Consider the following 72,089-nt stretch of genomic DNA (forward strand, 5'->3'; position numbering starts at 1 on the left):
GGGGTGGGGGTGGGGCTAGAATCTGGTTCTTTGTGGAAGGTGACATGTGCTTTGTAGTGTGTGAGCTACTGTTTGGATCCTGGTGCTACTTTCTAATGTGATCAGTGAGGTTCTCATTCTAGCATAAGATGAACTTAGACATTTGCACATTTTATTGATATAGGTTAATTTAATTTAATTTTCATAGTTGTAAATTTATCTAGTTAAAAATCAAGTGATGCAATCTATAAATACACCTTCTGGTGCTTAGGTAGAATATCTCATGCATCAGTAAGGTAACAGCCAACGCCTAACACCCATCCTAAATGCAGGTCCCCCACTCTTTCTCAGGACAGTGGAATTCTGTAGGGTAGATGCACATCTAAGGTATGTGGTTCTAGAATTGTATAGAGTCTAATTGAAATTTATCTTTATTTTTAAAAGAAGAATTATATGTAATTGTAAGTGCTGATATTTTCAGCATTCAGGGCTGTGGCTTAATTTATGTACATCCTGGGTTCTGTGAATTCTATTCTGGAGATTACTGACTCACAGAATGGACTAATGAAAGAAAAAGTGGGCCAATTAACAATCAGAACATTCATTTTCTAATCATATAATACCCATTGACTTACTGAAGAGCATTATCTTAATAATTTCTAAGGTCTCTATATCTAACACTTTAATTAGTGTTAAATTCATTATATGTTTGTGGCCTTTTCACCTTCTCAGAAGACTCATCTTCACTTGGCATCATCTCTTTCTTGTTACAGTGATACCCCATAACAGCTTTCCACATTGTGCTCTGGGCTAAGTTAGTGTTGTGTGCATCTTTTTTCCTCTGATAGTTTAACTGGATGTCATGTTCCCAAAATACTCCTAATAGGCTAATGTGTAGGGGACTAAGATGGGCAAATCCAGAACCAACCAGCTGGAAAGATCCTAAACTGCAAGTACACACAAATCAAGTATGAAACAAACACAAAACACAAATTCCTTTTTAAAAAAAAATTCTTTGTTGGGGGATTAATGGTTTACAGTAGACAGTAAAATACAATAGTTTGTACATGCATAACACTCCCCAATTTTCCACATAACAATTCAACTCCCACTAGGTCCTCCTCCACCACTGTGTTCCAGGACCTGAACCCTCCCCTCCACCCCAGAGTCTTTTACTTTGATGCAGTACACCAAACTCCAGTCCAAGTTCTGCTTAGTGACAAAACACTAATTCACTGTGTTAGAAAGAGTTAACAGTAGTTATACAGCACTTAGAAGCAGGTGTAATCACAGGGAAACATTGATTTTATTGTTTCATTGACTGGACTTGATTCTCTTTGTGGTGCTAGTTATTTTTCTGAGTGGCTATCTTAATGAAGAAATTCAGCATGGCTTGAAGATCATTATAAAGTGTTGATTAAGAGTACTTTGAAGGGTAGTCATCATCACTGCATACCTGAATTATAAATTTTACAAAAATAGTATAACTGCTTCACTTATTTAAGGACTATTTAAAAGAAAACAAGAAAAGTGAAAAGTGAGAAGGGAGTTGGATTAGATTATGCTCAGATTTAATCTCTGAAATATTGGGGCTTTGTGATGTTAACAGGAAGAAGACATTATTATGATCATTTATTTTTTTACTTAAGATCTATCTTTAGAGCATATTTTAGGAGGAAAAAGTTCGCTGACTATGTACAAATAGAAACAGATGTTAAGAACAAAAGTAAGATTCATAGGAGATTATCAGGAATGTTGTGTTGGTTGGGTATGGGATGAAAAGTGTGAAATAGGCCTGAAAGGAAAAATATAAAAATAAAATATAAATATAATGAAATAAAAATATGCATATAATAAATATAACAAAAATATATAAATAAAAAGAAAATGTCAAAAATGATACTGAGAGTATTAAAATGATTTATTCTGAAATGAATGCATTTAAATTCAGTGATTATAAATATAGATGTTCTGACATGCAAATATGACATGGAAATATACATTTTTGCCATCTAAAGTCTATCAAACCTAATTATCTAAAGGACAGTAATTCTTCAGCAAAAGAACTATGAGGAGTAGACCAATGAAAAACATGAAGGCCTGCTTTCACTGTATTTTCTGCCCCCTCTGGCAGTGCTGTAATGAGGAGTTATTAGTATTTTAGTTGTCACCAGCTACTCACACAGACTACATTAATTTGTCGAAATGGTCATTAGGAAGCTAATTATTTTTTAAGTGTTAACTGATTATTGTGTATGTATTATGCACTCACTAATTATTATTTCTTCCCATTAATTATATATAATTACTTAGTTCTTAAAAGTATATGATTCTTGTTTTGCTATGCTTTTCACTTCTGTTAATTTGGATTACCACATAATCCTTTGCACAAATGTAAACCCGTACACTTGAGTGTTCAGAGTAATTTGATAAACATTAACTTGCTAATCCTAATGACTTCTGCTATCAAAATGGAAAACATGCCCCCCCGCCCCATCTGTATTTTATAGTCCCCATCAGACTGACATTTGAATAATACCTAAATAAACAGAGATAATGAAAAAATATATATGTGGATAATCCATGGAAGTTAGCTCATTTCCCCCTTATGGGAAGAAAATAAATCACATCTGAAATGTGGAATTAAAATATTTTATTTATCTTTTAAATATAAAACTTTAAAGATCACAGTTAATGTGAAGATGAGATAAATAAATGTAGTAAAGCACATGTATAAATCAAGTAGAGGGACTCTTCTTTATATCCACATTTTATATCTACATGCAATAATTCAAATTTATTTGCAGATCAATCCAATTTTAGGACACAATCTGATAAAATGGCTAGTACTTTACAGATATAAGCAAATGCTATATAAAATAAGCTCATATTGTGCTATTTAAGAATATGTCATATTTTAATTTTATTTTTGGCATTTCTTTCTTTGGCAGTCTCCTTGCAAATATTAAACTGTTGAGTTTGAGTGTCAAGAAATTCCATCTGTTATTTAAAACAACAGGTCCCCTTCCTTTTTTTTTATACTATAATCCTAACTAGAGACGATGATTAGAATTTTAATTCTATTTTTAAGTATCTCTTTTTTCTTTTTTTTCTTAACATTTATTTTATTTATTTATTCCCTTTTGTTTTCCTTGTTGTTTTATTGTTGTAGTTATTATTGCTGTTGTCGTTGCTGGATAGGACAGAGAGAAATGGAGAGAGGAGGGCAAGACAAAGAGGAGGAGAGAAAGATAGACACCTGCAGACCTGCTTCACCACCTGTGAAGCGACTCCCCTGCAGGTGGGGAGCCAGGGTTCGAACCAGGATCCTTATCCCAGTCCTTGTGCTTTGTGCCACCTGCGCTTAACCCGCTGTGCTACAGCCCGACTCCCTCTTTTTTCTTTTAAAAATTTTATTTATTTTAATGAAAGTGTTATACTCAGATAAATTATCTGTAGTTGAAAGAAAGAGAGGGAGAGAGAGTGTATGCATGTGAGTGAGAGAGAAAGAGAGAGAGAGAAAGAAAGAGAGAGAGAGAGAGAGAGAGAGAGATGGAGAGAGAGGAAGCACACCAAAGCACTGTTCAGTTCTAGTTTATTTTGATGCTGGGGATTGAACCTGTGACTACAGATACAAGTTGAAAGTCTTTTTCTAACCGTTATACTATCTCCAGTCCACATGTGTCTTTTTTTCCCTTAAACCGACAAACCACCAACATTTTATTTAAAGAAATTAGAAGAAAATACTTGAGAAAGATTAGTGAGTATCATGGGTAAATCTGAGATCAGAATAGTAGACAATTCATGAAGAAATAGAGAAATAAAAAAAAGGGGATTTAACGTAATATTTTATGTTATTACAGTAAGTTAGAAAACATTTCTAAGATTGTTTCATATTTCTTTTAAGCATTTTACAGTCAGATGCAACTGCACAATTATACCTTGGAATTATGATTAGAACTGATACCCAATGACTTAAAATAATAGTAACAATTAAGTTAGGATAGTAAATTACATAATAATTAAAAAAACATATCCAAATAAATATAAACTTATTTAATGTATCAAACCGATTTTCCTTTCAACTTGATTTCCCCTGTTTATTTTAATTAAGTATATGATTTTGTTCAAGAATAACAAGGTCATTTTTTAAAAAAACTATTAATCATCTCATTTTTTTCTTTTTTTTAAAGATTTTATTTATTTATGAGAAAGATAGGAGGAGAGAGAAAGAACCAGACATTACTCTGGCACATGTGCTGGTGGGGATCGAACTGACAACCTCATGCTTGAGAGTCCAAAACTTTACCAATGCGCCACCTCCCAGACCACTTATTTTTTTCTGAATAATAAAGTAACATACACTGGTTATAAAACATAAAGAAGTTACAATTTTGAATATTATATATATATATATTTTGTGGAATCAAGGCCTCACACATACTTAACTTCAGCATTCTCAGTGTACCTTTTCATTAATATAGTGAGACACACACAGAGATAAAGAGACTATATCACAGGATCTTCCTCTGGTGCTATATTGCTCTAGACTGGTGCCTTGGTTTGAACGTAGGCAAGGCATGCCATCCTACCTGCTGCAAACTCACATTTCTTAGACACAGTTGCTTTTTGATGAGAGGATGTCACAACTTTTTTTTTTTTAATGGAAATTTTATCTGATTCAACTTGGTTTCTTTTTTCAATTTTTTATTATCTTTATTTGCTTATTGGATTAATGGCCATATATATAAATACAATCACAGTGGCAGTTGGATTTTCAACATCTAAATTTTGGAGGGCTATGATTCACTCCATAACATTTTGCCCCCCTGCCCAAACCTTTTTATCATGTACAGTGAGATACGTTCAATCCACCTTAATAGCTTCCCAAATATTTTATTATTATTATTATTTATAAAAAGGAAACATTGACAAAACCATAGGATAAGAGGGGTACAACTAACTCCACACAATTCCCACCACCAGGTCTCCATATCCCATCTCCTCCCCTGACAGCTTTCCTATTCTTTAACCCTTTGGGAGTATGGACCCAAGGTCATTGTGGGATGCAGAAGGTGGAAGGTCTGGCTTCTGCAATTGCTTCCCCGCTGAACATGGCAGTTGACAGGTAGATCCATACTCCCAGCCTGCCTCTCCCTTTGTCTAGTGGGGCGGGGTTCTGGGGAATGGGAGCTCCAGGACACATTGGTGGGTTGTCTGTCCAGGGAAGTCTGGTCAGCATCATGCTAGCATCTGGAACCTGGTGGCTGATCAGGCCACCTCATCAGCTTCCCAAATCTTAATCCATAGAATTCTGGATTCCAAGTCCAAAGGTCTAGTGTTAATAGCCTCTAAATCAGATATGGTTGAAATTTGAGATAAGGCTTATCCTGACAGAAGATTTTCCATTTGTGAACCTGTGAAACTATAATAGGTAAGCCATATGTTTCCAAAATAGTGTGATTGGATAGTAATAAAACAAATATTTTCATCCCAAAAGGAACAGACCACCCACAAATTCCATGTGGTGACTGGAATTTCAGAAATTCAAAATTTTCAAAAATGAGTATTCTGAGACTGAGAACAAACCAAGTTAAGGCTGCACCGTCGCTAATGGCCCAGATTCTGTAGTAGGGCATCATGTACGATGTACCTTATTCATAGTCTCACTTAGTTTTTAGCGGAAAGAAGGAAATTAAACTTACTTATTTATGGGGAATGGCAAAGATATGAGAACATAGCTGTGAAGCAAGAAATGTCTTTGTTATCAAATTTTCAAATACTTTCTGACACACTTTGAGGAGTACAAAATATAATCTTTTTTTTTTTTTGCTTTACCACTAATCACATCTTCTCTTGCAGTTCTCTATCATAATAACTAATCAATCATACATATCTTTATTTTATTATATTTCAGAATTACCAAGAAACAAGTGTAGAAGCCAACAGTTTATTATGCATGGCTCAGCAACTACCAGATTTATTGGGTACCATTTATATTTGATCTTTTTTTAAAAATTATTTTATTTTATTTAAGAAAGGATTAATTAACAAAACCATAAGGTAGGAGGGGTATAACTCCACACAATTCCCACCACCCAATCTCCATAACGCACCCCCTCCCCTGATAGCTTTCCCATTCTCTATCTCTCTGGGAGCATGGACCCAGGGTCATTGAGGGTTGCAGAAGGTAGAAGGTCTGGCTTCTGTAATTGCTTCCCCACTGAATATGGGCGTTGACTGGTCGGTCCATACTCCCAGTCTGCCTCTCTCTTTCCCTAGTAGGGTGTGTCTCTGGGGAAGCTGAGACATTGGTGGGATCTTCAATCCAGGGAAGCCTGGCCAGCATCCTGGTGGCATCTGGAACCTGGTGATTGAAAAGAGAGTTAACATACGAGGCCAAACAAATTGTTGAGCAATCATGGACCCAAAGCTTGGAATAGTGAAGAGGAAGTGTTAGGGGGGTACTCACTGCAAACTCTAGTGTACTTCTGCTTTCAGGTATATATTTTGCAGTAGTTTATGGGTACGTGTGAACATAAGCTCTCTCTCACAGAAACTGGTGTATATCTAGGTTATGGGACTTTGTTAGAAAGTGAACCACCTGAGATGAAATTAGAGTGTACTATAAAAGGAAAGGTCTCACCCGAGTCAGAAAGATAAAGATGAGTATGGGATGATCCCACTCATCAACAGAAGTTGACCAAGAAGATCTGAAAGGGAAACTAAAAGCAGGACCTGATCAAATTGTAAGTAGGGCACCAAAGTAAAAACCCTGTGGTGAGGGGTAGACATGCAGCTTCCTGGGACAGTGGGGGGTGGGAATGGGTGGGAGGGATGGGTCCCAGTCTTTTGGTGGTGGGAATGGTGTTTATGTACACTCCTAGCAAAATGTAGACATATAAATCAGTAGTTAATTAATATGAGAGGGGGAAAATCAATTGTATGTCTCAAAGTTTTTCAAAACACAAACTGAATCTTTTTAATATATAGGCTGTGTATTTGATATGCGGACTCTCTCAAAAGCCTAGACCAAGTAGATTAGAAGCATCCAATAGCACAGCTGTATACAAGATACTGGATACTGTACAGCAAACCATAACAAAAGGACTTTTCAGAGTTAACCCAATTACCAAATAATGTGATGATAACATTAACTATCGATTGTCTTTTTGAACCCTAAGACAGCAGGAACCTCACATCTCCACTATAGAGCCCCTACTTCCCCTAGTCGTGGAACCCTTGGATAGGGCCCACTTTCCCGTATGCCTCTCCCAATCCATACCAAATAATATTGCATCCGCCGATCACAACCTAACCAATGCAACGATTGCCACCTCAACATGCTTCACCTCAGACTGTGTCCAGAGACTTCACGTGTGGAATGACAACCCTTCAGCTTCATTACTTGGGTGAGACCTTTCCTTTTATAGTATTTAATCTTATAAACCTATTAATAGAGAAAGAATGGACAACTTTTAAGAACTTATTTTTTGCTTGGAAGGTGGCTTAATATGAGACACAAGAAGAAGGTAAAAATAATGTGATAAGATTCTTTGGAAAATATTTTAAAAAGAAATGTAAACTCCTAAATCACTCTATAAGCATTACAGAGGTTAATATGTCACACATTTACTCGTTATTGTGTTAAGATTATTTAGATATTTGAACTTAATATTTCACATGTATGTTCAATCTTAGCAATGCATCTAAATTAAAAAATGTTTTTATTTGATTTTGAGTATTCATTATTTTAATTAATGAATCCTGTAAATACCCCACATGTATACATAATTTAGTTGTATGCTATTTAACAATTACCTTTTATTGTACAACTTTGTTAGAGAACCTTGCAAAGAACATACAAAATCTACTGTAAAAACTTTCTATCTTTATTTCTCTTTTCTTTAAGAAGTCTGTTTCTCCTTCAGCCTTCTGCATTCCACAACAATCTTGGGTCCATACTCCCAGAGGGGTAAAGAATATGAAAGCTATCAGGGGAGGGGATGGGATACGGAGGTCTGGTGATGGGAATTGTGCGAAGTTGTACCCCTCTTATCCTATGGTTTTGTCAGTATTTCCTTTTAATAAATAAAAAATTTAAAAAAGTCTGTTTCTTTCTTTCTTTTTCTTTTTTACATTGGGTTTGATTTTTTAGAACATAATAGTGTTCCTTTTATTCCATTATATTAAAAATGGTGAATAGACAAACTATAGACTTTTGTCATAGTAGACATTTTTTTGTTCTGGAAGAATTTTATTTCTAGAAGAATTGAAGAAGGGCAAAGAAGTCCCTTTCTTAATGGCTTCCTTCCAACTCACTTTCTTTCTCAGTGAAGTGGCATAACATGGGAAAAGCATTTCTAAATGCTTGAGTCTTCTTTAGGATGTTCCAAGTTAGATGCAAGTGAGCATGTGGTGGTCATGTGGAACAACAGATTGGCATTTTGGGCCTCTGCAGGAATTGACTGTGGGTTTGTCTTCACTTTGGCGCCAGACAAAAATGAGAAACAAAATTCTATTGAACCACATAATAATTCTTATGGGTATTAAAATTTAAATTTGTCCAGAATAAAGAATTGGATTTTTGAGGAAAAAGTGAAAATATAAAATAAGGTAGCATTTAGTATTTTTTAAAATATTTTTTTATTCTCTTTTGTTGCCCTTGTTGTTATAAGGTAGCATTTAGTATTTAAAAAAATATATTTATTCCCTTTTGTTGTCCTTGTTGTTTTATTGTTGTAGTTATTGATGTCATTGTTATTGGATAGGACAGAGAGAAATGGAGAGAGGAGGGGAAGACAGAGAGAGGGAGAGAAAGATAGATACCTGCAGACCAGCTTCACTGCTTGTGAAGTGACTCCCCTGCAGGTGGGGAGCCAGGGGCTCAAACTGGGATCCTTGTGCAGGTCCTTGCGCTTTGTGCCACGTGCACTTAAACCGCTGCTCTACCGCCGGACTCCCCATTTAGTATTTTTTTTTTAATTGAGGTAACATTGATGTATAATATTACTGTAGATCCAGGTATGCATTAGAATTCCATATCTGCGGAGGGTAGATAGCATAATGGTTATGCAAACAGACTCTCATGCCTGAGGTTCCAAAGTCCCAGGTTCAATTTTCCCTACCACCATAAGCCAGAGCTGTGCAGTGCTCCGGTTAAAACAAACAAACAAGAATTCCATATCTGCATATGTTACAGTGTGTGTAGCACCAAAAAGGCTAGTTAAGCTTCACTACCCTAGAGCCTTTCTTCTCTGATAACTACCAATCTGCTCTTTATATTGAGATCTTTAAAAAAATATTGCACATATAATTAAGTTACACTGTATTTATTTTTATCCATCTGACTTATTTTACTTAACATACTGTTTCTACGTCAATCCATGTTGTTGCAAATGGCAAGGCATCATTCTTGTGTAGTGGAGTAGTAGCTTTGGTATATATATTGTCATTCATCCCTTAAGGACATTTGACCCAATAACAGATTGCATAGAGAATGGTGACCCAATGCCATCTACATTTGTAGTTTTTTGTAATTATGTTCTCTGATATTTGTACTGTGATTGAATTATGATGGAATTATGTAACATTGTATTTCACGGAACGTATCCCAGTTGCTATTTAATACATGGCAATATAAAATTAGTGATATATATATACACTTTTTAAAAAAAATGTCAGACTCAGAGCTTTTGCATGTGTAATTCCTCTGCTGTTTAGAAAAGTTCATTTATTTTGGGGGCTGGGCGGTGTCACACCTGGTTAAACCCCCACTCCCTACCACCAGCAGGGACACTTCACATGTGGTTAAGCATGTTTGTAGGTGTCTATCATTCTCTCTCCCTCTCTATTCTCCCTTTTCCTCTCAATTTCTCTCTATCTTATCAAATAAAATAATAAAAAAAAGGGAAAAAATGGCCGCCAGGAATAGTGGATTCACAGTAAGATTGAGTCCGCACCAAGACCCTGGAGGCAATAAACAATCAAACAAACAAAACACTTTAATTATTTTTTACTTCAGATAGAAAGGGATTGAAGGAGAGGAAGAAACAGAAATGGAAAGTCGTAGCTTTGTCCCACCATCTGTGGAGCTTTCCCTGGGCTAGTGCTAAGGCACTCCAACATGGTACCTGGCCTCATACTTGAGACTTCATAACATGTACTTCTGATTATGTGAGTTCTCTGCTGGCCCTGTGAAGTAAATGCTTTTCCTTTCCTCTTGCTGCTGTCCCATAATTTCTACATTTGTTTTTATCTATCCTTTCTGCTAGATGTTTTTTTTATCTGATAGAACAGAGAGAAACTGAGAGGGGAAGGGGAGATAAAGATGAAGAGAGACACCTGCAGTAATTGCTTCATCTCTCATGAAGCTTCTTTCTTGTAGTTGGCGAGCAAAGATTAGAACTTGGCTCCTTACTCATGGTAATATGTGCGCTTAGCCAGGTATGCCACTGCCTGGTTCTTTTACTAGATTTTCTTGATGGTTTACCTTGTCCTCCACTTCACCATTAAGATCCTTTGTTTCTCTCTTGCTGGTGGACCTATCAGAGTTATTATTATTTAGTTTAGCTACTTCCATGATTCTACTATAACATCTCTGATATTTTCTCTGACTTTGCTGATATTTTATCCCACTAAATTTCTCATTTTGGTGAGCTTCATTAGGACCATGATTAAAATTTTCTTTTTTTTAAATTAGTTGGGACTGTGTGACGATGCTCCTGGTTGAGCGCACATCTTACAGTGAGCAAGGATCTGGGTTTAAGCCCCTGGTCCCCACCTGCAGGGGGAAAGCTTTGTGAGTGGTGACACAGGGCTGCAGGTGTCTTTCTGTCTCTATCTCCGTTTCTGGCTGTCCCTATCAGTAAAGAAGTAAAGGTAATGAAACAAAACTTTAAAAAAGTGCTTAAAATTTTTAACTAGTAGATCCTAATGCTTTTTCAGCCACCAATTTGCAGATGCTACCATGATGCCAGCCTGACTTCTCTGGGCAGATGACCTCACCAATGTGTCCTGGAACCCCACCTTCCCAGAGCCCTGCCCCACTAGGGAAAGATACAAACAGGCTGGGGCTATGGAGATGGATTGACCTCTCAATGTCCATGTCCAGCAGAGAAGCAATTACAGAAGCCAGATTCCCACCTTTTGTACCTCATAAAGATCTTTGATTCATACTACCAGAGGGATAAAGAGCAGGGAAGCTTCCAGTGTAAGGGATGGGATACGGAGCTGTGGTAGTGGGAACTGTATGGAATATATATATGGATGGAGAGATGATAGATAGATCGATAGATAGATAGATAGATAGATAGATAGATAGAGAGATGGGGACACAGAACTGTGGTGGCAAGAATAGTGTGGAATTTTACCCCTATTTATTATAATTTTGTAAATCAATGTTAAATCACTAAAAAATTTTATTAGTGATTTAATATTGATCAAAAAGATTGTGGGATAAGACAGGTACAATTGCAATAGTTGTTTCCAGGTCACAGATATGGGTTGACTAAATCTATATCTATCTATCTATCTATCTATCTATCCATCTATCTATCTATTGATCTATCTATCATCTCTCCATCCATATATATATTCTATATCTTCATATTTATATCTATCTATCTATCTATATTATTTTTGTGCCCATTTTTATTCACTTCTCTGGTCCTGCCTTTACTTCCTTTCCTAAGTCACACATATACCTCTTTCTACTTTTTGGCATCCTTTCTTTTTCTTCACTCTAACATAAGTGAAACAGTGTATGACTTCCTCTGGTATTTTCCAGACTTGGTTTCTTCTTAGTGATGGTATAAAAACAAAGATTCATGGTGAGAACTATTTAGGTCCTGCTGGAATTGAGGTTCAGAGCCCTCTGGTCATCTTCCCCTATTACTTACTTCCTCTGGGAGTATGGACCAAAATTACTTTTGGGGTGCAGAAGGCAGGAATTCTGGCTTTTGTAATTGTTTCTCTGCTAAACATGGACTTTGTCAGGCTGGTTCATACCCCCAGCCTGCTTATATCTGTCCCAAGTGGGAGGAGCCTGGAGAGGTGAGTTTCGAAGGCATGTTGGTGAAGTCATCTACCCTGGGAGGTCAGGTAAGGATAAAATCATAGTAGCATCTGCAGCTTGGTACCTTAAACATAGCAAGATATGAAGCAGAACAAGATAATTAATAAACAGGAACCAATAAGTAGGAATAGAGCAAATAGGAACAGGATTAGGATTAGCAGATAGGAAGTCTATTTTAGGTATGTTTCTAAGGGTCCACAACTTTAGTAATCTTTGCTTGAGCTTGATTGCTAACATGGAGGTGGACTAGAAGTGTTGTCTGGGAAGATGATGTTGGTGTTGGTGTTTAGAATAAAACTAGAAAGCTGGATTCAAGCAGACAATAGCTCCCAAACTTGATATATATATATATATATATATATATATCTGTTTGCCACATGAATCTGACCTGGGGCCCATATATATTCATATTTAGCACAGGAGCCTGTATAACCTCCAAGTCCTGTTAGTCTGAGGTCACAGTCGATGGTCGCAGTTGGGAGCATTCTAAGTTGCACTCATTTCAGGACCAGTCTTCTTGAGTGACAGGAAAGAATGATGTAATCTCCTTTTGGAGAGTGGGGCATTCCTCCCCATAGTTTATAGTGAGGGTAAAGTCCTGGTGAGGCCTGCCAAAGGGCTTATAATAATGTTCCTGATGGAAGTGACCAGTGATGGCAAAGAGAGGGATCTATTAGAGGCCCGGGCCCATCATATCTATGTGGGAATCTAAGGATTTCCTGACTAGGAGCCCATGTAATGAAGTGGACTGGTATTAGTCAAAATAGTTATCATTATGTGAGCCAATCTGTTTGCCTTTTTCATTTTTTATAGTTACCCTTTTTTGTCTGATGAGCTTAGACTTTCTCCAAGTTGTTTCAATATTGAATGTCATGTGTTATATCTGAGCTAGTATTAGGTTTACAGAGTCTTGGCTCCAATCAAGAAGGAATAGACCTAAGATTTTAGTGGGGTCTAAGTTATTCTCATTTTTTTTTAAAATTTCATTTACCAGTTTGATGATTCTAATAAAGCTTGTCATAGGGATACCAATTGTCCTTTACTTGATATATATATGCCAGTTTATCTCTTGGCCAATTGTATATAGTGTTTCTTTTTAAGATTGCCAAGGGGTACCAATAATATTGATGCCCTGTCAGAAGAGATTAAAAAATGGGAGAGTAAATCTTACTTTCTTTTGTATAGTTAGTTGAATAGTTAAGAGTGGATGAGGGAATTGAAGGAGGGGGGTAGGAGTAATAAATATTTTATTAGGGAATTTTTAGTGCCTTGTTTAGGTCATTCTAATAGATTATCAAGCTAATTAAATCTAAGTTTAGTCCAGAGGACTATTAGAGGTCATGATTTTGATGTCCTTTTTAGGAGGCTTTATATACCTTGTTTGAATTTGGCATTTTCTTTCAGTTGACACCTTGGTCCAAGTGAAGCTGATTTTCTGCTCATTTTGTTGGATGCTTTATTAGAGCCTGTGCTGCTGGTATGTGTTTGAACCTAGGTTGATACCTACTGCTCAGAGTTGTGAGTGCTCAGTGGTCCCTGGGTTGTTGTGGGTGAGGCTAAGCCTCAATCCAGGTGATGACAGCTCTGCACATGCTCTTGGGCTGGCCAGAAAAGGAAACTGGAGCTGTGAGCCAGGAATTCAGTCTCAGAGTCTATTATGCAAAACTGTGTTCCAAAATGGTGTCTCCCAGAGCTCTGGCTAGCTGCCCTGTCTAGAGTACTTCAGTCTTGATTACATCTCACACTGATTTGCTGTTCTTATTTCTGCATGGTGCTTGCAGTGCTGTAATCCTAGGAAACTAACTGTTTCCAGCAGGATAGAGAGAGTCTTTTCTGAGTTTGCCTCCCCAACACTGTGGAACCTGGATGTAGTGTAGTTGGATGCCTCTCCAGGGCCCCCTTCTATTTCTCTATATATAACCCTTAAATTCCCATTTCAAATTGTTGCATATTGGTAAGAATAGGATTGAAGTGCTAAGATTTGCCTTTATTGCCAGACCAGAGTCCTGTACCTTATAGAACCCTTCCTTCTACTTGTGGTGTATTGTTGCACGACAGGTACCAGTACCAGTTTTTAACAGCCTGGGGGTATGAATTGATCTGTGGAGAAGCAATTACAGAAGCTAGAACTCCCACTTTCTCCAGCCCTAGAATAATTTTGATCCATACTCCCAGTGTGGGAGAAATGATAGGAGAAAGACGACCAAAGGGCTCTACACTCCAGCTCTATCAGGTACTGGAGAGAGAGGAGGAAAAAGGGAGAGACATTTAGAGGTAATAATAGGTCTATGTGAGACTTGGAAAGGAAGTAAAGATAGGACCTCCTTAAAAAAAAGTCCAAATATATACAAATATACACAGATGGTTGTAGAAATAATAGTTGACCCATATCTGCAACATTGGGAGAACTGCTTTAGCTTCCAATAGAGGGATTGGAGATTGAAAACTCTGGCGGTGGGAATGGTGTGGAGTTGTACCCCTGCTATCTTGTAATTTTGTAAATCAATATTAAATCACTGGTAAAAATCAAGTCTTTCTATGGGCATTTTCAATATCTTGCTGTGGGTCTCAGCAGGAAGTTATCTATAAACAAAGTCACCTTTGTTTAAACCCACCATCTTGGCTCTGCCTTTTATTTTCTTTCATCACCTTTTTTTTTCTTTCTTTTTTCCTTTTTTGTCATCAAAACCTTAGTATTCTGGCTTGAACATTTTAGATAGAAAGAGACAGAAGGACAAATGGATAGAGGGAAAAAGATAGACGAGCACACCAGTTTCCCCCAATTTGTTGGGGACCAGGCTGGAACCTGGGTTATGCACATGACTAAGCAGGTATACAATCCAAGTGTGCTATCTTGCTGACCCCTACCTTTTATTCTTTTTTTTTTTTTTTTTAAGAAAGGATAAATTAACAAAACCATAGGGTAGGAGGGGTACAACTCCACACAATTCCCACCACCCAATCTCCATATCCCACCCCCTCCCCTGATAGCTTTCCCATTCTCTATCACTATGGGAGGATGGACCCAGGGTCATTGAGGGTTGCGGAAGGTAGAAGGTCTGGCTTCTGTAGTTGCTTCCCCGCCAAACATGGGTGTTGACTGGCCGGTCCATACTCCCAGTCTGCCTCTCTCTTTCCCTAGTAGGGTGGGTCTCTGGGGAAGCTTTGCTCCAGGACACATTGGTGGGGTCTTCAGTCCAGGGAAGCCTGGCCGGCATCCTGATGACATCTGGAACCTGGTGATTGAAAAGAGAGTTAACATACGAAGCCAAACAATTTGTTGAGCAATCATGGATCCCAAGCTTGGAATAGTGGAGAGGAAGTGTTAGGGGGGTACTCACTGCAAACTCTAGTGTACTTCTGCTTTCAGGTATATATTTTGCAGTAGTTTATGGGTACGTGTGAACATAAGCTCTCTCTCACAGAAACTGGTGTATATCTAGGTTATGGGACTTTGTTAGAAAGTGAACCACCTGAGATGAAATTAGAGTGTACTATAAAAGGAAAGGTCTCACCCGAGTAATGAAGCTGAAGGGTTGTCATTCCATACGTGAAGTCTCTGGACACAGTCTGAGGTGAAGCATGTTGAGGTGGCAATCGTTGCATTGGTTAGGTTGTGATCAGCGGATGCAATATTATTTGGTATGGATTGGGAGAGGCATACGGGAAAGTGGGCCCTATCCAAGGGTTCCACGACTGGGGGAAGTAGGGGCTCTATAGTGGAGATGTGAGGTTCCTGCTGTCTTAGGGTTCAAAAAGACAATCGATAGTTAATGTTATCATCACATTATTTGGTAATTGGGTTAACTCTGAAAAGTCCTTTTGTTATGGTTTGCTGTACAGTATCCAGTATCTTGTATATAGCTGTGCTATTGGATGCTTCTAATCTACTTGGTCTAGGCTTTTGAGAGAGTCCGCATATCAAATACACAGCCTATATATTAAAAAGATTCAGTTTGTGTTTTGAAAAACTTTGAGACATACAATTGATTTTCCCCCTCTCATATTAATTAACTACTGATTTATATGTCTACATTTTGCTAGGAGTGTACATAAACACCATTCCCACCACCAAAAGACTGGGACCCATCCCTCCCACCCATTCCCACCCCCCACTGTCCCAGGAAGCTGCATGTCTACCCCTCACCACAGGGTTTTTACTTTGGTGCCCTACTTACAATTTGATCAGGTCCTGCTTTTAGTTTCCCTTTCAGATCTTCTTAGTCAACTTCTGTTGATGAGTGGGATCATCCCATACTCATCTTTATCTTTCTGACTTAGCTCACTTAACATAATTCCTTCTAGATCTGTCCAAGATGGGTCAGAGAAGGTGGGTTCATTGTTCTTGATAGCTGCATAGTATTCCATTGTGTATATATACCACAGCTTTCTCACCCACTCATCTGGTGTTGGGCACCTGGGTTGCTTCCAGGTTTTAGCTATTATGAATTGTGCTGCTATGAACATAGGAGTACACACCTCTTTTTGGTTGGGTGTTATGGAGTCCTTGTGGTATAACCCCAGGAGATGAATTACTGGATCATATGGAAGGTCCATATCTAGCCTTCTGAGAGTTTTCCAGACTGCTCTCCACAGAGGCTGTACCAATTTACATTCCCACTAGCAATGTAAAAGGGTTCCTCTGTCCCCACATCCTCTCCAGCATTTGTTGCTCCTGTCGTTTTTGATGTATGCCATTCTTACAGGAGTGAGGTGGTATCTTAGTATTGTCTTAATTTGCATTTCTCTGACAATCAGTGACCTAGAGCAGTTTTTCATATGTTTGTTAGCCTTTTGGATCTCCTCTGTAGTGAATGTTTTGTTCATATCCTCTGTCCATTTTTGGATGGGGTCATTTGCTTTTTTGGTGCTAAGTTTGCTGAGCTCTTTATATATTTTGGTGATTAGTTTCTTGTCTGATGTATGGCATGTGAAGATCTTCTCCCATTCTGTGAGGGGTCTCTTTGTTTGTTTAATAGTTTCTTTGACTGTGCAGAAGCTTTTCAATTTGATGTAGTCCCATTGGTTTGTTTCTGCTTTAGTCTTCCTTGCAGTTGGGTTTGATTCATCAAAGATGTCCTTGAGGTGTATGTGGGAAAGTGTTTTACCAATGTTTTCCTCTAAGTATTTGATTGTTTCTGGTCTGACATCTAGGTCTTTGATCCATTTGGAGTTGATTTTTGTTTCTGGTGAGATAAAGTGGTTCAATTTCATTCTTCTGCATGTTACAACCCAGTTTTCCCAGCACCATTTATTGAAGAGAGCCTCCTTTTCCCATTTAATCCTTTGGGCCCCCTTATCAAAGATTAGATGTCCATAGGTGTGGGGATATATTTCTGGGCTTTCAATTCTGTTCCACTGGTCTGTGTGCCTATTTTTGTTCCAGTACCATGCTGTTTTGATGATGATGGCTTTATAATATAGTTTAAGGTCTGGGAGTGTGAAGCCTCCATTTCTGTTTCTTTTCCTCAAGATGGTTTTGGCAATTCTAGGTGTTTTCATGTTCCAGATAAATGATTATAGTGTTTCTTCTATTCTCTTAAAGAAGCTTGGTGGAACTTTGATGGGCATTGCATTAAATTTGTATATGGCTCTGGGGAAAATATTCATTTTGATGATATTTATTCTTCCAATCCATGAGCATGGGATATCTTTCCATTTCTTGGTATCAGTTTCTATTTCCTTGAGTAGTGACTCATAGTTTTCAGTATATAGGTCTTTCACTTCTTTGGTCAACTTTATTCCTAGGTATTTGATTGATTTTGCTGAAACAGTAAATGGGAGTGATTTCTGGATGTCTTCTTCTTCAGACTTAGTGTTTGCATAAAGAAATGCCACTGATTTTTGTACATTGATTTTGTAGCCTGATACCTTGCTATATTGCCTAATAACTTCCAGTAATTTTCTACTAGATTCTTTAGGTCTTTCTATGTATACTATCATATCATCTGCAAATAGTGAGAGCTTGATTTCTTCCCTTCCAATCTGTATCCCTTTGATTTCTTTCTCTTGCCTGATTGCTATGGCAAGAACTTCCAATACTATGTTGAAGAGTAACGGTGACAGTGGACAGCCCTGTCTAGTCCCCGATCTGAGGGGGAATGCTTTCAGCTTCTCTCCATTGAGTATGATGTTGGCTGTAGGTTTGCTATATATAGACTCCACTATCTTGAGGAATTTCCCATCTATTCCCATTTTCTGTAGAGTTTTGAGCATGAATGGGTGTTGGATTTTGTCAAAGGCTTTCTCTGCATCTATTGAGATAATCATGTGGTTTTTGGCTTTGCTTTTATTGCTGTGATGAATGACATTTATTGATTTACGGATGTTGAACCAGCCTTGCATTCCTGGGATGAATCCCACTTGGTCATGATGAACAATCTTTTTGATGTGTTGCTGTATCCGGTTGGCCAAGATCTTGTTTAATATTTTGGCATCTATGTTCATCAGAGATATTGGTCTGTAGTTTTCCTTTTTTGTTCTTTCCCTATGAGCTTTTGGTATCAGGGTGATGTTGGCTTCATAAAAGGTGGAAGGGAGTATTCCTGTTTCTTCAATCTTATGGAATAGCTTAAGAAGTATGGGTATTAACTGTTTCCTGAAAGTTTTGTAGAATTTGTTTGTGAAGCCATCTGGTCCAGGACTTTTGTTGTTGGGGAGATTCTTAATAACGGTTTCTATTTCTTTGTCTGTGATTGGTGCATTTAGATTTTGTAGTTCTTCTTGGTTCAGCTTTGGAAGGGCATATGTTTCTAGGAATTGTTCCATTTCTTCCAGATTCTCTAGCTTGGTGGCGTATAGTTCTTTATAGAAGTTTCGCAGGATTCTCTGGATTTCTGTGGTGTCAGTTGTGATATCTCCTCCATAATTTACAATTCTATTAATTTGAGTCTTCTGTCTTTTTTGTTTGGTGAGTCTGGCTAGGGGTTTGTCAATTTTGTTTAATCTTTCAAAGAACCAACATTTGGCTTCATTGATCTTTTGTATGGTTCTTTTATTTTCGATGTTGTTTATTTCTGCTCTGACTTTAGTGACTTCTGTCCTTCTGGTTGCTTTAGGGTTCCTTTGTTCCTCTTCCTCTATGTCCTTGAGGTGTGCAGTAAGGTCGTTCATTTGAGCTTCTTCTTGGTGTTTAATATGTGATTGTATGGCTATAAGTTTCCCTCTCAGTACTGCTTTAGCTGTGTCCCAAATATTTTGATAGGTTGTGTCTTCATTTTCATTAGTTTCCAGGAACATTTGAATTTCCTGCTTGAGTGAATCTCTGACCCAGTGGTTCTTAAGGAGTATGTTGTTTAGTTTCCAAATTCTGTGTCTTTTAATAATTTTCTGTTTGTTGTTAAATGTTAGTTTTACTCCACTGTGGTCTGAGAAGATACTTGGGATGATTTCAATGCTCTTGAATTTATTGATGCTGTCTTTGTGGCCTAACATGTGGTCTATCCTTGAGTATGTGTTATGTGGATTTGAAAAGAAGGTGTATTCCAGTTTTTTGGGGTGGGAGGAGTCTGAAAATGTCCAAGAGGTCTAGTCTGCTGTCAATCTCTTCATTCAATTCTCTTGTATCTTTATTGGTTCTCTGCTTTGTTGATTTGTCTAAATGTGAGAGTGGGGTATTGAAGTCTCCCACTATTATTGTATTACTATTGATGTATTTTTGAAATTCTTTCAGTAGGTGCTTAATGTATTTAGATGGTCCCTCATTGGGTGCATAGATGTTAATAATTGTTAAGTCTTCTTGGCTGATTGATCCTCTAATCATTATGTAATGTCCTTGCCTATCTTTTATTACTTTATTTAATTTAAAATCTATCGTGTCTGAGATGAGAAAGGCTGTTCCTGCCCTTTTTTGTGTTCCGTTAGCCTGTATGATAGTTTTGCATCCTTTCACTTTAAGTCCGTGCTTATCTTGTTGTGACAGATGGGATTCTTGCAAGCAGCATATGGTTGGGTTATGTTTTCTGATCCATCCCCCCACCCTGTGCCTTTTGATGGGTGATTTTAAGCCATTGACGTTTATTGATATTATAGATTTAATGTATTGTAGTGCCATTGTTCAAAAAAAATTTTTTGTTTGCTCTGATATATTTCCAGTATTATAGTGATGTTCTTGTTTATAACAGGTCTTTTAGAACCTCTTTCAGGGCCGGCTTGGTGATGGTTGCCTCCTTTAACTGTTGTTTATCTAAAAAGGTTTTGATCCCTCCATCTAGTTTGAATGAAAGGCTAGCAGGATATATTATCCTTGGTTGAAACCCTTTTTCATTCAGGGCTCGATAGATATCTTGCCATTCCCTCCTGGCTTTTAGAGTTTGAGTGGAGAAGTCTGCAGATAATCTTATGGGTTTTCCCTTGTATGTGACTTTTTGTTTCTCTCTTGCAGCCTTTAGGATCCTTTCTTTATCCTTACTTCTTCTCATTGTGACTATGATGTATCTTGGTGTCTTCAGGTCTGGGTTGATTCTGTTTGGTACTCTCTGGGCCTCTTGAATCTTGATGTCCTTTCTGTTATTCAGGTCTGGGAAGTTTTCTTCTATTATTTCCTCTAGAATGTTTGCTTCCCCTTCCTCTCTTTCTTCCTCTGGCAGGCCAAATGTTACTTTTTTTGAGATTATCCCATATGTCTCTGTTGTTGTTTTTAGTGTCTCTCAATCTCTTTTTAAGCTCTTTCACCTCTTTCTTCGTTTTCTCTAGCTCATCCTCTTTCTGACTAATTCTGTTTTCTGCTTCTGTTAGTCTGCTTTCCCTTGCCTCAGCTTCTTTCTTCATTACAGCTATTTCAGCTTTCAGTTCTCTAATTGCCTCAAGATAATCAGTATTTTCCTTGGGGGTCTCAACTGTTGTTTCCCTAATACTGCCATTCCTTTCCTCCAATGTTGTTTTCATTTCTGTGATTAATAAGTTTATTATTGCTTGCATACTTTTCTTATCTATGGTTACTTCTGGCTGATTTGTAGTTTCTTCTGGGCTCTTGTCTTCATTCATTGGAGTAGCAGTTTTATTTGTTTTTGATCTACCCATTTTTTTGATTTATGTGTTTCTTTTTTTATGTTCTGTTGTTCCTCAGTTATTGTGTCTTGAGTACAAGTAACACTGTACTAAATACCTTTATAACAATTGCACTCACCAACCTCAGGAATTACAGTAGCAACTGAAGCAAGTATTGAAGTAGTTTGATCATTACCAGTTAGCCAAACAATTTTTCCAGTCCGTGAAAAAATAGTAACCAAATCCCAGTGAAGAAAGAGAAAAGAAATAAAGGATAGCAAGAATAGACAATTATGCAAATCTATTATCCACTGTATATTCTAGGGGTCACAAGAGGGGAAAGGGAACTAGAGCAGAGATACACACATAGAAAGTCCACTCTGAGTCAGATTTCTTCCCCAAAATAATTCACAAATTCAGAAAGGCAAAGAAGAAGGAAGAAGTGTATGACAAGATTAAAAAAAAAAAGAGAGAGAGAGAGACAAGAGAGATAAATGGGAAAAGATAAGAAAAAGAGCTGTAATTAAAGAGCAGTGAAAGGAAATTCCCAAATGCGTATCAGTGAATTCAAAAAAGCACACTGTTTGTTGGTGTGGGGGCTGGGGTCTGTGACTTTGGAAGCTGTAGGATTAAGGAAGAAGGGATGACAAGAATGAGAAAAAGAAAAAAAAAGAAAGAGAGAGAGAGAAAAAAAGAAAAAGATAAGAAAAAGAACAGTCATAAAAGGGCAGTGAAAGGAAAGGTTTTTTTTTTAAATGTATTTATTTTTAATTATTTGATTAGCTATGTGGGGTGAGGTGGGGGCGGGATTGACTACTTAGAAAAAAAAAAGGCCAGAGGTTTCAGAAGGGTATAGACTTAGAATTAATGATACTCCTTGGTGGGACAGGAATTTGGTAAAGAAAAGGACTGGTTATGGGGGGGGGGTGGGAAGGAGGTATGCTTGAAAATTAAAAGGAAGAAAAAAAATTTTTTTCCCTTTTTTTTTTCCCCCTTTTTTCCCTACTCTAATTCTTAACCCAAATTAAGTTATAGTCACCTCCTTGGTGTTCCCGCTAGGACCCCTTATTGGCTGGCCTGCTAAAGGCAGAAAATCCTACCATTTCCAGGAGATGTGGTCAGAGCTCAGCCACCAGCAGCTTCTCAGTCTGCCATCTTCCGGGAAACCCCCACCTTTTATTCTTAATTATGGTTTCCTTTGGTTTGCAAAAGCCTCCTTGGCATTGGTTTTAGAGATTTTTTTTTTTTTGTGTGTGTGTGTGTGTATATGTGTTAAGTTCACTCCAACAGTCAGGGAACAAAAATAAACAGTAATTGGAACATCAAAACAATGTATTTTATATGCTGTGTTGAAGTCCATAATATTATTTTCTAATTTCTATGTGATTTACAATTATTTATTTTAGATAATTTTAGTTGGTTCTATACTGATAGCAAATTATCACAGACTGGGTGACTTAGTATATTTCTCACATTTTTTAAAAAAAATTTTACATATTTATTTATTTATTTATTTATTTTCCCTTTTGTTGTCCTTGTTGTTTTTTATTGTTGTAGTTATTAGTGTTGTTGTTATTGATAGCGCCATTGTTAGATAGGACAGAAAGAAGTAGAAAGAGGAAGGGAAGACAGAGAAAGGGAAGAGAGAGAGAGAGAGAGAGAGAGAGAGAGACAGCCACCGAGAATAAAGTCCTGGGATCCTTGGAGCCTAATGTGTGAAGTTTTATGAATAATAATTTTGCTGTCTCCCCAGAATTGTCTTCTCATTGCATTCACACACACAAAAAGAGTAAAGAGAAGTGAACTCTCTTATGCTTCTTATAAGGACACTTACTTATGAAAACTCTACCCATGTTGTCTTTCCTTATCTAATTACCTTTCAAAGACCTCACCTTTCACACAAAGAAGAGGGATTTCCATTTCCATATATGGATGCTGGGAGGCCATAATCATCTGGTCAAAGCAGAAAAGAAAGCTCAGATGAAAAGTGGAAAAGAATAAAGAGGAATAAAAGGAAAATAATGACATTTACACTTAAAATTTTTTTTTTGAACTACATGAAATGAGCACATCACATTATTAAAACCGAGCAATTTGATAATAGCAGTGCATGAGGATTATGTTGAATCTGCAGAAACCTATAATTACTCAGTACGTGCTGCTTTACATATTACTTCCTCTGATAGAGCAGCATGCAGACTGAATGACAGAATGGACTGTTGCAGGCCACCTGGATTTAAGAGAGTAAATTACTCATCACTATATATTTTTCAGACTAAAAAGATTAGTAAAAAAAAATGACAACCAAACTTACACAGACAAGTCCCTATTTTAATTTGGAACAGTTGTATTCTTAGGAAATTTGTCAACCAAAGCACACAAATTGAATCCTATTTATTTTATAATAATTAAGTCACGAGTAGACATTTTCCACACTATCCCATATGAAATAAACAATAAGGTAAGTTACTTGTTACACTATTTATTTTCCCAATGTGATACTAATTAGTGAGCTCATTCTTGTAACAGCTGTCTCTGTTGTTCAGGATTTTTCTAAGATCAGGGCCAATGAATGGAAAATATAACTTTAAAACCTAATAGTAATAATAATAAAAAAACCACAGAGTATGTCTGTGGAATTAAGTAAAAGCAATAAATATGTCATTTTACAAGAGTTCACTGATCTTGAACTTCCTATTCCACTTATTCACATGGAAATTGTGTTGCTTAGAGTCAGTGAGAAATCATAGCCCAAACGGGAAGAATTTTAGCAACGAGTCAACCTCAAAGAGTTCACAATGAGTTTGAATGCGTATTCTGAGCTCAGAAGTCTGTTGGGATCTTAATTAAACCTCCACAACCTACTAGGATAGACTAAAGACTTATAATTGGCTTGTTGCCAGCATTGCCTCTGCATCTTCTTGTTTCTTGGAGAATGTAAATTTCCAAATTCCCCTATCCTTTAAGTTTAATATCTTTTCCATTCATTCTCAGTGGGTGTTCCTTTCTTTAGAGGCTTGGTAAAGTTCAGTGCAAATTTATATATGAACAAAATCTTCATGGTAGCAAAAAACTAAAAGTTTAATGCCAAAGATGTAAAAGTCAGAGCTTAAGAACCACTGATTCTGCTTGAACATGTGAAGACAAAGTGTTTCCCAAACGCTGTGGGCTCAGTCCCTGCCACCACCTATTCCAGAGCTGAGCAATGTTTCAGCCTCTTCTTTCTCTCTTCTTCTCTCATTCTCATAAATAAATCTTAAAAATATAAACATCCAAATTATTTGTCAATTATAACTCGATGAAGCTGGAATGAACTCAAGCTATCAATTCTTTGATTTGCACTGCCAAGAAAATTCACCCATAATTTGTTCCTTGTCATATGAGAAAGTTTCATATGATATATTTCAAGTGATTTAAAAAAATATGTAAGGTTGGAGCCTTCCAATGCTAGTATTCCTATTACTAATCTTTATTTTCCAGAATTTATTTATAAAATAAAATAAAATAAAATATATTTACAAGACCATAGGATAAGAAGGGTACAATTCCACCCAATTCCCACTGCCAGAGCTCCATATCCCATCACCTCCCTTGAAAGCTTTCCTATTTTTTATCCCTCTGGATGAGCATGGACTCAGGGTCATTATGGGGTTCAGAAAGTGGAAAGTCTGGCTTCTGTAATTGCTTCTCCACTGGACATGGGTGTTGGCAGGTTGGTCCATACTCCCAGCCTATTACTAATCTTTCAGATTCTGTCATCTTTCAAAAGCCAGATCTGAAAGTCAGCAGCATTTCATCCAAAGTAGTTCTTCAATTGATTTTACTGCCTGCAGTCGTGATAACACACCATTCCCAGCTAATATGTTTAGAACAGAGCAGACTAGGAAGAGACTGTGGCACAAGGTTGGTTCTCTTGCAACTGATAATAAGTTTTAATTGAGCATTTTTATATATGTTACAACAAAATATTTGATTCAGGCAAAAAATGTTCGTGGATGATAAAAATTGCTGGATGAAAAGATTGCAAAATAGTCAGAAGATACCAAAATGTCACGAAGATTATTTACAAAGGAAAAAGTTGTAACTTCAAAAGGGAGGGTCAGGCCACCCTCTCTTTAGTGAACATAATGTTAGCATCACAAATAGAGTAGCAATCAGACATAATGTATTTCTGTTATTTATTATTATTATTATTTTAAATCTTTGCTGCCTGGGCTTTATGATGTCATTGACATACAATTCCTTTTTCTTTTCAGTCACATATAGGAGCAGAGAGGGGGAGAGACAGAGAAAGAAAGGGTTTTTTTTATTATTATCTTTATTTAATGTTGGATAGAAACAGCCAGAAATAAAGAAGGCCGGGGAGATAGAGAGGGAGAGAGACAGAGACACATCTGCAGCACTGCTTCACCGCTTGGTGAAGGTGCAGGTGGGGGCCAGGGGCTCGAACCCGGGACCTTTTGCACTATAACATGTGCATTTAACCAGGTGCGCCACCACCCGGCCCTATTGGATACATAGAGTAAGGAGCATAGCAACAAAACATTACTACTTAAATATGTAAGTAATATTGGTTTTATGAAATATATATCTAGCTTCTAAGGGACTCACATCTCTCAGTACAATCAAATATGAACTTATTTGTAGTTGCAGTTATATGTCACAACAAGAAATCAGTGGATAGTTGATCTGAAGACCATTTTGTTTATTTTCATAATCAGTGATATCTTTGATAAATTATCTGGATTTTTCTAGATTTTTAAAAAATTTTGGCAATGCCTGTCTGCATAGGGAACTAAAACTTCTGAGTCTTAACTCTGTGCTATAAGTATGATTTTCATGACAGAAAAGAAAACTAAACTTCAAAAGGAATAGAAAAAGGACAGATCAAAGTCGCACTGTTAGAAGGTGATAATCAACAGTAAATCAGCTACTCTCTTATGTAGGATAAAATAAGTAATACATGTGATTATCTTTGTAAACAATGGAGTGCTATCTAAGTCTAATGAACCCAAGCACATATCTCATTCAGCTTTCATCATTTTAAGTCAATGAAGAGATAAAAATAACCTGTCAATTTTGTGGACATCACATTTTAATACAAAAATGCAATCCTTTATAAGAAGAAATAGTTTCCTCTAAGTCAATTTGTTATAATTTGTTTCTTTTTTATGTTGGTTGCAATTATCCCAACAATCCCTCAGTTGTTTACTGACAGAGACCAGGGAATAGTTTTAACTCTGGCATTTCTGGTGCAAGAGATGAAACCTGGGCAAGTGCTCCACACTACAGGGGGACTTTCTCCTTAGTTCTTAGCCCCATTTCAAAATCCCACTTCCCTCTGAAAACAAACAAATAAAACCTCATTCACAATATAAATATTCATACTTTTTTTCTTTACCTGAGTACTTAGAGTTCACAACAATCTATTTAACAAATATATATATATATAATTTCCAGGGTTATTGCTAGGGCTCAGTGCCCGCACTATGAATCCACTGCTCCTGGAGGCTATTTTTTCCTCTCTTGTTGCTCTTGTTGTTTATCATTGTTGTGTTTATTATTGTTGTTGTTGTCATTGCTGTCATTGTTGTTGGATAGGACAGAGAGAAACTGAGAGAGGAAGGGAATACAGAGAGGGGTAGAGAAAGATAAGACATCTGCAGACATGCTTCACCTGTTGTGAAGCGAACCCCCCCCAGATCCTTACTCCAGTCCTTGTGCTTTGCACCATGTGTGCTTAACCCGCTGTGCCACCACCCAGTCCCCAACAACTATATAATTTTAAATAATTTACTTTAAAAGGAGACTAGTTTTTATAAAACACAGTATTTTATAATAATAAAATTTTAATTTCATATAGCTACCTGATTTTTGTCAGTGTGTTATTATTTTTCCAAGGTTATCAACATCTGAAACAAGCTATATATTCACTATCGTTCCTAAATTCTTTTAGAAACAACTTTCATATTATAGTTTCTCCACAATCCACTTAGCATATTACTTCAACAAACTTTTGTTTAAATTTCTTTATGGGGGGACTAATGGTTTAAAGCCAACAGTGAAATACAATAGCTTGTACATGCATAACATTTCCACATAACAATACAACCCTCACTAGGTCCTCCTCTACCATCATGTTCCAGGACCTGAATCCTCATCCCACCCCAGAGTCTTTCACTTTGGTGCAATACATCAACTCTAGTCCAAGGTTGGCTTAGTTTTCCCTTCTGATCTTGTTTTTCAACTTCTGCCTATGAGTGAGATCATCCCATATTCATCCTTTTGCTTCTGACTTATCTCACTTAACATAATTTCTTCACCCTCCATCCAAGATGAAGTATAAAAGGTGAATTCACCATTTTAAAGAGTAGTATCCCATTGTATATACAGACTACAATTTACTCAGCCACTCATCTGTTGTTGAACACCTAGGTTGCTTCCAGGTTTTGGCTATTACAAATTGTGTTGCTATGAACATAGGTATACACAAATCTTTTTGGATGAGTACGTTTGGTTCCTTGGGATATATCTCCAGGAGAGGAACTGCAGGATCATAGGGTAGGTCCTACTTCAACAAATTTTATAATGAAAATCATTCTTTAAAGTTTTCTACTACTATTCACATAATTATATTATTATATATGTGCATATATTCTTTTCTTCTTTTTTTTTTTGAAAACGATACATTCCCCTTTATATTCATAGCTGTACTGGTTATTTATAATAGCCAAAATACAGAATCAGTCTAAACGCCCATCAATAGCTGAATAGAGAAGTTACAGGAGGAGGCCAGGAGGGGGCCGGGTGGTGGCGCACTGGGTTAAGCACACATAGTATGAAGCACAAAGACCCACGCTAGGATCCTGGTTCAAGTCTCAGAAGAAGGGAGGAAGCAAAGGAATACATATTCCAAGCAGGGTGAACAGCAGTAGACTAGGACCAGGAACACAATAAAAATAGAAAAGAACAAGCAAATAGGAGAGGGAATTACAGGACATATATTATTTTCAACCTTACTTTAAATTTCTTTAAGAGGTACATATAATACTGAAAATATTTAAGAAAATGTGTAACACATTCTATCCTTCTATAGTGTTATAATAATTTCAATTAAAATTTTCCATTTTGTAAATTAGTCTTATTGAAAAGAATGAATGGGAAACAAATTGCTTAAAAAAATGGTTCTCATTTGAAACTATCAGGTATGTTTGAAATGAAAAGTTATTACTGCCTTGATAATAATAACTAGCTGAATATGGCCTTTTCTTTCCTTGATCAACAGTTGTCCCTCAGCAAGAAAGAAATGTCAATTTCCTTGTATGATCTCTATTATTGATGCTAACCAAAGACAGGGTAAGTTTCTGTTGAAGTAGACTGTATAAATGTAAAGTTTCCCTGAGAAATTCTTTCAACTTGGCAAAATTCAGGTCAATAAATCTGAGTTCTATCTGAGACTGGCCCCATAGAATAGTCATTGTTGGGGTGAGATCTAAACCAGCTTTACCCGTCAATCAGTGCTGACTTGAATAAATTCAATCAGAAGGCTTTGCTGAGCTTCAAATAAATGAATTCCCTTAAAGAAATAAAAAGAATTTCTTTTTAAGACATCTGCCCTCATTCTTCTAAGGGTTATCTGGAATTGTCAGAATAGATCATGGTCCTGATATCACATTATTTTTTTCAGAGTCAGCTTATCCAGGTAAGAGTTAATGCACTTCACTGGGTAAACTATAAAAGAAATAGCAGATATTGCCCTGCTAAACCTTAGAAGAAATGAAGAATTTCAGTCTTTGGTGCTGTCAAACTGACACCATTCATCACCCTCAAATTGGCTTTTGGTTTTAAAATAAATAAAAGAAACTAGAGATCCCCTTCAGACTTCTGTAATAAAAGGAACTCCAAACTGAAGCTCATCTTAGTTTTGGAGTTGATAGCAAAAAAGAAAGAAAAACAAAATCAAGTCCTAATACTCAAAGACTACTGCTCACACCAGAGTCAAACAGTCTCAAGGAGTTACTGAACTAGGTATTGATTGCAAACAGTAAGGTTGCTTGTTGTTTGATTTTCAGTTTCCAAAGAATATGGTGAAATTCACATCTCCCAGAAAGAAAGAATGATCTGGTTCCTGGAAGCCAGAGTTTACGTGACTTGAGTTCATTGGAAGATAATTTTTTTGGAAGATAATAATTTATACTGGCATGAATAAATAATACTAAGGAGTTTTAACTGTCTAAACATGATATATAATATCCAGAGGGAAATAATGCCTCTTGTTTTTTATGTTGTAAGCAACAAGAAGAACAAAATTAATTTAAAATCATCCACTCACTCAGGTTTTCAGTTAGTTTTGCCCTGGCCTCACTTAGAGACACAGGCAACTTACATTGTAGTCTCTTGTCTCCTCACTAAGACTACACAGTAAGCTTGAAAGAAAATTATTTCAGGGAGTCAGGCGGTAGCGTGGTGGGTTAAGTGCATGTGGCGCAAAGTGCAAGGACCTGAGTAAGGATATGTTCCAGCCCCCGGCTCACTACCTGCAGGGGAGTCACTTCACAGGCAGTGAAGCAGGTCTGCAGGTGTCTATCTTTCTCTCCCCCTGTCTTCTCCTCCTCTCTCCATTTCTCTCTGTCCTATCCAGCAACAATGACATCAATAATAACTACAACAATAAAACAAGGGCAACAAAAGGGAATAAATAATTTTTTTAAAAAATTTTGAAAATTATTTCAAAGGATATCAGAGAGACATTGTGGTCATTTGTCAGGTCTCTCTTAATTAGTAGCAAGAGACAGTGACTTAAACAAAAAATTAAAAATGAAATTGTTTGGTGTGAGAGAAAAGATTTCTGCATATTTAATTTCATTTGTAGATGAAAATTCTTCCAACTTTTAAAACTACTTCTGGGAGATATGTCTGTACTGAGTACAGTTGAAGGTTTTGTTTCCTTTTGTTCACATAGAGTCTTAATTGAACAAATTTCTTTGAATTAAACTAATAGCAGTAAACTTCACTCCCCTAATTTTTTTTCTTCTTTCTCCATCTCTCTCTCCCTCTCTCTCTCTCTCTCTCTCTCTCTCTCTCCTTCAGAGGTCAATAAGGATATTTTTTCATTTATTTTAGACTGAAAATTAAAAAAATTAATGTTATTTACTTTTAAGGATTAAAGCTACCTGGAGAGACAAGTGATTAAAACCAGTTTGGGGGCAGTTGTAGGTCAGTGATAAAGTTTATGCCTTGCACATGTGAGGTCCATATTCAACTCCTGATATTACCCCTACACAAATAGAGAATCTGCTAGCTTCTTATTCATAGAAGCAAGGATTATTTGGATAAAAAGATCTTAGAGATAATCTAGTCCAAATATGTAATTTAATAGGCAGCATGGTCAAGAATCAAGAGGTCAATGACCTAATCTAACTTCATCTATTAGAGTGGTAGAGAAATATGTTTAAGTAGGAATGGTTGCATTCCTATAATAAGAATAGTAATTAGACTGACTTTATCACCAAGTGGATCCCTGGGTATTGGTTTTCTGTTATTTTTGTCTCATCTCTCTTGTAGACAGTTCCTTAAACACAGAACTAAGCAACTAAATGAATATTCTGTCATTTGCTAAAGACTGTTGTTGTCTATTACAGACTCAAGATTTAGGGATTTCTCTTTCCAGATAACTCAGTAGCTTAGTTCCTTTCTCTCAATGATCTTAGAGAGGTATGTTACATCCAAAGATCGTAGTGTGATGTTTGGAAAAAGGACACTTGAGTTTAAGAGCTGGGTAACAGTCAACAAATATAATAGAATGTATCTCCTGTTGTTTTTTTGTTATTGTTAAGGATAACTAAGTGTATGTCCTTTATATATTTATGTATCTAGCTCTTGATTCCTCATTAATTAAAAGAAAAATGAATTTACTGTATCTTTCAAAAATGATTTTTAGTAAATATTTAGAGAAAATTAGTAACACACACACACACACACACACACACACATATATATATATATATATAACAAAGTTTTTTGTTTCAGTAGATGACCAAACAAGAAAGAGGTTGTACAGTTAAGGGAAAGAGTATAGAACAAGAATTAAAAAGTATTTATTTTGGTTCCCTTCAACTATTGACTGACTATAGGATATAAGAGTAGTTTTTTTTTTCCCCCCAGTGGCTTTCTTTTTTTTATTTTTTTTTCACTTTAAATTTCAAATCACTGATTTTTTTTTTACTTTCTTTTTTTTTTAAATTTTTTATTTAAGAAAGGATTAATGAACAAAAACATAAGGTAGGAGAGGTACAACTCCACACCACCCAATCCCCATAACCCACCCCCTCCCATGATAGCTTTCCCATTCTCTAGCCCTCTGGGAGCATGGACCCAGGGTCGTTGAGGGTTGCAGAAGGTAGAAGGTCTGGCTTCTGTAATTGCTTCCCCGCTGAACATGGGCGTTGACTGGTTGGTCCATACTCCCAGTCTGCCTCTCTCTTTCCCTATTAAGGTGTGTCTCTGGGGAAGCTGAGCTCCAGGACATATTGGTGGGGTCTTCAATCCAGGGAAGCCTGGCCAGCATCCTGGTGGCATCTGGAATCTGGTGATTGAAAAGAGAGTTAACATACGAAGCCAAACAATTTGTTGAGCTACCATGGATCCCAAGCTTGGAATAGTGGAGAAGAAGTGTTAGGGAGGTACTCAATGCAAACTCTAGTGTACTTCTGCTTTCAGGTATATATTTTGCAGTAGTTTATGGATACGTGTGCACATAAGCTCTCTCTCACAGAATCTGGTGTATATCTAGGTTATGGGACTTTGTTAGAAAGTGAACTACCTGAGATGAAATTAGAGTGTACTATAAAAGGAAAGGTCTCACCCGAGTAATGAAGCTGAAGGGTTGTCTTTCCACAGGTGAAGTCTCTGGATACAGCCTGAGGTGAAGCATGTTGAGGTGGCAATCGTTGGTTAGGTTGTGATCGGCGGATGCAATATTATTTGGTTTGGATTGGGAGATGCATACGGGAAAGTGGGCCCTATCCAAGGGTTCTAGGACTGGGGGAAGTAGGGGCTCTATAGTGAAGATGTGAGGTTCCTGCTGTCTTAGGGTTCAAAAAGACAATCGATAGTTAATATTATCATCACATTATTTGTTAATTGGGTTAACTTTGAAAAGTCCCTTTGTTATGGTTTGCTGTACAGTACCCAGCATCTTGTATATAGCTGTGCTATTGGATGCTTCTAATCTACTTGGTCTAGGCTTTTGAGAGAGTCCGCATATCAAATACATAGCCTATATATTAAAAAAATTCAGTTTGTCTTTTGAGAAACTTTGAGACATACAATTGATTACCCCCTCTCATATTAATTAACTACTGAGGACTCCATAACACCCAACCAAAAAGAGGTGTGTACTCCTATGTTCATAGCAGCACAATTCATAGTAGCTAAAACCTGGAAGCAACCCAGGTGCCCAACAACAGATGAGTGGCTGAGAAAGCTGTGGTATATATACACAATGGAATACTATGCAGCTATCAAAAACAATGAACCCACCTTCTCTGACCCATCTTGGACAGAGCTAGAAGGAATTATGTTAAGTGAACTAAGTCAGAAAGATAAAGATGAGTATGGGATGATCCCACTCATCAACAGAAGCTGACTAAGAAGATCTGAAAGGGAAACTAAAAGCAGGACCTGATCAAATTATAAGTAGGGCACCAAAGTAAAAACCCAGTGATGAGGGGTAGACATGTAGCTTCCTGGGCCAGTGGGGGGTGGGAGTGGGTGGGAGGGATGGGTCACAGTCCTTTGGTGGTGGGAATGGTGTTTATGTACACTCCTAGCAAGAGTAGTTTTTTGAGCCTCATTTTTCTTATCAAGCCAAGGGCTTGAACTGGGACCCTTGAGTGGATCCTTGTGCATCACCATTCCACCCTACACAATATTATCTTTTATACTGCTGAATAATACTCCATTGAGTATATGTCCCAAAACTTTTTTATCCATTCGTCTGTAGAAAGGCATTTTTATTGTTACCAAAAGTGATAAGAAACAAAAGTGTCATACTGAGATCCTATCTAGCATGGAAATTCTGTGGATAAAAGGTTCTACATCCTGTTACTTAAAAGTTTACTATCCTAGAGAGAAAGAAATGAGTTTATTTTACTTATGTAAAGTTCTTAGGAGGGGCATTTATGAGTAATAGAATTTTACAATAACCTTATACCACATTTACACAGACATTTCACCAACACATTAGGCATCTGGCAATCTATTTTGATCTTATTGTTGAGAACTAATAATTCTACTTGTAACTAAAATGTGATAATTAGCTACATTAGTGAAGATGGTTTTGATGTCCACTATGATTTATAGGATGCAAGTTTATTACCTAGAGTGGATGAGTGGACTAAAAGTCCAGGGGCTTGAACTGAGACCAACTATATGCAATGTATGAACTGTGCTATGATGGGCTGAAAAATGATGCCAAAAGATAGTCACTGGAGTCTGTGACTGTACATTCATATAGAAAAAGAAAAGTGTTTTTTAAGATGATAATAAATTAAGAATCTTGAGGGGAAATTATTATAGATAATCAAAAGGATCACTGAATGAAATATGAATACTTATAAGAATACAATAGATAGATAACCCTAGTACATGTGATATCAGAGATTGGATTCAGGACTTCATGACTGAGAGTCCGACTTTGTGTCCATTATGTCACATCTCAAGCAATTCACACATTATTGTAACTGAACTTTACCCAGAAACAATAATTACAACGTAATTCTGTGTTGAGTTAAAGAGATACAGCATTTCTGGCATATAATTATTTCTTCCTGACACAAAGAAATCATATTGTAAATGAAAGAGGAGACATCACAACAGACATTGTAGAAAATCAAAATATCATGTGAAGCTTCTATAAGTAATTACATGTCACCAAACTAGAGTATCAAAAGAATAGGATAATTTTTCAGAAGTATGTAACTTTCCAAGACTTAACCAGAAAACATGAGTAGATCAATTACAATGGAAGAAACTGATTCAGTAATCAAAAATCTTCCCCCAAACAAAAATCCAGACCCAGATTGTTTCAGAAATAAATTCTAAAAAACCTTTAAGGAAGAGCTACTACATATTCAAGATTTTCTAACTACCTCCTTAGCACAGTAGGCAGTGCATCAGTCTCATATTCAAGATTTTCTTAAATACAAGGACACAAGAATACTCTCTAACATGTTTTTTACATCTTCTTAATGATAAAAATGTACAGAAACATAAAAAAGAAAACTATAAATCAATATCCCTCATGAACATAGATGTTCAGATAGTGAACAAAATTTTAGCAAACTAGATACAGCAATACTTTAAAAATTACACACCATGACCAAGTAAGATTTATTCCAGAGGTACAATAATATATATATATATATATATACACTTAGTATATGTAAATCAATAAATGCCACCCCCACACAATAAAAGGAAAATAAATAATTACATGATTCCTTCAGCAGATGCAGAGAAAACATTTGTTCAGATTCAATATCCTTTCATGTTCAAACATTAAAAATAATGGGAACAGATGAGAAATTCCTCAAACTAGTTGAATCTATATAGAGTAAACCTATAGCCAAAATTATACTCAATTGTGAGACAATGAAAGCATTCCTTCTTCACTCAGGCACAAGACAGGGCTACCTTGTGCCTTGTACAATGGTACCATGTACCATTACTATTTAACATAGCCTTGGAAAGCTCAGATATAACAATAAGGGAATAGAAAGGTGTTATAGGGGTATATATTGGAAGAGAAGTATAACTGTTATATTTGCAGGTGGTAAGATGGTATATGTGAAGAATGTAAAAGAATACTGTAGAAAATTCCTGGAAATTGCTAAATAGAATATTAAAGTGACAGGTTAGCAAAATTAATATATAGAAATTGGTGGCATTCCTCCATGCAAACACTAAAGTAGAAAAAAATCAGGGAATCCATTTTACTATAGCAGAAAAAAACCAATCAAGTATTTTGCAATAAAGTTAACAAAGAAGGTGAAAGACATGCACACAGAAAAGTATGGGTTACTATTCAAGGAACTAGAAAGTTATAAAAAATAACTGGAAAGATATTCTGTTCTCATGGATAGAAATACGAATTTCATCAACATAATCATCCTATCCAGAGCCATATATACATTTAATGTGATCCCTTTCAAAGTTCCACGAAATTTCTTCTTCCTCTTCCTTCTCCTCCTCTGTCTTCTTTTTTCTTCTTCTTTTAACTTTAGAACTTTATTGAATAGTGGTTTACAATGCAGTCTTTTTTTTTCATCACTCCCATCACAAAAGGTCTGTGTCCTCATCCCCATAGATAACCACTATAGTTCTCCACAATCTTAGATATAGGTTGACATTTTTTCACATTCACACGCTATATTTTGCATATGAGTGAAACCATTCTGAAGTTGTCCTTCACTTCCTTCCTTGCTTCACTAAGCATAATCTTCAATTCCATATACTTTATCCCAAAGGACACAATATTATCATTCATTTTCATTTTATTTTTGCCTCCAGGGTTATTGCTGGGGCTCATTGCTGGCACTGTTGCTGAGGACTTATTCTGATGCAGTCTCCGCCCCCAGGTTTTTCTATGCCCCGCTAAATCCTAGAGTGCCCCCTTTCAACCAATCCTGGCTCCGCCCCCAGGTTTTCCTATGCCTCGCTAAATCCTAGAGTGCCCCCTTTCAACCAATCCTGGCCCTACACGTCACCCCTGGTTGTCGCCCAATAAAAAGCCCCCTCACCCCTCCCCTCGCTCTCTCTGGGCTCTCGGCTCTCCCTCTCTGAGGTCTCGCTCCCTGCTCTCCCCCCGTGGTCGGCCATTGCTGGCTGGCTCCACGTGGTCTGAACCAAAACCTCCCCCCCATCCTATAATAAAGATCTGTGTACCCCTTTGCTCTGGACGTCCGCTCTCTTCTCCGCGGTGCAGCCCGACACCAGACCACCTCAACAACATCTGGCGCCCATCGTGTTCCGTACCCACACCACGCCCGGCCTGAGGTCTCCGAAACCGCCCAGACACAGGTAAGTGGCATCCACCCACTTCTGTGGCCCCGCGTTTCCCTCCACTATGGGAAATTTCTCGTTTTATGAGGAGGTGTCCCAGTCATTATCTCTTGACCTGGGACAGATTCCCGCTGTCATAAAAGGTTTAATTTTCGCTACCCCTTGGATTTTTTTAACTGTGGTCGCCACTTTCAAGATATGTAAAACGTGGTATGCCATAAGGATAAGTGACCTTGAGGCTGAGGTACGAGAGTTAAATCACATGTGCTTAAGACTTAGACATCCTAAGCGATCAGCGGCTAAACCCAAGAATTCCGTTCCCACAGACATGCACACGTGTTCGGACGCTCCTCCTCTGACCCCACCCCCTTCCACCTTTCAGGTTTCAGCTCAGCCTGCGTTCCTGAACCCTGCCCCTTCCGCCCCGGTTTCAGCTTCCGTTTCAGCTCCGCCTGAGGCGCCTGCGTTCCTGAACCCCGCCCCTTCCATCCCGGTTTCAGCTCCGCCTGCGTTCCTGAACCCTGCCCCTTCCGTCCCGGTTTCAGCTTCGCCCACGGCCCCTGCCTCCGCGGTTTCAACTCTGCCTGCAGCTTCTGCGTTCCTGAACCCCGCCCCTGCCCCTGCTGTCCCAGTTTCAGCTCCGCCTGCAGCTTCCATTTTCCTGACCCTGCCCCCGGCCCCTGCTGCCGCGGTTTCAGCTCCGCCTGAGGCTTCCTCGTCCCTGACCCCGCCCCCTGCTGATACATCACCATTAAGGGATCTAGTGGCTGAGATACGAGAGCTAAAGGATATTTTTTCAGCATTTAAGGATTTTAAACCATGTGCAGTCCACCCCGGGAGCTCCGTCCCCGTAGATATGCGTTTAGTCTCCCCTGCAGCCACTACAGCAGTTTCTACTGAACTTTCCACTTTTGTAGCTCCCTCTCCCGTGCCACCGGACCAAATCCACACATTCCCGGTAAACTTGGCCCCTTCTAAACAAAACCCTCAGCCGTGGCAGCCATATTCCTCGAAAGAACTTGGAACGCTCAGGCAAGCAGTCAGGGAGGACGGTATGCACTCTCCATGGACCAAGTCCGTTTTGAGAAGCTTTTACCAGCATTTAAATACACCACAAGACTGGAAAGAACTGGCTCGTGCTGCACTCCCAGACCCTCTCTATCTTCAGTGGCAGGCATGTTTCCGCGATGAGTGCTCTAGGCAATCGCAGGAAAATAGTAACAAACAGATAGAATGGAATTCTGATGCTTTGTTTGGAGCAGGAGCTTATGAATCTGGAGCTCAGCAGGCAGAAGTCAGGTTTCCAACTGGTTATTTTGAACAGGTACGCATCTGTGCAACACAAGCATGGGAAAGGGTGACCACACCTGATGTAGATCCATCAGCTCCCATTAACTCTTTTCACCAAGGCTCTGATGAGTCATTGGCGAGCTTCATCTCAAGGGTGAAGAGAAGCTTAGAGAGAAAGGTTTATAATCCTGACGTCCGCACACTACTCCTGCGCTCTATTGTCTGGGAAGGCATGACACCACAATTCCGTCAGGTATGCCTTAATCTTAAACACCTACACCCAGATAATTGGATTCTAGCGACACAGGAGCTTACATCAGGCAATTATGGGACACCCGCTACGACGCAGGTCTATGCAGTTGCCCCACGTAAGCAAAACGGGGCCTGCTTTCAGTGCGGTCGCCAAGGACATTGGCGTAACCAATGTCCTGATAAGTTGCGACCACGCCTCCAGTCAGGGAAACCACGCCTCCAGTCAGAGCAACCCCGCTTTCAGTCAGGGAGCCAGAGACCATGTACTGTTTGTCCAAAATGTCGTAAGGGGTTTCATTGGAAGAGAGATTGTTGGTCCCAATTTCATAAAGATGGTTCGCCCCTGAATGGTACAAATTCGGGGCCTGAGATTTTGTGGACCACTCCTGTTTTAGAACAAGGTCACCCTTCTATGACAGTAAAGATTGGCAATATTCCTTTTAAATTTTTGATTGACACGGGGGCAGCAAAGACGATTTTAAGGCAAGAAGAGGTTCCCCAAGATTGGGAACTCATCCCTGGACCCAGTTTACATGGAATAGGAGGGATGACAAGAGCATTTTGCACACGAGACTCGCTTATGTGGGAAGACCCAGAAGGTTCTACCGGACACTTCCGCCCTTTGGTAGCTAATATTAGCACCAACTTACTGGGCAGGGATCTTCTGGAATGTCTTAATGTTAGGATATCCACAGACGCCTCTGCAGAGCGTAAAACTCATTCCCGCGATACCAGGTCTATTCAGCACCCCCAATACTAAATGCCACTGTTCGTAGCCAAACACCCCGCTTAAGCTGGCTTTCTAATGAGCCTGTCTGGGTGGAACAGTGGCCTTTACCTAGGGATAAGCTAAAAATTTTAAAAGAGCTCGTCCGAGAGCAGTTGTCCTTGGGACACATTCGTCATTCTCGAAGCCCATGGAATACTCCTGTCTTGTGATTAAAAAGCGCTCGGGAAAATGGCGCCTCCTTCAAGATCTCCGTGCAGTAAATAAAACCATGCAGGTCTGGGGCTCCCCCCAAAGGGGTTTGCCTCTTGCTTCTGCAATTCCCACGGGAATTCCAATCATAGCTATTGATATACAAGATTGTTTTTTCTCTATCCCCTTGCATCCGCGAGATTGTAAACGTTTTGCCTTCTCTGTTCCGTCTATTAATAATGCCAGCCCCGCTGACAGGTTTGAATGGGTGGTGCTGCCCCAGGGTATGGCCAATAGTCCTACAATTTGTCAGGAGGCTGTTAAATCTGCCCTTGTCCCATATATTCATAAGGGCCTTAATATTTTTCATTATACAGATGATATTTTAATATGGGGAAAATCAGATACAGATCTCTATGCCTTACGTGATTTTCTCATTCCTGCATTAAAGAAAAGCGGCCTTAATGTAGCCCCTGAGAAGATACAGCTAATCCCTCCAATATCCTTCCTAGGTTCAGAGATTTCTCTAACGCAAATTCGTCCCTTAAAACCTAATGTTACCTTCCCTTCTAACCTTACTCTTGCTTCTTTACAAAGTTTTCTAGGAAATTTAAATTGGCTTAGGCAGTATCTCTATCTGCCCACAAGCTGCCTCCAACCACTGTTTGACCTGTTGAAAGGAAACAAACAGCCCTCTTCAAAACGTAAGTTAACTCCCGAGGCCTCCTTGGCACTGGAAAGGGTTAACCAGGCCCTCCAGGACATGCACCTTGTTCGATTCTCCCCCTCCTCTCCAGTAAACCTTCTAATCTTCAACTCCACCCCCACAGTAGTAGGGGCACTGTGGCAAGACCATGGGGTTCTCGAATGGCTTCACACGCCAGTAGGAGGAGCTCCAAGACTCCTCACTGAGATAGATGCGTTAGCATTCATGGTTCGCCAAGGGAGAAATAGGTCTGTGCAGGTCTTAGGGAAAGAACCGGATTTAATCATTCTGCCCTTTTCTCTCACAGATACAGAGTGGCTTATACGCCATCATTCCCGCTTTGCCATAAGCTTCGTGGGGTTTCCAGGACAAATAGATAACCATTTTCCTTCTAATAAATTGATAGCTTCTTTACCTCTTCTGCCTCTACTAGCACCTAAACTTTTCTCTCGGGATCCCATTCCCTCTGCTCCTACAATCTTTACTGATGGCGGAAAAAGGAGAGCTGCTGCCCTTATATATTACCCAGACAAACAATCTCCTAAACCTCTCTTTACTGAGCTTCCTGATAATTCCCCTCAGTACAAAGAACTTTATGCTGTTTTTCTTGCACTAAAAGCTGTACCAGAATCCTTCAACCTTTTTTCTGACAGTGTGTATACTGTTAACTTACTTCCATGGCTTGCTCGTTCGTATGTGAAAATTGATGACAACCCACTTTCCCCTCTCTTGATTCAAATCGCCTCTATGCTCTGTTCTCGAACCCAACCACTGTATATTCAACACCTTCGTTCCCACAGCCCTCTTCCTGGTTCCCTGTCCGAAGGGAATGCCGCAGTTGACCGCCTTGCCTCCACAGGAACTTTCCCAGTCTCTGTCTCTGATCCTGCTAATTTTCACTCTCTAACCCATGTTAATCTTAAAGGCCTTCAAGCTCGATTCCCTGATGTTCCTGTACCACAGTTAAAACATATCCTTGCTACATGCTCTTCTTGTGCAAATCTCATAAAGACACCTGCTATCCAGACCCTTGGGGTTAACCCCCGAGGTTTAAAAGCTAATGCTATTTGGCAAATTGATGTCACCCACATACCAAACTTTGGCAAACAAAAATATGTGTTTGTCTCAATTGATACCTTTTCTAAATTTATGTGGGCTACAGCTCAGACAGGAGAAAGTGCTAAAAAGCTTGTAAGCCATATGCTCTCTTGTTTTGCCGTTATGGGGGTCCCATTACTTTTGAAAACAGACAATGCACCTATGTTTTCAAGCAAACAATTTAAAGATTTTTGTTCCCTCTGGAATATTACTCATACCACGGGCATTCCCTACAATCCACAGGGACAAGGCATTGTCGAAAGGGCCCATCAAACACTGAAGGCTCAACTAAATAAAGATAAAGGAGGAACATATCCCCCCAATATCCAGCTAGCAAAAGCCTTAACTACGTTAAATCTCTTTAATATTTACAATAACTCAGCCTTACCCCCTATTATTCTTCACTGGCAAACACCATCTACCCTCCCATCTATTAAGGTGAAATGGAGAGACCCACTCGATAAAGTTTGGAAAGGGCCTGACCCATTATTGACCATGGGAAGGGGTTTCGCATGCATTTTCCCTCAAAATTTCTCTAAACCTGTCTGGGTTCCTGCCCGCCATGTCCAACAATACCCGCAGGATGGCGCTGTTATTCCTGAAGAACAAGAAATACTACAAGAGGACCAGATGCAGGATACATCCCAGGACCCGTAATATGACATGGCAGAACCTGCAAATCTGGCTCACAGAGACCTCTCTCCTACCCTTTCCCTGTATGTCTTATGTTATAACTGTCCAGTTGTTTTTGTGAATGAGTGTGTTAAATGACAAAATTTTTTTTCTTTTTTTTTGCATGACCCATCTGCTTGGAGTACTCTAAAAGGTTATTGGCCTTATATAAAAATGCTGGACGCAGCCAAAGTTTCTGGAGACGTCCAGAAACATTCCAAAAAATTTTTTTTCTTTCTCCCTCTTTTGAATTTTATATATAGTATTGGTATATATGTAAGTGTTTAGTCTTAAACTGTGTGACTAATGACAGATTTAAAATTGTTTTTAAATAATGTGTTTTTATAACAAAAGTTCTTTTTCCTCCAGTTTGTTATAACTAAATGTTTATGGGTATGTCTCAAGTTTGGTAACACTAACTTAACGGTCAGAAGTGTAACCCTACAGCTACACTTTTACCAGACAAGGTAAATATTAATTGTTAAGGTAACTTACTATTTAGGTAAAAGTCTAAATGTTCAACGTGACTATTCATTCCCAAAACTAAACTATATAAATTTTATATACAGGACACCTTTGAAGGGCCCCCAAAGGTGCCCTGTAAACTATCTTGTGGAAATTAATCCACAACAGATCTGGCATCAATCTGGCACTGTAAACGTTAAAATCATTGTCACGAATATGCGTTAACTCTCTAAGCAATTTGAGTCTGTTTAAAATACATATTTTAGCTAAAATTGGTCTCAAGATCCTGCGGTAGAGGCTGCTACAGGAGGTCACATTAGATGACCTTTTAATAAATCATAAAGAGATTCTAAACCAATTATAATCATCGAGGTACCAACTATAACAAACCTATAACTTGTTACCAGTTCAAATTAACCACGAGAAGCAGATTGTTTGTGTTTCTTTCACAGGAATCCCGGAAAAACCATCTGAACCCCTGCACACCCTGATGTCACTCACTAGATGGCACGACTACCGTGGCACACCCCCCGAAACCCTAGATGTCACTCAACGTGATCTGAAGAACCTGATACACGAATTCCAAGGACAGAACTTTCTTCATGCCTGGTTACCGTTCCTGCTTCTGACCTGCTTGTTACGTGTTGGCAGTTCCAGCTAGCTATCTACAAAAGAGCAACATTCCAGCGGCTGACCTCCCTCATGCAGCGTTGCATCCCCTGCCAATTCCTCCCCTAGCCATCTACTTCGGACTGAGACTTGTATCGGACTTTCTGACATACCCTATATACATTTTACACAATTTTGAAGCAGCTTATTTCCCTTCACGCTGCTGGTTTTTCATAGACTAATCCTGAGTAATTCATAGACTTTACAGACTGTTGCCTTGAGGACTATACAATGCCAAATAGCCCCTCTGTTTGGTGGGTCATGCCTCCTGCCGCCCCCTCATTATGTACCCTTGCCCTTTTCCCCACTCAAGCAGGGAATGTTCCTTTACACACCAATCCTTCCCTTCACACCCCACTGACTTTTACTTCTCCCCTTCGTGTCCCTTCCTATTTTGTTATGTCATTTAGGCTTATGTCCAAAAGGTTTCTGCCCCATGATAGTCTTTTATAGACTTTGTACATCTTTTGCAATTACTAGATAGAAAGATAGAAAAGATGTAGAGATACTGTGAAGAGATGGTTGAGCAGGCTGCGCTTAAACCTATGAGATGAGTCTCTCCAGGTAAGTCTCTCTCTCTGAAGAGGGGTTGAGCACAGGAGGACATTTAAATCTCACAAGGTTGGCAGCCATTTAAGCCTTCCCTCCTCCACAGAAAGTCCTACATCTTCCCACCTGAGCATGGCATTCCTCTAAAACATTTAAGCATGCTCCATTTTTCTTTACTGTGTCCATTTAGATATAAAGGGATAGGAGGAGATGTTGCTGAGGACTTATTCTGATGCAGTCTCCCCCCCCAGGTTTTTCTATGCCCCGCTAAATCCTAGAGTGCCCCCTTTCAACCAATCCTGGCTCCGCCCCCAGGTTTTCCTATGCCTCGCTAAATCCTAGAGTGCCCCCTTTCAACCAATCCTGGCCCTACACGTCACCCCTGGTTGTCGCCCAATAAAAAGCCCCCTCACCCCTCCCCTCGCTCTCTCTGGGCTCTCGGCTCTCCCTCTCTGAGGTCTCGCTCCCTGCTCTCCCCCCGTGGTCGGCCATTGCTGGCTGGCTCCACGTGGTCTGAACCAAAACCTCCCCCCCATCCTATAATAAAGATCTGTGTACCCCTTTGCTCTGGACGTCCGCTCTCTTCTCCGCGGTGCAGCCCGACACCAGACCACCTCAACAACATGGCACTATGAATCCACTGCTCCTGGTGGCCATTTTTTCCTGTTTTATTGGCTAGGACATAGATAAATTGAGAGGGGAGGGGAAGATAGAGAGGAGGGAGAAAAAGATAGACACTTGCAGACCTGCTTCACTGCTCGTTAAGTGATCCCCCTGCTGCATGTGGGGAGCCAGGGGCTTGAACTGGGACCCTTGAGTGGATCCTTGTGCATCACTACTCCACCCCACACAATATCATATTTTATACTGCTGAATAATACTCCATTGAATATGTCCCAAAACTTTTTTATTCATTCATCTGTAGAAGGGCATTTTGATTGTTACCAAGTTTTTACAATTATGAATAAAGCTGCTATGAACATGGGAATGCATATATCCCTTTGAATCTGTGTTATTATGTCTTTTGGATATATGCCTAGTAGTGGAATGGCTGGATCAAAATATATTTACATTTTTATTTGTTTGAAGATTCTTCATACTGTTCTTCATAGTGGTTGAACCAATTTGCATTCCCACCAGCAGTGTAATAGAGCTGCTCTCTCTCTGCACCCTCTTCAATGCCTATCTTCTTTTGTTTTATTGATGGAGCCCATTTTCATACGTGTGAGGTAGAGTCTCAATGTAGTTTTATTTTGCATTACTCTAATAATGAGTGATTTGGAACATTTCTACATATGTCTGTGGGCCATATGTATCTTTTTTTTTTTTTTAAAAAAATTTATTTATAAAAAGAAAACACTGACAAAAACTGTAGGATAAGGGGTACAACTCCACACAATTCCCACCACCAGAACGCCGTATCCCATCCCCTCCCCTGATAGCATGATTGCTACTGCCACGTGTATCTTTTCTTTAGAGAACCGCCTATTCATATCTTATGCCCCACTTTTTAAATTGGGTTGTCTTTTTTCTTTTTGTTGAGCTGTATGAGTTCTTTATGAAAGTTTGATAGTAACCACTTGTCTGAAGTATAGTGTGTAAATATTTTTTCCCATTTGATGGGTTTTCTGTTTATCTTTACAAAATTATATTTTGATATGTAGAAGCTTTCCAATTTGATATAGTCCTATTTGTTCAGTTTTGATTTTGTTTCCCTTGGCCATGGGGTGGAGACTCTAAATACCTTTTTAATGTTAAGTTCCTGAATTGTTTCTCCAGTGTATTCTTCTATGTATTTTAGAGTTTAAGGTCTAATATCAATATCTTCAATATCTTCAGAGATATCAATATCTTTGATCCATTTTGAGTTAATTTTGGTACATGGTGTTCTGTGGTGGACTAATTTTATTTTTCTGCATATGGTTGTCTGATTCACTCAATACCATTTGTTAAAGAGGTTTTCTTTTCTCCACTGGAAAGTTCTGGCTCCTTTATCATATATAATGTACCTATACATGTGTGGGTTCAGTTCTGGGTTCTCTATCTTGTTCCATTGGTTCATATGTCCATTTTTGTATCAATACCAAAGTTTTAACTACTATTGCTTTGTAATATAAAGTGAAGTCTGGAACTGTGATGCCTTCATTTATTATCTTTTTTTCCTCAGGAGGATTTTTGATGTTTGTGTTTTATTATAGTTCCATATGAATTTTTGGATAAATTTCCTTGGTATATGCTATTGGGATTTTAAGATGGATCACATTGACTATAGATCGCTTTTGATAGGATTGCCATTTTAATGATATTTATTCTTCTAATCCATGAACAGAGGATGTTCTTCCATTTCTTTGTGTCATTCTCTACTTCTTTTAAAAATATCTTATAATTTTCATTGAAAATGTTGTTCATTTCTTGTTAGATTTACTCCTAGGTATTTTATCTTTTTGGATTCAATTTCAAATGGAATTGCTTTGAGTTCCCTTTTCTTTGGCCCATCTTTTGTGTAAAGAAATGTTGCTTAGAGAACTCTATTTGAAGCTCTTCCTTTGTGTGAAAGAGTCTTTCAACACTTCAGTAAGCTTCTCAATACTGTGCTTAGACTCTTGGAGAGACCCCATAATCAGTTTTCTACAGTTTTCTCTGATAGTCCTTTTATATCTAAATTTCTCTGGAGTCCTTCTGTTTCATTCCTGTCTTTTTGAGTAGTCATGTTCTGAAATTTATTTTTGCTATTTCTCTGTGCATTTACTGTGCTGGTTATTGCTGAGTCAGCAGATAGTGATATTAGTGTAATTACTAGATTTCACTTTGTTTATATATTAAATGGTGGGGTTAGGAGCTGGGGTTATGGTTCTTGTTATTTCCTTAAGCAGTTTTATATTCTATATAGTGTGTATACATAACATAACTTCTTTGTAGGATGTCAGACTGAATTCAAGCTACAGGGCTTTGCTACTAGGTGGCAGTTGTGTTTGAAGAAGCAGGGCTCAGTTTACCATGTGGTTGTCACCTGCTGCCTATTTCCATTTAGCTGCCAACTGCCACTGCTTTAGTTGGGGGGGGGGGCAGACCAGATTGGTCTGGAAAATTCCCTGCTACTTTGGAGTGACCCTGCCACCAGTTCAGCAAACTCTCACCCCTGAGGCCATGGGACAAAGCTCAGAGCTTATCTCCTTTCACAGTCAGCACCCTGTACAGCCTTGACTATTGCTCAGAGGCAAAATAGTGCTATTTGTTGCTGGAGCTCCCAATGTCTGGGTGCTTGGCTTCAATTCTGTGCTCCCCCCAGTCCATCCATGAACACCAGCACCCACCTGAGGCCTTGGAGTCTGTGGATGTTCTAGCTGCAGTTTAATTAGGCATGTGGAGTCGAGGGTTGGTTAATATTTGTTGTTTTGGAAGAGTCTTTGCTGTTTGCTATTAGTTCATAACCATGCCTCCCAGAAGTTCCACCAAATTTCTTTAAGGGAATAGAAAAAAAGGAACAAAAATTTATTAGGAACCAGAAAATACCTAGAACTGCCAAAGCAGTACAGAAAAAGGATCAATACTGGAGACATCACATTTCCTGACCTCAAATTATGCTATAGGTCTATTATTATTAAAATTGCCTGATATTGAAACCAAAATAGACAAACACACCGGTATAATAAAACTGAAAACCCTAAAATAAATCTTTACAACTATTGACACATAGTTTTTTGAAGAGTTACCCCAACATGTTAAATTGAGAAAGTAGAATCTCCAGCAAACATCTCTTGGGAAATTAGGTTGAAGCATGCAGATGAATGAAACTGGACCACCACATATCACCATGTACAAAAGTCAACTCTTAAGTGCATCAGAGATATGGACATAAAACCAGAAGAAGACATTGGCAGATTATTGCATGATCTATTCTTGACCAATGTTTTCAAAAACTCAATTCTAACATCAGGGGAAACAAAAGCAAAAATAAAACAGTAGGATTACATCAAATAAGAAGCTTCTGCACAGTAGAAGGAACCATCACCAAAACAGAAAGACACCCAACAAAATGTTCCGTCTTTATATGGCAAACATCAAAATACATAACAAGTTTATTAGACGACAAAATAACAAACACATTAAAAAAATGGGACACTGACATGGACAGACTATTCAAAGAAGAGATCTAGAGGGTCAACAGACATATAAAGAATTCTCAGTCATTGATTATCAAATAAATGCAAATAAAGATAACAGTGAGATAATTTTACTCCTGTGAATGTCATGTTAACAAAGATACAACAAATGTTGTCAAGGACCTGGGGGAAAAGGCATTGCTCATGGGAATGTAAATTAGCCCTACCCTTGTGGAAAAAAACTGGAGATTTCTAAGAACACTAGAAATGTAGATACCTTATGGCCCAGCAATTTCTCTCTTGAGGATGTTAAAACAAAACAAAACAAAACAAAACATGCCCATCCAAAAAAGATTTATATTTGACATAGCAAATCATTAGCATTAGTTTATATTAGATTAGCATCGGATTCTGTCTGATCACTAACAGGTTGAAAATTTTCTTAATTTCTTATTTACTCATTAAGGTCAATAATCATTTTTTGTTAAGAATTTTATGATTTGGCACCTATTGGTGGTGCACCTGGTTAAGCACACATGTTACAATGCGCAAGGACCCAGGTTCAAATCCCCTGTCCCCACCTGCAGGGGAAAATTTAACAAGTGGTGAAGCAGTGTTGCAGGTGTCTCTCTGTCTCTCTTCTTCTCTATCCCTAACTTCCCTCTTGATTTCTGGCTATCTCTATCCAATGATTAAATAAAGATAATAAAAAAATTAAAAGAAGAAATTGCTAAAAAAAGAATTTTATGATTTAACATTGATGATCCAAGAATTATTTTAGACTTTTATGAATACATTTTAGTTCACTTCATTGAGGGAATGCTTAATTTATGAGCATGTTATTGCCATACAGGGATAGGTTCACATCTCCCCAAGATAGGTGTCATTACATCTTACCCACCACCAATTTGCCATCTTGTGAAACCATAGGACACTGTGTTCCTAACACCCTCTAGTCATAGTGGTGAGTGGAAATGTTGGATTGAGGTTCAGAAAAGAGAAACACGAAGATACTCCTGAATACCGCTTCAAGCTACTTGTGTTTTGCTTACCCTATGTTTTTTTCATTTTTCTTGCTGTCAATATGACATTAGAGAGTTTATTAAGAAGCTGGGTGATGAAGGCATTGTAATTATCTGTTGAGGGCTTTGGGTAACTAACCAAATATGGCCTAAGACATGGTAATTGATTTACTACTGTGTCTAACATGTTTTTCTAAATATGTGATACATAGAAATGGTATAAGAGATTTTACTGTGGATATAACAAATGAGAGAGAGAGAGAGAGAGAGAGAGAGAGAGAGAACTCTCAATAGAGAACCTGTGCCTCTGGCAATCAGGAAACAGTAGTATTTCATGTACTAATATCTCTCATAGACCTGATTCATTGCATGTTGGATATTCAGTTGCATTGTACAATAATTGAAAACCTATTTCTTATATGCATCGTAATTCCTTGATGATAAATATAAATTTTACAAGAAGAATCCATTTACACAGAACAAGAAGAATCAATAGACTAGTGAATCCATTGTAATACTTCTTTGCATTTTTACTATATATATGTATATATAAATGTCTCACATTAATGAACATTATATAATTGTATCAATACTATATCTGAGTATCTATGTATGTAGGAAGAAATGCTAAGTGAGAAACTTCTGACTGTTTTATTCTGTCCTAGAAGATCACCTTAGGCCTTGTAAAACAACTGAAACGAGTGTTTTAGGATGAATCTGCCATAGCAAATTACTTAGAAGCCCAGCTCCTATGAACTATGGGAAGCAATTGGGGAAGATTAAATAGCATATAGTACAATTAGTGAATAAATGCCAAATGAGTCAAAAGAGTAAATGCAAAGTCAAACTTCTAGTCCAAGAATGAGAACTTTATTTTCTTCTCTATTCATATGTCTCTTTTTGTGCTACAATTTCTATGTTTTTTTTTTTTTTTTGCCTCCAGGATTATTGCTGGGGCTTGGTGCCTGCACTATGAATCCACTCCTTCTGGTGGCCATGTTTTTTCCATTGTTGTTGTTGCTGGATAGGACCGAAAGACATTGAGAGAGAAGGGGAAGACAGAGGGGGGAGAGAAAGTTTGACACCTGCTGACCTGATTCACCACTTGCGAGGTGACCCCCCTTGCAGATGGGGATCCTGGGGCTGGGGCTTGAACTGGGACCCTTGCGCTGGTCCTTGCACTTCTCACTATGTGCACTTAACCAGGTATGCTACCGCGTGGCCCCTTCTATGGATTTTTATACTTCTTTTGGGAAGTGACTTTTCTCCAAATGAGCCTATAATCCTACTTAGGCAGGCATCATTTCAGATAAGAGTTTCTGGTATGATAGAGAATAGTGGGTAAGAACATAGTTCCTGAAATTTACTGAGTACAAAGCTCATCTCTGACATTAGCAAACTGAGTGGTTATGGGGTAAAGTCTTAACTGTTCTGAACTTTATACTTTTAGCTTCTCTTCCTATAAAGTTGAAAGCAAATGATATCCATATATAATTTTCAGTATTTGGCAAATATGAAGTTCTTCAAAAATATTATTCCAATATAAACCAAACTAAATTTGCATAAAATAGTGTAGAGACCAACACATTCAAATTGCAAGGCAGAACCCTAATTTTACCTTGTATGTTAAGTTTCTAAGTCAACATATTTACCTTTACTAAATCTTAGTTTTCCTTTTTATAATTTTTTTTTATTTAAGAAAGGAGATATTAACAAAACCATAGAATAAGAGGGGTACAGTTCTGCACAATTCCCACAACCCGGTCTCCATATCCCATCCCCTCCCCAGATAGCCTTCCCATTCTCTATCTCTCTGGGAGTATGGATCCAGGGTTGTTGTGGGTTGCAGAGGGTGGAAGGTCTGGCTTCTGTAATTGCTTCCCCGCTGAACATGGGCGTTGACTTGTCGATCCATGCTCCCAGTCTGCCTCTCTCTTTCCCTAGTAGGGTGGGGCTCTGAGGAAGCGGAGCTCCAGGACATATTGGTGGGGTCATCAGTCCAGAGAAGTCTGGTCAGCATCTTGCTAGCATCTGGAACCTGGTGGCTGAGAAGAGAGTTAACATACAAAGCCAAACAAATTGTTGAACAATCATGGACCTAAAGGCTGGAATAGTGCAGATGAAGTGTTGGGGGGTATTCCCTGCATGCTCTTGTGTACTTCTGCTTGCAGGTATATATTTTTCCCTAGTTTATGGGCACGTGTGAGCCTATGCTGTATCTCAGGGTACCTGGACTATACGTAGGCTTGGGAACTTTATTGGGGAGTGGACCACCTGTGGATTGGGGAGTGGATGGAATTAGAGAATACTATGAAAGGAAAGGTCTCACCCTAGTGATGAAGCTGAAGGGTTGTCATTCCACACCTGAAGTCTCTGGTCACAGTCTGAAGTGAAGCATGCTGGGGTGGCACTCATTGGGTTGATTAGGTTGCGACCCACAGATGCAATATTATTTGATCTGAATTGAGAGCAGCATGCAGGAAAGTGGGCCCCATCCTAAGGTTCCAGGACTGGGGAAAATATAGGCTCTATAGTGGAAATGTGAGGTTCCTGTTGTCTTAGGGTTCAAGAAAACAATGGATAGTTATTGTTATCATCACATTATTTGGTGATTGGATTAACTTTGGAAAGTCCCTTTGTTAGGGTTTGGGGTATAATACGCAGCATCTTGTATATAGCTGTGCTACCGGTTGCTTCTGTTCTCCCTGGTCTAGGCTTTTGAGAGAGTCAACATATCAAAGACAGCCTATGTATTAAAAAGACTCAGTCTGTGTTTTAAGAAGTTCTAGACATATGACCAATTTTTCCCCCTCTCATATTAATTAGATAGTGGTTTATATGTTTACACTTTAATAGGAATGTACATAAAAACCATTCACACCACCAAAAGACTATGTACATAAAAACCATCCCAACCCCTCACCCCCACCCCCCACCCCCCACTCCCCCACCCCTGCCGTGCCGGGAAGCCCAATGGCCACCCTCCCTTTAGTTTTCCAGACTGTGTCCAGAGACGTCAGTCATGGAATGTCAACCTTTCAGCCTCATTACTCGGGTGAGACCTTTCCTTTCATAGGATTCTCTAATTCCACTCCAGGTTGTTCACTTCCTAACAGTCCCAAAACCTAGATGTCGACCAGGTCCCATGAGATAGGGCATATGTTCACATGTATCCATAAATCAGGGCAAAATATATACCTGAAAGCAAAAGTACACAATAGTCTATAGTGAGTGAGAATGAAGTTCATAATGAAATAGTGTCTACTTAGACTTAGATACCCTCCTCACCTATTTCCTATTATACTTCTCTCACTCACTTCCAAGCTAACCTTATCGAAGCAAGGACTGCAAAAACTGAATAAGGACAAGAGACTGGTATACTTCAACGATGATTCTTTAGTCACTATCAGGCTACCCACTCCATCAGCTAGGGCCCTATTTGGGGAGTCCTGAGATTCCCAAACAGACATGATGGGCCTAGACCTCGAATCAACCCCTCTCTCCATTGTTAGTGGTCATCTATATCAGGAACAACAAAACAGACCTCTTTGTGGGCCCCCATATGACCTTGCCCTCAACTTGGACCAACAACTGTGGAGAATGTTTCATCCTCTGAAGGGAGGCTGGACAACATACTCTATGCTACACCTGAGGAAGATGGGTCCTGATATTGGAGCAGCTTGGAATGTTTCTACTGATGATTGCAGAATTTGAGCTGGGATCTACAGGGATGCAGAGGTCACAAAGGCTCCTAAGCTGAATATGGGCCCCAGATCACATCAAATCGATGGGGTTTACAGTCAATAATATTATACACCTTTCCCATATTTGGGAGCTACTCTCTTCCCTGATCCAGTTTTCTGGTCCCTTTCCCAGCTATGACATCATCTCTCCAGACAATAACTAGGATCCACCAGTATATCAGATTTCAGGCTGAGGGAAAAAAAAACAAACAAAAAAACTAATATAGCCACAGGCCCTTTGGAATATAACTAAAATATGCCTACTAGATATCTACAGAATGGAGACACCCCCCTCCCAACTTTTCATCTGCACTACTTCAGCCTTTACGTTCATGATTAGTTAACAATTTGTTTGGCTTTATATGTTAACTCTCTTTTCAGCCACCAGGTTCCAGATGCTAGCATGATGCTAACCATACTTCCCTGGACAGTCAACCCCACCAATGTATCCTGAGCTCCAATTCCCCAGAGGCCCGCCCCACTAGGGAAAGAGAGAGGCAGGCTGGGAATATGATTGACCTGTCAATGCCCATATTCAGCGGGGAAGCAATTACAGAAGCCAGACCTTCCACCTTCTGCATCCCACAATGACCTTGGGTCCATACTCCCAGAGGGTTAAAGAATAGGAAAGCTATCAAGGGAGGTGATGGGATACAGAGTTCTGGTGATGGGAATTGTGTGGAGTTGTACCCCTCCTATCCTATGGTTTTGTCAGTGTTTCCTTTTTATAAATAAATGAATAAGTAAATAAAAAATTTTAAAAAAATAGAAAGAAATGTTAGGGGAAGATGACCAGAGGACTCTGAACTCCAATTCCATCAGGACCTAGAGAGAAAAGAGGGAAAAGGATGGACATTCAGAAGTAGCAATAGGAAGGGAATGCAGAATCATTGAAGAAACTGGAAAATATTATATAAATACAGATAGTTATAGAAGTAGTAATCAATCTACATCTGTGACCTTGAGAAAATTACAGCAGTTTTCAATGTAGTGAATGGGTTCACAGAACTTTGAGGGTGGGAACAGTGCAGAATTAATGCCCTATTTTCTCATAACTTTGTAAATCAATCTTAAATCACTAATAAAAAACCCCACACAATCAAGAATTTGATGAACCCTAAGTGTGATCAAAGAAAAAGAAACCAACATTTCAGCAGATCATAGTGAGTGTGTATTAAAGCAAATACAAAGGATACCAAGAAAGGAAGAACAACATTTTTTCCACAAAACAAAATTAATTAATAAAAGGAAATACAAATTTCATAAGCAATAAAAATAAATAGAACTCATTTAAAAGATCTCATGGTAAACATTATCAAATAACTTACACTTGAAAAAATAATATCTAAATGCTTCATACAAATTCAGAGAACTTCTCAAAGTAGATATAGTTAAATTCTTTGATTGAAGACACAAACACAAGTCTCGCTTCTCTCTCTTTTTACCTTGCAAACCTGTCTCTCGTCCTCACATCCATGTTCTTCCTCTAACCTTGCTTGTCTCCTTTATATATGAAATTTCCTTTAAAGTTAATGAGGTTTGAAAGGTATCATGCAGTGAGCATTTGAGAGGAAAAAATCAGGAAGGTTCAGATTAATACACTATGAAGTTCAGCCACATTCTACCCGAAGTCTTATCACCTTTCATTCTTGCATGTAAAAAAGCAGCTTTAGTATATTTTTCACAAAATAATTGGATTGTCCTAATCCAAGCACAGCGTTTGCTACACTAAGTAGCTTTAAGTACTTTAAATTTTAAACTTTAAATAATAATTTAAGTATTTTACTTGTGGGAATGGTTTCTTTACTGTACTCATAATTACATTTTGCTGGTTTTTCAAAAGGATAAAAAAATAGATGACTTTATCTTACTTTTAGAATTTAACTTCAAAAACTTAGGCCTAAAGTTATGAAAATTATTCTTATAATGTAGTAGTTATTCAATAAAAAGTTGCACACAATGAAGAAAAATAAGATATAGAACAAGGGAGTTGGGCAGTAGCGCAGTGGGTTAAGCACAGGTAGTGCAAAGCGCAAGGACTGGCTAAGGATCCCGGTTCAAGCCCCCGGCTCCCCACCTGCAGGGGAGTCGCTTCACAGGTGGTGAAGCAGGTCTGCAGATGTCTTTCTCTCCCCTTCTCTGTCTTCCCCTGCTCTCTCCATTTCTCTCTGTCCTATTCAACAACAACAATAACTACAACAATAAAACAAGGGCAACAAAAGGAAATAAATAAATATTAACAAAAATATATAGAACAAAAGTTGAAATGTAACTGAAGATCTCTGTGGTATTTCTCCTGGACTAGTGCTTTTAGAAGTGAGTCCACACTTTAGTCCTTTCTCCAGAGTTTTATTTTATCTTCGTTCAACACCAGGGAATAAAATGAAGGACTTACACATATGCAGCACCTCTGCGTCCCTGTCAAACTGAGCACACAGTCCATGGTCACAGCTGGGATCATTCTAGATGCTCACATTTCAGGTCCAGTGTTTCCTGAGTGGCATAGTAGGATGAACCAGCCTCCTTTTAGAGAGTAGGGCACCTCCTAACATCACTACATTATAGGAGGACAAGTTTCTGGAATGTCCCATGAGAAGGCTTATGATGACTTTCCTGATGAACGTGACCAGTAATTGTGGAGACAGGGATCTACTAGAGTTCTAGACCAAACATATTTGTGTGACAATCCAAGAATTCCCTAGCTAGGGCCCCCGATAATGGTTGTCCTAATATTGACCCAAAAAGGCCATTATTAAGTGAGCCAGTCTCCTGCCCTTATCCAGTTTTTGTAGTCTTTTTTTTTTTTTTTTTTTTTTTTTAATCTGAGGAGCTTGTACTTCTCCTAGTTGTTAAAGTTTTGTTGTATCCAAAACTAGCATTAGGATTAGGCTTGTAGGGATCTGCCTTCTTTGGGCCTTTCAACAAAAAAGCTTATTCTAAGTCTGATTGGTTACAGAATTAATGATACCATTTTTAGTCCATTCTACTAGAATCCCAGGCTTATTCTATCAAAGTCTAATTATAGAGGGCTACTGAGTGCTTTTGTTTTGAGTTATATAATTGCCCCTTGCTTATGGATACATGTATATCTGTATCCAGTACCCGAGACTGGAGACTGTTAGATAACATGGCAGCTGAAATGGAATTAGGTAGTCCCATGTGTTAGGAAAGACCTTATCAAATTAGAGGAGTTGAGGTCAACAGAAGTATGGTGGTAAGGGGTCAGAGAGAAGAAACATCAAAAAATATGGGCATAGTCCTAGAGGTTCTAGCACTAGGAGAAATAAGGATCTCAAAGAGAATGGAAGGGTTCCTTGTAGTCTTACAAAGAGTTTGAAATAGCAAATGTTAATTATTATTATAACCAAGTTAGTTGAGCACTTGTTTTTCTTTGAAAACCCAATGGTTAGCATTTACCATAATATATATAATCACAACGTCTTTATCCACTCATTTTCATTTGGACACTTGGTCTGTTTCTATACCTTAGCAATTGCAATACTGCTGGAACAAACATAGGTGTATGCATATCTTCTCAGATAAGTATTTTTGGATTTTCTAGATAGACAGCTGGACCATAGAGTACTATTTTTTTAAAAAATTTTTTATTTAAGAAAGGATTAATGAACAAAAACATAAGGTAGGAGGGGTACAACTCCACACAATTCCCACCACCCAATCTCCATAACCCACCCCCTCCCATGATAGCTTTCCCATTCTCTAGCCCTCTGGGAGCATGGACCCAGGGTCATTGAGGGTTGCAGAAGGTAGAAGGTCTGGCTTCTGTAATTGCTTCCCCGCTGAACATGGGCGTTGACTGGTCGATCCATACTCCCAGTCTGCCTCTCTCTTTCCCTAGTAAGGTGTGTCTCTGGGGAAGCTGAGCTCCAGGACACATTGGTGGGGTCTTCAATCCAGGGAAGCCTGGCCAGCATCCTGGTGGCATCTGGAACCTGGTGATTGAAAAGAGAGTTAACATACAAAGCCAAACAATTTGTTGAGCAATCATGGATCCCAAGCTTGGAATAGTGGAGAGGAAGTATTAGGGAGGTACTCACTGCAAACTCTAGTGTACTTCTGCTTTCAGGTATATATTTTGCAGTAGTTTATGGATACGTGTGCACATAAGCTCTCTCTCACAGAAACTGGTGTATATCTAGGTTATGGGACTTTGTTAGAAAGTGAACTACCTGAGATGAAATTAGAGTGTACTATAAAAGGAAAGGTCTCACCCGAGTAATGAAGCTGAAGGGTTGTCATTCCATAGAGTACTATTTAAAATTTTTTTTTTTTGAAGAATCACCAAGCTGTCTTTCATAGGAGTTAAACTAATTTCCCATGTCCACCATGCCCAGTAGTATACAAAGTTTCTTTCCTCTCTCTCTTCCTCTCCCATTACCCCTCCACCTCTCCTTCTCCCTCTTTCTCCTTTTGCCAGCAGGATTATTGCTGGGGCTCTTGGCCTGCATAGCTGTACTGCTCCCATTGACCATGTTTTCCTTTCTATTTCTGTTTTGATAGACATAGAGAGAAAAAGTGGGAGAGAGGAACAGAGAAACAGAGAGAACAGGAAACCCGCACCACTATGTCAGTACCTGGGAAGCTTCTTTCTTTCTCTTGTGGATTGGGACTTGAGCCCAGGAATGTTCTGGAACATGGTTATGCGTGGGTGCTCTACTGCATGTGCACCTGCCCCCTCATGATTCTATACACCCTACCAGCACTTTTTGTTTCTGGCATTTTTCAGAAAGATTGTGTTCATGTATATAACTCGTTTATATTTGCATTTCCTTCACAATAAGTGATAGTGAGCATTTTCTCTTATGCCTCTTTTCTCTTATGCCTCTTGATGGTTTCTATATCTTATTTGATGAAGTGTCTATTCGACTCTCCTTTTCCTGCATCCCATTCCATCTTTTTTGATTTCTCACTGGGGTCAAGGTTGAGCACATGTGCAATCCCATTGCTTCCAGTCTTAATCTTTAAAAAAAATTTTAAAATCTTTATTTATTTATAGGATAGAGACAGCTAGCAACTGAGAGGGAAGGGGGTGATAGAGAGGGAGAGAAACAGAGAGACACCCACAGCACTGCTTCACCACTTGCAAAGCTTTCCCCCTGCAGGTGGGGACAGGGGGCTCAAACCTGGGTCTGTGCACATTGTAACATGTGTGCTCAACCAGGTGAGCCACCACCCAGCCCCTTAATTATTTTTTTAAGTAAAAGATATATAGAGAGGGGAGACAACGCAACCCTAGAATAGTGCAAAGAGGTGTCTTGAATAGTGCAACACCACTCCACCATCCACAGAACTTTCTTGATGTCATGGTACTTTTATGTGCCTCTGGTGCTTGAATTCAGAGCCTTGCTATGTGGTGAATTACATAACCTACAAGGTGAGTTATCTTCTCTCCCTTATTAGAGTCTTATTTTGTGAAACTTCTTCAGCTAGTTCCAGGCTAGCTTTACAAAAATGTTCTTCCTTTCAGTTTAAAATAATTGAACCTTAGTCATAGCACATATACATGACTTATTTCTATTAGCAAGTAATACACTTTTGTGCATAATTTTAGGTATGTAATAGCGTCTTGTGTATATGTGTATTTACGTATTTGAAGTCCGACACTTTTGATAGGAACTTCCTGCAGGGCCATCTTCATGTTTTCATATTATCCCTTTGAGAATAATTTGAGATTTTAAATTCTTCAGAAGATAATAGGTTTAATATTTCATCTTATGTGCTAACCTGACAAACTATGGTACCAATTTGTTTAAACAAACACTATCCTAAATGGCTCTGTGAAAGTATTTTGCAGATTTGACTAACAGTTCATTTTGTTGACTTCGGGAAGGAGACAGTTTCCTTTACTAATATGGAAGTCCTTTTCCAGTCAGGATGTAAGAGAAAAGCTAATTTTCTAGAGAAATTCTATCTCAATACACTGACACAGAAATTCTGCCTATGTTCTCAGCCTCTGAACTTACCCTTTAGATTTTAGACTTAAGATAGCAATATCACTTCTTTACTTTTAGTTATTACCCTAGTTTATAGAATTTGGGCTTAAAAGTATTCACGATCATGCCAGTAAATTTTAATGGATAGATCTCTTTCTCTATCTCTGTTTTATGCAGTTTCTTTCTGTTTTACATATATACATATCCTCTACCATTTGTTCTATCATCTGTCTATTTATCTATCTATCTACCTATATCAATCATTTATCTATTATCTACATATCTTATCTGACTAATGAGCTAAGGCATATTTCATCATATTCTAAAGTTTTCAGTAGCATTGACTTTTATTAGGCTAAATATTATCAGTGTCATATTTAAAAAAAAATACTTTAACTAGATTTGTGATTCACAAAAACCTTGATTCATCCTGAAATATTCCTTTACAAGATTCTGTGAAGAAATATGGCTGACTTGTAGAGAAGAGGTATAGCTCAGTGGTAGAGCATTTGACTGCAGAAATATGGCTGACATATTTGTACAGCATCTACACCTTAGTTCCATTGTTCAAGGTTGAAATTCAACATGTCTTCTCCAGAAAACCAGGGAATTTAGTGTGAGATGCTCTGCCAAGATACTTACACACAGCACAGTCCTGCTCATATTCAGCTCCACATATTTCACTGTCTAATGAAATTGTGGAATCCTTCAACAAATATTTCACTGATAGCTTTGATCCATATAGCAGTGATGAGTAATAGAAAAAAGAAAAACAAATATGGAGTCTTTCTAAGTCTGGATAAAAATCAAACAGAGTTGGGAGGCTGCTGAGGGTTAAGTCTTGGCAAGTCCAGGCAATTCTGCGTGTTCAGGCATGTCTAGACATGACCACTGTGAAAAAAAAAATGACACCATAGCACAGACAATACAGGAGTGAAATTTGTCTAATTATTACTAGACAAATGTTTCAGCGATCAGTCTCTACTGACAGAAGCCCTTGTTTGCATTAAGGAGACTTAAGTGTGGAGGAGCTTGCCTTTTTGAGTATGTAAATGTTTTCTAGCCTAGGGACAATGAATTTTTGACAAGGGGGCCTAAAACATCAAATGATGAAAGGAGAGTTTCTTCAACATTTATGGGAAAACTGGGTCAGCAATATGCAGAAGAATGAAACAAACCCACCACATACACACAAAAGTCAACACTAGCTGGATTAAAGATATGGACATCATGCCAGACACCCTCAATACATAGACAAATACATCGGCAGAACACTTCCTGAACTCTGCTTCTTTGAAGGTTTTTTTTTGCCTCCAGGGTTATTGCTGGGACTCGGTGCCTAGACCACAAATCCACTATTCCTGGAGGCCATTTTTCCCTTTTGTTGCCCTTGTCGTTGTATCATTGTTGTGGTTATTATTATTGTTGTAACTGATGTTGTTGGATAGGACAGAGAGAAATGGAAAGAGGAGGCGAGACAGAGAGGAGGAGAGAAAGACAGACACCTAAATACCTGCTTCACTGATTGTGAAGTGACCCCCCCCCCCCCCCGCAGGTGGGGAGCCAGGGGCTCGAACCAGGATTCTTACTCTGGTTTTTGTACTTAGAGCCATGTGTGCTTAACCCACTGTGCTACCACCTGACCCCCAAGATTTGAATCTAACAGTGAGGAATACAAGAGTAAAAATAAGCAAATAAAAAGGATCAGGCTTTGAGCCCCCGGCCACCACATTGAGGGAGGGGACATTTAGGGAGGGAGCTTAATGAATGTTGGAGAGGTGGTGCAGTGGTCTGTCTTTCTCTCTCTCTCTCTCTCTCTCTCTCTCTCTCTCTCTCTTCCTCTCTCCCTCTCTCTCTTTTTGCCTCTAGAGTTATCCCTGGGGCTCGGTGCCTGCACTATGAATCCACTGCTCTGGAAGGCCATTTTTTTTTTATTTATTAGATAGGACAAAGAGAAATTGAGAGGGGAGGAAGACAGAGAGGAGAGAAAGACACCTGCAGACCTGCTTCACCACCTGTGAAGTGAACCCCCTGCAGGTGGGGAGCCAGTCAGGCTCAAACTGGGATCCTTGCATAGTCCTTGCACTATGTGCACTTAACTTGGTGCACTACTGCCCAGCCTTTCACCGCCCCCTTCTCTCCCTTAAAGAAAAGCAACTAGCCACTGGGAGGGGTGGAGTCCTGCCCCTTTTTGACCTCAGTTCCGTGGTCAGAGTACAGGAGCTTTTACAATTTATTTATGTTCAATCATCTAATCTTTGCTTTTCTCCTGAGTTATTTTGTTTAACATGATGCTTTTCAGATCCATCCATGTTATAGCAAAGGGCAAGATTACCACAGATTTGGTTCCTTTAAACAGATACTAATTTTTTTTTTTTTACTTTTTTTTCAACCAGGATTATCACATGCACTTAGTGGTAACACAATTTCACCATTTCTCATCAGCCATCTTGTTCTTGTTCTTTTCTTTTTAGTAAAGGGTGAGAGACAGAAACATATGTAGTAGGAGAGAGAAGAGAGTGAGAAAGACAGACACCTACAGAATTTCTCCACTGATCTTGAAGTCTTCCCCCTGCAGGAGGTGCCCAGGAGTTTAACCCGGATTTTCATGCTCTACCCTGCCTCTAAGCTGATTACACACACACACACACACACACACACACACACACACACACACACACACACACCTTATTTATATGCCTTATTTGGTTATAGGATAGTGACAGAAGAAATCAAGAGGGAAAGAAGTCACAAAGAAAGAGAAAGCGAAAGCGAAAGCGAAAGAGAGAGAGAGAGAAAGAGAAAGAGAAAGAGAAAGAGAAAGAGAAAGAGAAAGAGAAAGAGAAAGAGAAAGAGAAAGACACTTGCAGCACTGCTCCACCATTTGCAAAGCTTCCTCCCACAGGTGGGGACCAGGGACTTGAAAAAGTGTCCTTGTGGACGGCGACATGGGCACTCAGCTGAGTGTACTACTGCCTGGGCCCCTAAACTGATTGTTATTGCCTTTTGTAGCTCTTTACTATCAGAAATGCCCAAGCTAATTTTGTTTTTTATTTAATACAAATCTTGGAATTAGCCTTTTACACGAGGAGTTCTAGTTCCGTGTAATGGTGGGAGATAGTTGGAGATGGGCACTTGATGTTTTCAACTTTAACATGTAGGAAAATGGTCCAGACTGAAGCTTCTTTCACTCCTCAGAAAAGTCCCTTCCTTCCTTCCTCCTTCCTTCCTTCCTTCCTTCCTTCCTTCCTTCCTTCCTTCCTTCCTTCCTTCCTTCCTACCTCCCTTTCTTCCTTTTTTCCTTTCTTCTTTCCTGCTACCATGGTCATCACTGGGGCTGGATGCCAACACTACTGATCCACTGCTCCTGATGGCCATCTTTTCCTTTTTTTTTTTTTTTTTTCTATTTTTATTTGATAGGACAGAGAGAAATTGAGAAGTGAAAGGAAGATAGAGAGTGTGAAAGAGAGATTCCTGTAGGACTTGCTCTGCCACTCTGGACGAAGCTCCTGTGGCGGGGAGCTGGGCTCATTTGGGTTTCTTGCACACGGTAATATGTGCACTTAATCAGGTGTGCCGCTGCTGCCCCCCATTTATGTATTTCTATGTGCATTTGAGTAATGTGTACCAAGTTAATGCTGATATGCCATTGAGGCTCCCTCAAAAATTCCTTTTCTCCATGGTTCTTCATTCTACCTCTACATGGAGTGCCTCACTTTTTATATATGTACTCTGTGTATGTGTACACACACCCCCTCGACACACACACACACCCACACCCCTATTTTGTCTATTTGATCTTCGTTTATTATAGTTAACTTTAAAAAATATATATTTATTTTCCCTTTTGTTGCCCTTGTTTTTTTATTGTTGTTGTAATTATTATTGTTGTTATTGATATCATCATTGTTACATAGGACAGAGAGAAATGGAGAGAGGAGGGGAAGACAGAGAGGGGGAGGAAAGACAGACACCTGCAGACCTGCTTCGCTGTCTGTCAAGTGACTCCCCTGCAGGTAGAGAGAGGGGAGGGGAGGGCTTGAACAGGGATCATTAAGCCAGTCCTTGTGCTCAGGCCACGTGGGCTTAACTGCTGCGCTACCGCCCGACTCCCTGTAGCTAACTCTTCAGCCTCCTTTAAGAGTACATAATTCTATTAACAGTTGTACACACCCCTCAAATTAAACTCCAACATCCTCAAGTTCCAAACTTTTCTGTGATTTTCATACACTCTTCAGAATTGATAACAGAGTATCGCAGATGAGAGATACTCAACAGATCCTGTATAACTCTGAATGGGTAGGGAACTGCTCTCCTCAATATCCCAGGCTAATATAACGCCACGACTGGTTTGTTGACTTGTGACTAAGGTTTGGTTTAATGATTAGTTCTAATGTTCTTACTTCATCCAGGCTCAAAGGTGCGCTGAAGCATTGTATGCATGCTATATATTTTGCATACACTATATTGAAATTTCTAGAATATTCCTTAAAAGCAGTGTATTTTTTATATTTAGCATATATTTATCTGTCATGTATTTGGGACTTCTAAAAGCTTTGAGTTGCTGTTAAAGTTAACTTGATAAAGCCGCATTTAAGGAAGAAACATAACCATTTGCTTTCGTATTGTCAATTTTCATAACCCCAGAGTATTTTCACCCTTTGTTAAATTAGAATATCACTGGAAAATTTTATTGGCCATTGACATGTTTTCCAGGATAGCTTCATAATTCAGAGACAATTTTTCTCATTATAAACACTTCAAAATGTAATATGTAAAATTCCAATTATTTAAAAGCAATCACCATGTGCTAAATAATTGACTTGCCACTGGACAGTGTACACTTGTTTCAAATATATGTAAAACTAAAGATAATTACATATACTTTGTCACTGAGACCAGGAAATCAATTGATATTCAATATTTTTTTCCTCAAGGGCTGGGAGTATGGATTGACCTGTCAATGCCCATGTTCAGTGAGGAAGCAATTACAGAAGACAGACACCCCACCTTCTGCACCTCACAATGATCCTCGGTCTATGCTCCCAGAGGGATAAAGAACAGGGAAGCTATCAGTTGGAGCTCTGGGAGTGGGCACTGTGTGGAAATGTACTCCTCTTATCCTGTAGTCTTGTCAATATTTCCATTTTATAAATAAAAATAAATGTATTAATGGTTCTCTTTATGAGAAAGAGAACCATTAAGGTTTTTTGTTTTGTTTTGTTCAGAAACACTGTCTCCTTAATTTATTTATTTCATATATTAGTTCCAAAAATATCAAAAAGAACATATAAAACAGAAGTTGTAAATATAACAATTTAATTCTTTGTCAGCTTATGTAACATAAACCTGCATTTTGACAGTCACCCAAATTCACTCTGCATGGCCCTTCTAATGTGGAAGAAAGCTACATTGTTTTTCCAATTTTCATGTGAAAGGTCAGGTCTAATTACCATGATTATTTTCTCCTCTGACTAAGACCAGGCATGCCCATATTTGAGTTACTTAGAATTTTTTATTAACATATATATATATATATATATATATAGACACTAGTAATAAACTAGAATTCGTGTGGGTTTGCTATGATACAATCATTAAATAAATATTTGTTGGATCAAAATTGTCTTGTAAGGCACTGATAGGAAATCATAAGATATTAATGATTCCACCTTCTGCACCCCACAATAACCTTGGGTCCATGCTTCCAGAGGGTTAAAGAATAGGAAAGCTATCAGGGGAGGGGATGGGATACAGAGTCTGGTGGTGGGAATTGTGTGGAGTTGTACCCCTCTTATCCTATGGTTTAGTCAATGTTTCCTTTTTACAAATAAAGAATAAAAAAACGATATTAATGATGTCTGCTGAGCTTTTTTCTTTCTTTTTTTTTTGGGGGGGCGGTTAACCTGTTTATTTGTCAATAGGGCATGGGATATATATTTTTTTATTTAAAAAAGGAGACATTAACAAAACCGTAGGATAGGAGGGGTACAACTCCACACAATTCCCACCACCAGATCTCTATATCCCGTCTCCTCCCCTGATAGCTTTCCCATTCTCTATCCCTCTGGGAGTATGGACCCGGGGTCGTTGTGGGTCACAGAAGGTGGAAGGTCTGGCTTCTGTAATTGCTTCCCCGCTGAACATGGACGTTGACTGGTCCATCCACACTCCCAGTCAGCCTCTGCTGAGCTTTTTTTCATAGGTACTTTCAAGCTTGTTTTCTCTTCTTGGTCTGGAGAAACAATTAACCTTAAGTACGTTGCAAAATACATTATCATTAAAAGCGAGTTGTGCTTTTAGGAAATTACTATGTGTACATACAGAGTTTAATAAACTATTTTTATACAGTAATAAAAAATAAAATCAGCCATGTCTCTCTCCTTTTCTCCTATAATAGAAAGCACTGAAAATTTCGAGCCCTCAAAAACCTTAACAAATGTCCCTCAGGGAAAACATAGTATTTATTCTCTGAAGGTTCCTACATGTATTCTTACTAGAAAAATTGCAGTGGACTCATTGTGTTGGAATAGCCATTCCAAGTTTTCTTGTAAAATAAATTTGACATACTCTACCTTAGAAGGTTCAAGTACTGAGTGAATGTGATTTTAATTCCAAGATGTACTGCGAGGTCAAATACTTATAGTTGGAGCTAGAAATTTTACTTTACTGAGTTCAAGACTCTGGTCCTCACCTGCAGGGGAGGGAAGCAGCTTCAAGTGCACTAGGTCAGTACTCTAGGTGTCTTATCTTTTTCTCTTTTTCTTTCTCTCTCTCTCTATTATCTTTACATCTCTCTATTAAAGAAAGACACCTGCAGACTTTCTTCACCACGCACAAAGCGTCCTCTTAGCAGGTGAGGAATGGGGGCTCGACCCTAGGTACCTGAGCATAGAGATATGTGCACAAAACCGGGTACACCACCACCTGGCCCCTTTTGGTAATTCTATCTTTATAAGTGCTTCAATTTTAATTATCAATTATTATTCTTTGTGAAATATCACAATGGAGGAAATAATAAATTTATAATTACAGGGTTTGCTTTGTGGGTGACTGTAGATTAAACATAAAGCATGGAGTAAATACATAGAAATTCTAGTCCTACTTCTCTTATTTATTGTACAATCTGGAATAATTAATGCACTCTTCTGGTGCACCGTTGCCTTTTCTACAAAAGGGTGGAACTGGAAAGTTAAACTCCTTTCTTTCTTTAAAATGGAATAAGTGTATTTACTACTATTTTTTTGCCCTGAAGATTTATCAATGAATTTCACATGAAATCTTCATACTAACCATTGGTGAAGAGAAAATAAAGGATTGAGCCAACTTTATTGTTTGTCTTCAGGACCCAAAGCTTCAGATACTGTAGAGGTCATCTAAATATTCTGCTTGGGCAACAGAAACACAATTTCTCCATTTGAAAAGGTACTATGTAACAGTAATTTCAGCTCCTACCACGTCCCCAAGTGTGCTGGTTCTTCTCTAGCTATGTCTGCTTCTCTATATCATGTTCAACTTCTCATTCTGTCATGTTGGTGCTGGTTTAACTCCTGCCTCTTTTAGTCTTCTACTATAATTTGAGTGGCATAGAGTAGATTAAACATCCTTTGAGATTGGATCTAAGTTAACTGTGAGATGTAAGTATAACTGTAAGTAACTATAAATTATTCAGCTTAGAAAGGGAGTTGACTACTCACAATATTTATATGTGTTAACAACCTATTTGAAATGACTGAAGTGACATTCATACTTGACTGACTTAGAGTGTTTGACCTCAGAGAGTTTTTGGAAATGAGCATAATGAGCATAGTTTATTTAATAGAAATTACTCTGTCTACTGTAATCTCCTAAGTTTATATTCAGTGGTTGTTTTTTGAGTTTAGAAGAAACAAAATCTTTGAGTTCTTACTGTTTGTATATGACTACAAACACTGGTCTGACAAAAAAAAAAAAAAGCTACCAGCAGCATCATATACAGATCTGACTTGTGCAGGGGAAGCTATCAGGCAGAAAGAGAATTATTTAAAATAGCTGGGTGTTCCACACTGCCTTCAGGGAAAGGAGCGGATGTAAAGACATCTGGAAATCTTTCATAAAGTGAGATTTTACTTATCTACCTCGGGATAGAAAGTTTTAATTTCTAAGCTCTTTAATTGTAAGGGGAATACATTTGCTCATCACTCCATGGAGTACTGGAAGAGAGCAGGAGGGCAAGACCTACTACAAATTACAGTCTAACGTGGCTGAATCTCCCACATGTTGAAGTTAAACATGTTTCTTTCAATTCGTGGTTGCAACGGTACCTAAGAGACTAATTTGTGTAGTATCGTATATTAAAACTAAGCTTTTTTTTTTTATCTATTCTGCAGTGTGAATTGGAGAACATTTTTCCATCTGGATTTGTTCGCTGTGATCTATCACTGACATGAGTTTAAGAAGAGGAAATTATATATATATAACTATATGTATTATGTAAATATGTATTTATATATATATATATATATATATATATATATATATATATATGGTATATATATTTATTTCTGAAACTAGGACCTGAAATAGGACTTATGGGGCAAAGGTTGCTCTTCTTTATTCTTTTGTTTCATCTGAAGTTTTTACTTTTGTGTCGATTTGGGAGATTGTGTTTGCTTTTGTGTGCATCTTCTTTTACTGATGGTCTTAAGCTTTAAAGCTTTTGCAACTTAATTAGACTTACTTTTTAGATATATGATTTAGAGATTTGGAGAGATGTATATTCTGAAATTTATTGGCTAGACCAGAGATTTTTCAGAATTCTAGTGTAAGAAGAACAGAAAGTATAAGATGTAAATATTCTTGATAAATTGTATGACTGTCACTGATTAGTCACAAATACTAGGTACTAGGAAAAGGTTTTGGTTATTGAACTTCATACTTTGCATACTGAATTCTATTTTTTACAATTTTTATTATAGTTTATTTATTTGTGTGGTAGAGACAGTCAGGAATTGAGAAGAAGAGGGAGATAGAGGAGAGAGACACCTGCAGCACTGCTTCAGGTGAAGCTTTTCCTTTGCAGGTGGGGACTGGGGGATTGAACCTGGGTCCTTGTGCATTGTAACATGTGTGCTCAACCAGGTGTGCTACCACCTAGGCCCCAAGTCCTACTTTTTTTCTTTAGGGGAGAAGTTGCTTACAATATTTTGAGAAAACTTATGTGTAAGACTATCTATAAACCATTAACCTCCTAATGAAATATTAATAAAAAAAATCCCCTATATGTATGTGTAGAATTTACCAAGATACATTTTTTTTTCTCCCCAGCCCCCCAAGATAGATTTTGAAAAAGTTAAGTTACTTAAAAATTTATAGACTATAGGAAAAAAATCTGAAGATGAACTTTAATTGTATTCTGTAATGATTTTTTTCTTCTGAAAAAATTGTATTTATCTGAAACCATTTCTTCACTGTCTTGAATAAAAAAAATGGAATGAAATGTTCAGAATTGTTAAATCTTTTAACTTCAGTTTCTAAAATACCCTGAATTGTTTTATTGAAATGCCATGATATATAGTGCAATGAATGAGCATTGGCCTCTCTACTTTTTTCCCCCTTATTTGATAATTTTCTTTAGTTGTTATGTTTCTGCTTGGGTGGAGGGTGTATTTCAAAAATACATTTCTCTCTCAGGGCAACACATTTTGGTATTTTTCTTAATAGATTTATTTATTTCTTTATTTATTAGATAGATATGTCACTTAAGTATTTCTTAGTTTCTTGGTGGCTTAACTTCAAGAATTGATGAATTTCCAGAATCAATTCAGGTTAAATTAATTTTTTTTTTGCCTCCAGGGTTATCACTGGGGCTCTGTGCCAGCACTATGAATCCACTGCTCCTGGAGGCTATTTTCCTTATTTTTTTGTTGTCCTTGTTGTGGTTGTTATTATTGTTATAGCTATTGTTGTTGTTGTTGGATAGGACAGAGAGAAATCGAGAGAGGAGGGAAAGATAGAGAGGAGTAGAGAAAGATAAACACCTGCAGACCTGCTTCACTGCTTGTGAAGAGAACCCCCCTGCAGGTGGGGAGCTGGGGGCTGATTTGAATCGGGATCCTTACGCTGGTCCTTGTGCTTTGTGCCATGAGTGCTTAACCCGCTGTGTTACTGCCCAGCTCCCTAAAGTTAGCTATTCTATGGATGGTTTGCATACATTTATCTTGACTTATTTTCAATGTTATGCACTATTTTGTTGTTCACATATTGTTTCTTTACTATTTACATGGGCTATATGTCATCCTAGTAGATGTTCCTCATGGAGGAATGATTTCTACATGCCTTTGTATTGTTATTTGTTAACATGGTATTTTTCTTATAACACAGGGCTTTGCAGTAGTCATTAAAAAAAGGTACTAAGTGGGACCAGATGGTGGTGTACTTGGTTGAACACACATGCTACAATGCGCAAGGACCTGGGTTCGATCCCCCAGTCCCCACCTGCAGGGGAAAACTTCATGAGTGGTGAAGCAGGGCTGCACATGTCTCTCTGTCTCCCTCTGTATCTCCTCTTACCCACTTGATTTCTGGCTTTCTCTATCTAATAAAAAATATAATAAATAAAAATTTAAAAGGGTAGTAAGTAACATGCATGTATGTCTGGAGGTACAATGTTTTGGATTATCTTGGAAAATATTTAAAAAATAAAATCCAGTGGGGAAACTAAAAATACATGATGTGACTTGGAGCTATCTTCTTTTGATCACAAATTATAGAGACATCCAATTTTCTGTTTTTCTATTTGTGTTTATTTGTTATGATTATCACTGTCATGATTTTAAAACATGACATACTTATGATGTAATGACTGCCATTTCTCTTTATGTTGTACCATAATTTCCATTTGTTTTGGTTCTCTTTCCTATTTATTATTATTTTTTTGGTACATATATATGTGTGTGTGTGTGTGTGTGTGTGTGTGTGTGTGTGTATTTCCTCTACCTTATCCTTCCACTCATAGCTTTGACCTTCAACTTTTGTCTTTTTGCTGATAGTTCCACCTGGTCTATTTTTTAAATTCAGCTACTGAATACTTAAGCTATATGATTTTTGTTGGGACTTTTAAAAATTTTTTGGCTTTGTCTAAATTTTCATCCTTTAAACTGATTATTTTTGTAAGCATCTTTAGGGCATTTGCTTTGAAATCTACTTTAGACAATGAGCATAACTTTCTTGAATTTGAAGTGTTTTTTTTTCCATTTGTGAAAATTTATATATCTGGATTTCAGGTTTCTTTTTGTGCAGATTATTCTATGTAGTTCTACAACTTTGCCGTCATGGAGGGTAGAGATAAACACAGTTTCTTCCCATCTGGCCATCTTGGACTCAGTTGTTATTTATTTGAACAGAACTGTCAATTTAATTTTAAATTATTTTTATTTAACACATGACTAATATATACACAAGCATGTTTTTTACTTCTTAGAAATGTACAAAATTGCCCAACAAGAGATGAGTGGCTGAGAAAGCTGTGGTATATATACACAATGGAATACTATGCAGCTATCAAGAACAATGAACCCACCTTCTCTGACCCATCTTGGACAGAGCTAGAAGGAATTATGTTAAGTGAGCTAAGTCAGAAAGATAAAGATGAGTATGGGATGATCCCACTCATCAACAGAAGTTGAGGAAGAAGATCTGAAAGGGAAACTAAAAGCAGGACCTGATCAAATTGTAAGTAGGGCATCAAAGTAAAAACCCTGTGGTGAGGGGTAGACATGCAGCTTCCTGGGCCAGTGGGGGGTGGGAGTGGGCGGGAGGGATGGGTCACAGTCTTTTGGTGGTGGAAATGGTGTTTATGTACACTCCTAGTAAAATGTAGTCATATAAATCACTAGTTAATTAATACGAGAGGGGGAAAATTAATTGTATGTCTCGAAGTTTTTCAAAACACAAACTGAATCTTTTCAATATATAGGCTGTGTAATTGATATGCAGACTCTCTCAAAAGCCTAGACCAAGTAGATCAGAAGCAACCAATAGCACAGCTATATACAAGATACTGGGTACTGTACAGCAAACCATAACAAAAGGACTTTTCAAAGTTAATCCAATTACCAAATAATGTGATGATAACATTAACTATCGATTGTCTTTTTGAACCCTAAGACAGCAGGAACCTCACATCTCCACTATAGAGCCCCTACTTCCCCCAGTCGTGGAACCCTTGGATAGGGCCCACTTTCCCGTATGCCTCTCCCAATCCATATCAAATAATATTGCATCTGCGGATCACAACCTAACCAACACAACGATTGCCACCTCAACATGCTTCACCTCAGACTGTGTCCAGAGACTTCTTGTGTGGAATGACAACCCTTCAGCTTCATTACTCGGGTGAGACCTTTCCTTTCATAGTATACTCTAATTCCATCTCAGGTGGTTCACTTTCTAATAAAGTCCCAAAACCTAGATATACACCAGTTTCTGTGAGAGAGAGCATATGTTCACACGTATCCGTAAACTACTGCAAAATATATACCTGAAAGCAGAAGTACACTAGAGTTTGCAGTGAGTACCTCCCTAACACTTCCTCTCCACTATTCCAAGCTTTGGGTCCATGATTGCTCAACAATTTGTTTGGCTTCGTATGTTAACTCTCTTTTCAGTTACCAGGTTCTAGATGTCATCAGGATGCCGGCCAGGCTTCCCTAGACTGAAGACCCCACCAATGTGTCCTGGAGCTCAGCTTCCCCAGAGACCCACCCTACTAGGGAAAGAGAGAGGCAGACTGGGAGTATGGACCGACCAGTCAAAGTCCATGTTCAGCGGGGAAGCAATTACAGAAGCCAGACCTTCTACCTTCTGCAACCCACAATGACCCTGGGTCCATGCTCCCAGAGGGATAGAGAATGGGAAAGCTATCATGGGAGGGGGTGGGATATGGAGATTGGGTGGTGGGAATTGTGTGGAATTGTACCCCTCCTACACTATGGTTTTGTTAATTAATCCTTTCTTAAATAAAAAATAAAAAAAAAGCAACGTACAAATTGCTTTTTGTAGCTTGGGCTTCCTAATGAAAGCATATATTGTTTTGTGGTATGTCAGTATTCACTAAAGATAAATAAAGAAATTGAAAAAATTATAATAAGTCACTTTTAATTGAGTCTAAGTCTTTAAAATAGCTCATAGAGACAGCTATAAAGAAAATAATAGTACTATTGAATAACATATCTGACTATTTAAACATAAACTCTAGTTTCATCTTCCCTAATAAATTTTGCTGGTTATTATTGTTAATTATAGAGAGAATAATATTATATCACAGGTCACTTAGAATGACTATATTTATAAAATTACATAGTGCTTTTTTTCATTGGGAGTCTTCTAAGATTGTTTAGTGCACAACAATTAATTTCAATAGACATGGGTCTTCATGAGCAGATGGCTGCATACATCACTTAAGTGTCCATTTTAAGGATGATATTATCATTTAATTTCATGCAGTTTTGTTTGTTTGCTTGTTTGGCGGGGAGTGGGATGACCTTTTTGCATACATACATGGTAATACTCAATTTCTTGCAACTTGAATCTTCTAGCTACATTCTGGACAGTCCATTTCTCCAAGGACTTTACTAGGCAGTGTAACTGTTCTTTTATTTTAGATACATCATTTCTCTTTTTTCTGATCAGAGTTCTTATTTAATCTGATATGCAGAAAGAAGTGAATAGCTGACAACAGCAACCGCAGAATGAATTATAGATAGATGGCCATTGCTCATGATCGACTAGATTTGGGGTCTGACTGACATTTGGAAACTGTGTGTTGGGGTAACATTATAACCACAATACCTTATCTGTCATTTTCTATTCTTTTTATTTCCTTTGGTTTCTTTTTTTATTTTGGAAGATATTGAATTCAATCTTCCCCATTGCACTATATAAGTTCTTCTTAAATAGGACTATAACTTACTCATTTTAATTTTCCCATGACTTAGCACATTTTCTTGACTTAAGACTTGATCCTGGGAGCAGGACAGTAGGCAGAGGATTAGGTGCATATGGCACCAAGTACAAGGACCGGTGTAATGATACACGGCAGTGGAGCAGGTCTGCAGGTGTCTTTCTCTCCCCCTCTCTGTCTTCTCCTTCTCTCTCGATTTCTCTCTGTCCTATCCAACAACAACAATAACAAAACAAGGGTAACAAGGACAACAAAAATGGGAAAAAATGGCTTCCAGGAGTAGTGGATTCATAGTGTAGGCACCAAGCCTCAGCAATAACCCTGGAGGTAAAAAAAAAAAAAAAAAAGAGACTTGGTTTTGGTTGTGTTTTGAACTGAACTTGAATCAGTAAATACCAGTAATATAAACTAATTAGTTATTTCAACTGTTTGAGAAATGTGAGACAGCAATGGAATTATTCATGTAGTGATGGCCAGAATAGTAATGACCCATCATTCTTTTGATTAGGAAAAGGAGAATGTACAAAATTATAAATAATTAGAATAATTTGGAAGCCTTGTAAAACTATCAATTATTCTAATAAAGAAAAATGCCTCAT

Source organism: Erinaceus europaeus, chromosome 14 (assembly GCF_950295315.1).
Source record: "Erinaceus europaeus chromosome 14, mEriEur2.1, whole genome shotgun sequence".
NCBI classification, from domain to species: domain Eukaryota; kingdom Metazoa; phylum Chordata; class Mammalia; order Eulipotyphla; family Erinaceidae; genus Erinaceus; species Erinaceus europaeus.